This window comes from Pinus tabuliformis, chromosome 6 (assembly GCF_031772625.1).
Source record: "Pinus tabuliformis cultivar Carrire ecotype Pingquan chromosome 6, CPIR1, whole genome shotgun sequence".
Taxonomy (NCBI): domain Eukaryota; kingdom Viridiplantae; phylum Streptophyta; class Pinopsida; order Pinales; family Pinaceae; genus Pinus; species Pinus tabuliformis.
In genome coordinates this window covers 11,045,602-11,117,690 of record NC_142292.1, presented here as the reverse complement: position 1 = coordinate 11,117,690, position 72,089 = coordinate 11,045,602, and the positions used below count along the sequence as shown (strand labels likewise).

Genomic DNA, 72,089 nt, shown 5'->3' with positions numbered 1-72,089 from the left:
CTTTATTGTATGTGATCCATAACTCATTGATCTCCTTACAAAGATAACTAGAAGAAGCTTCTAGGTTCTCTTCTTGTGAATCCTATTCATGGATGCTTTGTTCATTTTCTATCTTTTGAAATGAAGATCCATCCCCAGTGACCATTCTAAATTGTGGACAAGGATTTGAGAAAATCCTTGTGGTGGCATACCCTCCTTCTCTAAATGACTTCTTTAACATCCTATTTTGTAGATCTTATTTTGCAAATGGATTTTTTAGTAGCTTTTTTTTAGTGGTTGGGGGTCTTGTTTTGGGGATCTACCTTTCTAATTTCTATGTCTAAGCATGAATAACCACAATGAAAAGGTTTTTTTTTTTTTAACAATCTTCCTAACTAGCTCTTTTCTAAGTGTGCTTCTCTAGAAATGACGCCAAAAATGTTAGTCTAATTTATGGAGGTGAATTAGAGTATCTTTTATAATATCAATCCGGGTTGGTAAACTTAGAAGCACACCCAAAGTATATGGATCTTAGATTTAACTAGTGTAAGAAGTAGCTGTTTAGATGAAAATAATGGAAATGTATATTACAAATGGAAATGCATACTATAAATTTAAAATATTGATTGTAAAGAAAACACAGAAATTTTGATCTAAGTGTGCAATGATTCTATGTGAATCATATCCAACAAGGAAGAGGCTCTAACTTATAGGTCCTGTTTATCCTTCCTCATCATTCATATTCCAACAAAACCAATTCCACCATAAAGTATAACACAATGAAATTAAGAAATCAGTAAAGATTAAGTGCATAAACACAATTTCCAATTCAATTCTTAGCTCACAAGGAAGAGGATATAACTTAGATATTTGGGCTGTCCTTCCTTACTTAAACCAATTACTGAAATGAAATCACTTCAAAAATATAAATGGCTATGACATACAATGAACTGACTCGGAAAATATTCATAAGAAATTGTAAAGGAAATATTTAGCAATCTAAGATATTAACAATTATGCACAACAATTACACTGTAGCGTACATAGCTTAGAATGGGGACCCTTCCACCTTTTCTTGGTACACTTGAAGACTATTAACTACAGTAGATCAGCAACCACATCCCACAACAATCACAACAAGAAATAGAAGGCAAGTTCTTCAAATTATATTCAAAATAGAGAAGTCACAATAATCATAATAATATATCCATAGTTTCTTAGTTTTTGTACTTAAATAGGCTAAGAATATAACTAAATCAACTAAAATGAATGTAACAACCAATGAGATTCCTATTCCACCTACTAGGGTCGAATCCATCCCTTTGTTGCACAAAATATGGGAAGTTTCCACAAAATCACAAAATTGCCCCTAAATTAGGAGATTTCCTTAGTGACTGGTCAAGTTTCACCAGCTTTGATCGGGTCTATTCTGACTCATTTGGAGTGTGCCAATAAGAGTCTATTCATCCTTGGTTCCTATACTTCTCGAATCTACCTTCATTTTTTTCCCAGGTGTCCTGCACATATGACTTCAATGGAGCCATTACTAGAAATTTTATTTTTGCATGTCAATCTAATTTATGAAGGTGAATTAGAGCATATGTTTTAATCTCAATCCGGGTTGGTAAACTTAGAAGCACACCTAAAGTATATGGATCTTAGATTTAACTGGTGTATGAAGTAGTTGTTTAGATTAAAATAATGGAAATGTATATTACAAATGGAATTGCATATTACAAATATAAAATACCGATTGTAAAGAAAACATAGAAATTTTGATCTAAATGTGCAATGATTCTATGAAGAGCATAGCCAGCAAGGAAGAGGCTCTAACTTAGAGGTCCTGGTTGTCCTTCCTCATCATTCCTATTCCAACAAAACCAATTCCACAATAAAGTATAACACAATTAAATTAAGAAACCAGTAAAGATTAAATGCATAAACACAATTTCCAATTCAATTCTTAGCTCACAAGGAAGATGATCTAACATAGATGCTTGGGTTTTCCTTCCTTACTTAAACCAAATACTGAAAGGAAATCATTTCAAAAGTATAAATGGCTATGACATGAAATGAATTGACTTAGAAAATATTCACAAGAAATTGTAAAGGAGATATTTAACAATCTAAGATATTAACAATTATGCACAACAATTACAATGTAGTGTACTTAGCTTAGAATGGGGGCCCTTCCACACTTGAAGACTATCAACTACACTAAATCATAAATCACATCCCACAGCGATCACAACAATAAATAGAAGGCAAGTTCTTCAAATTATATTCAAAAATAGAGAATTCACAATGATCATAATAATATATCCATAGTTACTTAGTTGTTGTGCTTAAATAAGCTAAGAATGTAACTACATCAACTAAAATGAATGTAGAAACCAATGAGAGTCCTATTCCACCTACTAAAGTCGAATCCATCCCTTTGTTACAAAAAATATGAGAAGTTTCCACAAAATCACAAAATTACCCCTAAATAAGGGGATTTCCTGAGTGACCACTCAAGTTTGACCAGCTTTGATTGGGCATGTTTTGACTCATTTGGAGTGTGCCAATAGGATTATGTTCATCCTTGGTTCTTGTACTTCTCGAATCCATCTTCAGTTTGTGCCCAGGTGTCTTGCACATACAACTTCAATGGAGCCATTACGGGAAATACTATTTCTGCCAAAATAATTTTTAATGCTCAATTTTTACTAAAAATTATAAAAATTCTAAAAATTAAAAGACATAATTATTTTACTTTAATGTGAAAAACGAGGCCAAAATATGACAAATATGATCATGATATGGAGGTAAGGGATGATACAATGGTGGAATGTGCATGGTGAAAAAGGTCAAAATTAGGGGCCAACATCATGTTCAACTATGGTAGACATCTTCAGAAAGTTCTTATGGGGTGGAGCTCAACAATTGAAGAAATGGGCATTAGTATCTTAAACCAACCTCACAAAGTCCAAGATGGCTAGGGGATTAAGTCTTCAAGATCCTTTCACTCTGAATCAATTCATGGGTGCTAAAATTTGGTGGTGTTGGTTAAAGGGAGGCCAAGACCTATGGAAAAGCATATGGACCAGAAAATATGGTATGTCGATCTAGAAAAAGGATACTCTCAGATACCAGGATCCTCCCAAGGGGTCCTCAATCTGGAACCTGAAAGCAGGTAACAGAGACCCCATAACCCAACATTTTTCTGGGAAATTAGAAATGGAAAAATGACACTCTTCTGGCAAGACTCATGGAAACAGAGGGAGAAATTGTTTAGCTGACATGATATATGAGAGATATTTATGTTCACAAACATACATAACTATTATACAGTGGACCAATTCTAGAAGCCCCCACCCAACCGACTTCTGGAGGGAGACAATGGAAGGAATTACAGGATTGGCCTAACCCTCCCATTTCAAAACAATGGCAATAATTGGACAAATAATTACAATCCAAGAAAACCAAAAATCAGGATGGACCTAACATTCTTCGATGGGGATATTCCACCCACAACATCTTCAACATCAAGGAAGCATACAGTCTAAGAGCAAAAGATTATCAAAACCACCACAATCACATATGGAAGAAGATATGGACAGGCATAATGTGGCCGAAAATAGCTTATTTCTTATGGTTGGTGTGCAGAGGGTGAATCCTCACTTGGGATCAGCTTCAAAAATTTGGAATCCATGGTCCTTAGGTTTGTTTTTTATGTGGACAAAATAAGGAGGATCTGGAACACCTCCTGAACACTTACTCCTTTGGAGATAAAAAATGCAAACAGTTAGGTAACCTTTTCAGCCACCATGACATGGATCATTATTGAAAATGAAATTAACTCAAACAGATTACAGAAAAACACATATAAAAACCAGACACAAAATATGGGCAGAAAAGGCTTTAGCCAGGTATTCTGTCTCCCATTTTCCATTCATTAAAAATAATTGAATATAGTGTTACAAATAAATAGATGAGACATAGTGTTCTCAAGATAGTGAGTGCTATCTTAGACACTTTTGGTTGAGATAATTTCTCCTTTGGTTGAGATAATTTCTCACCAGACACACACAAGGAGACTGAGTCAGCTGCATGACTGATTCATCTTGGAAGGACGCTTGAAAACTCCATCATGTGCCAAGCCACAAAAGGATCCAACTATCCTTTGCTTGAAAACAGCATCCGGTGTCCACTGACACAATTTGATGAATGCCCACTGGCGTATTTGCTAATGATGATCGCCCACTGGCTGAAGATGTTGAAAAACAACTCAATTTTGCTTTTGCTATGATGAAAGATGCTCACTGCTGCTTTGGCTGTTGATCGCCCACTGGCGAATTTGCTGATGCTCACTGCTGAAGCAAAATGCCCACTGGCTGATGAAGATGCCCACTGGTTGCTTCACTGATGTTGTCGAGACTTTCAGTCTGATAACCACTTGTCAATTTCATTGACATTTCCCCCCTTTGTCAGCTGAAAGGAGAGACAATGTTCTCCAAAATAAATCTGAACTCCCCCCCTTCAGGTGTAGGAGAGTTTCACTGTTGTACTCCCTCGTTCAATTGCATGAGAGTACCATCATCGGTTCACTGCTGGCTGTACTATGTGTGATTGTAGTCAGTTGTAGAATTGAGATAACCGTTTGACTGTGGATGACCATTCCCAAGGATCGATCCATTCATAATGTATCTTCAATCTGGTTGATTTTTGTTGAGTGCGACATTTTTCTGAGGAATGATTGGGCTTGCCACAATGGCAACAAGGATGGAGATCAAAACATTGATCTTCCATATGACCGGTTCTTTGACAATGAGAACATTTCGGTTGGACATCAACTTCAGGTTGCGTGCAATTCTGTTTGTCTGCAACTTTCTCATAACCTACTAAGGTGAGTTGTTCAAGAAATCCTGCACTCACGAACTTAATTGGCTTGGAATAATCTGGGATATGTAAGTTGGTGTCATCAGTGACATATCCTAAGCCTCGTCGATTCTTGTTATTTTGAATCTCTTCCCAGGGCTTGATGATGGGTTTGGAAGAAATTTGAATTTGATCATGAACAACTTCGACACTTGAAGTTGTTTGGATGAGTGATTTGGAATCAACATCTTTATCTTCATCTGTATGGTTGAATGACTTGGAAGAAGCATTATTTTGTTGCAGCTCATCTCTTTGTAGTTGCGACTCTAGTTGAAGAAACTCAATGGTTTCATGTGTTTGTTGTAGATGCCGTGAAATATCAGCAAGAGTTTCTTTGCTGATGTGCACCATGTCTTCATCACTGAAGATGATAAAACTGTGAAGAATTTTTAACCACTGAATATGTTGCGCCATCTGAACTTGCTCACTTGAAGTCAGGCTCTCTTGTTGTAGATGTCGTGCTTTGAACTGTTTCACTTGATTTTTTTACTTGAATGATAGGCTCGCTTGCTATGGGACTTGAATGGCACGCTCGCTTGATTTGTTGTTTATTGCACTTGCTGGGAACACTTGCTAGAGTTGTAGAACTTTCTTACTTAGACTCTGGAATTCACGCTCGCTTCATGACGATCGCGTTTGTGTGAACGCTCACTTGCCTTACTTGATGACTTCACGCTCACTTGAATGAATAGCCACGCTCGCTTGATGTCGATCTCAGCTTGCTTGATTGGTGTTAGAGTTGAACTTGTTTGGTTTCTTTGATGGTTGCTGTAATGAACTTCACTTTGGCTCGCTTGAAGGTTTGAACTTTGTACTGTTTTGACGTAAATTGCTTGAATGAATACTCACGCTCGCTTGTAGGAGATGTGAACTTGTTGCTTGTTTGCTTTAGAGTTAAAAATCGTGCATTCACTTGATTTTGCTTAAAGGAAGGGTGTCGAACACTGTCGAAAATGCACCAAAAAAAAACTTACAATGATTTCAATGACTCACTACAATGAATTCAATTTGACTCAATTCAAGACTTGGGTGTCAGTTTCAATCGAGAATGCACCCTTACAATTCAATATAATTTGAGTTTGATTACAAGTGCAATAATGTTGATGTAGACTGTGCTCTGAAATGGTGAAGTTTACAGATTCATTAACTTGATTGTAGTGATGTAGACTTTGCTTTGAAATGCTGGAGTTTGCAGTTTCATGAACTTGATTGTATTGAGCGAATTTGTTTGTTGAGCTAGAATGCTGATGTTGAAAACTTTGATTATTTGTTGTAGTGATGCAAATGCATTTGCTGAGCTTAATTATCCTTCCTTGCATCTATTTCGTTACAGGTGTTGTTCTTGCTGGCATTGTATTTAATGTGTGCATGAAATGAGATCATTTACATGTAAAAACTAGACACAAATCATAAACAACAACATGAAGCCATAAAAACACTCACCATCACAAATACACATGGTGTACCTAAGATCCCCTTATTCAATTTCGGGCGGATCTTGGACACAATCACCACAAATAATATGTCTTTATTGAGTATTGAGATCATCAACCTTTCATCTTTTACAACATTGCCATGGAAGCTTTCTCAAACAATGAGAATCTGACACTCGCAATTTTTGGAAGCAAATGCGGTCAAAAACCTGACTCAACCTCCTACATCAATGAGCTTTCCTTTGAAAAATTTATCACTCCAAAGATTTCAAAACATCACCCTTATTACTCCCAAAAGAAAAAAATTACATAAAAAAAAAAATATACGGAGCACGACTATATGTTTGGAGAACTTTTAATGAGAAAAATTGCCAATGAATCTAAAAGATAGCCTACGCTATTGATTTGTAGTCATTTTCTGGATTTCTGAGAAATATGGAAAGACCGTGTCATGTAATTCCTCTCTCCTTCCATTCAATAAATGATAGTGACATTTATCCTCTTGCTAATCACCATTACAGTCCATAAAATAATAAGACATTTATCCTTTTGCTTATTGCATCATTGAAGTTGGATAGAATCCTATAACAAGTTTGCTTTCAAATTCCTTCAATTGACGAAGTTCAATAGAGGCGCCTGCAAAACGTTTTAGACAGCAGCATGAAGTAGAGAATACTAAGTGCTGACCTCATGGGATCTTAATATAATACAGATTGATGCAGAAACCAGTAGCCAAATTGGCTTCCCATGTTCTGTCTACCAGCAGCAATGGCGAGGCAAGCAGACAACTTAATTGAAGATCATCCCCTGCCAGCCATTCAACTTCCAAAGAATCACAGATACATTGTCTTCATACCAAATCATATGGTCAGTGTTTAAGGAACAAAAAGGAAAATTTCACCTCCGAAGTGCTTTTAAAAAAAAACTCTTTTAATAGCTGCGCAGACTAGAACTAAGGAAGCAAAACCAAACTTATCTCGTAAGTTGCAACGAACAAGCTGAAGTTGTTCAAGCGCCGGACAGAAACCCAAATGCTCGACTGGACCAGGATTAGTGTCTATTCTCTTGCAATTTTCAGCCTAAGGGTCTTCAAATTGCTACAATATGACAGAGCCGCAATCCACCCCTCATCAAAATCCTGATTTACTAATGTCCGATAGCTACCATCACAATAATGGCCGATTACAGATTACGCTATTACATAAGGGCCGGAACCACCGCTATGTTGCAACTACACAGTCAGGGACTCACGTTAAGGCTGAGTCGACACAGATTATTGTTGGGGTCGTTGAATCCATCCTCTTATGGCGTAAAGGCCTATTCTCTAGCCCAATGCTAAATTAAGCTTGGGAACTTGCTTTAGGATTCCTCATATGGGCCATTTGGAAGGAAATGAACTACAAGATCTTTAAAGACCGTCATAAACCCCAGGAAGAAATATGGAAAGGTATAATTCATAATATTAGAGAAAAAATATTGGCGTAAAATGGAATCCAAATGATTGGTGGGTTACCTCTCATGAAGCTACAATTCTAAACATCTTGAATATGTCCCCCAATATGATAGCCCCAAACTCATGGAAACTTTTAGTTACCCCGGTTGTGTCACCTCATCACTTTTCTACTCCCCCGGATGGCTTCATTAAGCTAAGCTTTGATGGCACCTCTAAAGGAAATTCGGGGGCTATTGGTTTTGGAGGTCTATTTCTGGATTCACAAAAGAGGACTAGACTTGTATACGCGGTTGATTACGGTTATGATAGCAACAATGAGATAGAGTTTAATGCGGTCAAAAATGCCTCATTATCGCCATTAGAATTGGATACAAAAAGTTAGTGATTGAAGGTGATTCAAAACTGGTGATTGAAATCATCAAGAAGTTGAACCAAGGAGCAAGATGGGAAAATCTTAGCCACAATTGGTGTATTGTGCGACTGGTGCAGGAAGTGGGTGAGCTTCTCCCCAACTTTGACTACATCCTCACTTCCCATGTAAGGAGAGAAGGAAACAAAGCTATAAATTTCCTAGAAAATTGGGGTTGTTCTCACCTGGGTAGATCTATGGAGATGGCTTAGCCACCGCAACCCCTGGAGGAATATTTAACTCCCTTAAATGGTATCCTTGAGCAGGATATTAGGGACAATCAACGACATTGTCAATATATATACTAGCAACCCCAATCAAGGTGTGAGCTGGAGAGATTAAGTCCCGCCCCTGCCCATCGCTCACTATGAAAATACTGAGGTGATCCTCCACCACCATCCACATGCACAAAGCACATGGAAAGGTGTCCTCACACATGGTGTCAATTAATATCATCCCAGAAGGTGGCAGAGGCATTATAGCGTGGAAAGTTTTCATATTTTTCACTGGTAAGTTTTGCAAGTTTCTTATTTGTAAGTCTTGTTTGAATTTGCTCTGGTCCGAGCAACACGACAACTTGGGGAAGGTGTCCTTTGTGATCCTCCATTAGGTGTTGGTTCAATTACATTTGATTCAGTCCTCATTTCATGGGTATGTTTTCAATCTCAAACCTTGTATCCCTGCTCTATGGCTCGTTATATATGTCTATTGGTCTTCGAGATGAATGGTTATGTTTTAAATTGGATGGTTTGGAAGGATCCCTACCTGGATTCCTATACAGCAATTTCATAATTGTATGAGGGTTCTTTTGTTACTGTATTCCTGTGTTTGTGTTCTTTGGTATTTTGTTGTCACGGATGGGCATTTGTTGGGTTAGGCCTATGGGTTGTTCCTGGTTCTCTTCTTGTTTTTGTCCTTAGCGCAATGACTGTATTTATTTTCTACATGTCTATGGTTTACATCCTGAACCTTCATGGTTTCGATATGTGGATGGTTCAGTTTATACTTACACCTTCATACATCTCGGGCAGAGTTGGATTCATGTTTGGCTCAGGGACTATTTTTATTTTCGATCCCTGTCTACAATAAGAGAACGAATTGGTTCATGTATCAGTCATCGCCCTCACATGTGGTTACATTGGCAGGTTCCCTAGCTCAGTACGACTCCTAGAAACTTATTTCTCCTGGGTATAGGCTCCCCTCGGGTCAGCTCACAGGGTTCAAGTTAGTTGACAACAGGCCTCGCAGGTACTCTAGATCCATGGCTCGTGTTGCTTCTGGAAAGGGAAAGACCACCCAGGGTTCTCGTAACCGTGGGAAACAGCCTAAAGAATTCCCTGAGTTTTGCCAACCCAATGCATCAGTTGGTAAAACCCGTGGCAAAAAGTCTACATCCCAAATTAATAATAAAGCGGTCACTTCCTGTCATGAGGGCAGTTATGCCCAAGTCCATTAGCTTATAGAAAATTGGGAAGATGAGCTCAATCAGAAAGTTGGTATTCTAGATATTGACTTGGATGATTGGCAAACTCTGGTGCCTGACCCCAACCATTCTCGGGGAAGATCTTCTCAGTATAAACAAATTTTTCATTTGTACTGGATGATGAAGAACCTCCTGGTTAAAGCTTTGGAGCATTTCTCTTTTGGCTCGCCCTCGTCTTCTCAAAGGTTCCCGGATTACAGTAAGGATTTTCAGAAGATTCAATTTCAAATCCAAAAGCAGAATGGACGCCTCAGTCGTATCGAGTAGCATATTCCGTGCATCCCTCAAACTGAGCTTCCAGGCTCAAGTTGAAGGATCCTGCTCCAGTTGATTCAGCCGATGATGAGTAGTTTGATGTTGCACCCCTTGTTTTGACTTTTATTACATGCAACATTTTCACACTTTTCAGTATGTTTATAGTTATCTAGATTCTAGGAAGTATAAGGACACTCAGACTTATTTAGCGTGGCTTTCCAGACTTATAATATTTTTCTTTTGGATGGCTTATCATGTTGTTAGGTGGTCAACAAACCTGGTTTCCCTCTGGGCAGGTTGAGGCCACCTAACCATTTGGAATTTGGATGTAACTTTCCCTTTTTTGACAGATAATGAATAGAAAGGTCCTACCAAGCTTACAAAAAAAAAATTAAAGGATTTTGATTAGTTTACATATTATATTTATGAACATTTCATCAACATTTTTTAAGCTGAAATTTCCTTTAATGTGACAAAGGACCCTAGCTCAACATTTGAGATCCCTAAAAGTTACACATCTAAACTAAGGACATTGATTGAAGAAAAGTGGGTCCACACAAAAGGACGATACAAAGATACCGATCTCATTATTGGGTGGATCACACATTAACATCACACAAAAGAGAGTCAGGCGACCCTAGTGGATAGAGCAATGTGAAATCCATATGTTAAAATTGCAAGATTAAACAAATTAGCATGGCTTATAAATGAAATTTATCATATTTGTGTATTACAATATATATGTAAAAAAAAATTATCATGTTTTTGTATTACAAAATATTTGTAAAATGGAAAAAGTAAAAGTGGTATGTAAAATGCAACGGGTTTCTTATATTTGTTTATTGCAGTATACTGTAAATTGATAAGTAATTTATATGTAAAATCTAATGGTTGTTCTAGGCTAAGAGAGTTGAGGAGTTGTGCTTGGAGGACTGTGAGGGAAAGGAAAATTGCTTTGTTATGTATTCAATTTCACAATTTTTATTCATATGAAATATAACACATTAATGACAACTCATATAAACTTATTTTTATGGTTGTTTTGTTCATGTGGATTTACAAAGTGGACATACAATGGGAACAACTCTAGTTATGAGAGCCTCCACATGGTAAATCCCACTTAGTTATGGGAACTACCACATGCTAACTTCTTGTTCGAATATAACCCCACATGTTATGGGAACTCTGAGACAATAGTTTCTTGTTCAAACATAACCTTACTTGTCTTGGGAACTCCTAATAATGGTAGTTTCATGTATATGGTATTAAGGATATTTTTTTAAGGGTTTTAACAACCCCTTACAACTTTCAAACTAACTAGAATATAATTTCAATTGTTATTGGAATCGTGGCTCAATTTTAATTCACAATTATCGAAGTATGTGATATTAATGGCATCACATTAAAAGTGAGTTAATAAGTAGATCAACTCAACTTCTAGAATTATTTATTTATTTGAGATAAAATGAAGCTAAAAAAACCTAATGCTTCCTCTTATAAATAATATTAAATGCAACTCCAAAGGGAGAAATCCAGGATAAAAGAATCAACCTACTCCATTTTCACACGGCAAGCAAAACAATTCTAAAACTTTATAATCAATATTAATATTAATTAAATCCAAATTTATATTAATAAAAAAAAATATCAAAATTTCCCTTCATGGACATAGGTGCACAGTAGGCTCAATGGGACCCTGGATACATGGTTTTTTTCATGTTTTTACAGTCTCTATCTATAAATACATATGTTTATTTCACTATTATCTCATAACTCTATTGCAGTTTGACTCGAGCATATATCTTTTTTTAAAAACAATCTGAAAAATAATTTTTGAATATAGGCCTCCTTGCTTGGACTCAAGGCACCATAATTTTGATCTGATACAGTGAAACAAAAATTTCTTGACAAGCTATGCCTAACTTATAGCATATGCATCATGCATATACAACATGTAATTTTCTTATTAATGAAAATCATGATTTTTCCAAGGGAATATATATATAAATAAAATAAAACTATTCATATAAATTATTAATAATAAATAAAACTATTTATATAAATTATTATAAATAATAAAATTAGTCAAATTATCTAATTTGTAAATTTATTTATTACTAAAATTCAATCACATTGGGGTAGAAATAAAAAATATATTAATTAAATCAATTACAAAATCAATAAATATATTATTAAATTAAATAAATAAATAAATTAAAATTAAACAATTTCAATTACAAATCATCCAAAATACACAACAATTACCATTCAATTCCCATTACTTTCACCAATTTCCCATTACTTTCACCAAAGGAATATTAAAAATAAATTAAAAAATCCATATTTAAACAAACTAGTGTAAAGAAACATTAAAAATACATATCGTTGAATTGCATATTAGCATCCAACTGTTCCTGTTCCTTTTCCTTTTCTTTTTGGATCTTTATTCTAAATTTGTTATGGCATCACATATAAAAAAATATTAATGAGAAGAATTTGCATAAATATAGGATATTGGGAACGGATCATAATCACGTTAAAAACTATGAAACAGAGAATAAAGGAAAAAGATAAAGGAACCCCAAGAAAAAACGCAGACATTTTCGAATAAACGTGACAGATTGCACATATATTTTCAAGAAAAAACATAAATGGAACGCATGAAATCTGGTAAAAATGTCTTGCTTTGGCCATCCGCACACCTTTTTCCATTGCGAAAACAGTATATATTCAATGTATATATCCCATAGCTCATTTATCCCACCCTCAAGTGCCCTTACACCAACCTAGACTGACCTCATGGATACACAAACTACCAAGAAATACAGCTAAACCTGCTAGAAGTACAGGCTGGTTACCTCAAATTTATAAAAGTATGGTAAAGAGGAAACCAGGGAAGCAAAACAAATCAAATCAAGAGGAATTTCTCAAAGCCTGCCTGTATCAATCCCTTCTTTTATACATGAGATTTAAACAAATTTATCTCCCTAGCAACCATGAGAGTAGAGGACAAAGAAGTGCATAGGGTTACTGTGAAGAAGTACAATGAACGATCGGGGGTCAACAATCTCAGAGATCTCTGCAGCTGTAGCTTCATTCGTTAATCTCTACAATCACGTAGATCTCCTCCTCAATGACATGAAGTTTAAGCTCGAGCCTGTGGCCACAGAGCTTCAGGCAGACCTGAGGCTGCTCCCTACTCTCATTACACAAACCCTTCCATCACTAAACACAGGGAACTCTGACCATCATGATCGGAACTTCTACAGAATCTTGAAACTCATCTGCAAGGCTCTGGAAGAAGCCCGAAATAGTCTGGATGAATACATGATTAATGTTAATACAGTGTCTATTCTAGGCAAGCAGTGTCCCCGGGATTTGAACGTCAGGTTGGCAGAAACAAGAAACAGAATAAAGCATGCAGTGACTCTGTACAATGCCTATTGCTGCAACAAGGGCGGGGGCACTTTCTATAATTCAATGCAGCCACCCATGGCAAAGAATTACAGAAATGTTCTGCAAGGGGATTTGATGAATATATGGGAATGTTTGAATGAGCTGGAACAAGAATACAAGGACAGAGAACCAATACATGGGCCTTGTCCAAAGAGAATTCTGAAAGCTGTTGCTAAGTTAAGAGCTAAAACAGTTAGTAAAGATGATGTATACAAATGGGGAACAGAGGAGATGGAGCAGTTCTGCAGAGCAGGGGGATTGGAAGCTTTGATTAGTCTTCTAAGTTCATCAAATTCACAATCTGTTCAGATGCAAGCATTGAAATACCTTGGGACCATTGTAGCAGTTGCTAATGAGGAATTTATGAAAAAAAGGATCAGCAGTATTAGTGATCCAAGTGCTGTGGAGCTGCTGGGATCTGTTATAGCTTCCTCTGGTGGAGATCATATTGTGTCTGAAGCAGTAGCTCTGATGCGTGCATTGATGAGAAATAACAGTGAGTTTGATGTTAAGAAAGCTTGGCAACCAGGTACAATGGCTGCTCTGTTAAAGCTTCTTATCTGCAGTTCCTGCAACATTGAGGTGCAGGCAAATATACTGGGGGTTTTATGGGAATTTTCTAGATATGAAGAATATCGTTGTAGAATAGCCAACGGTACTATCAATATCAATGGTGAGGATTTATTCGAGAAATTAGTTTTGTCATGTAGCTCTTCTTCGTCTAGGCCAGTAATTGAATTTTTTGCAGCAGGGCTCTTGCAAAATCTCTGCTTGGACAGAGATATCAAAACAAAAGTATTGGCCACTGCAGGAATTTCAGAGCACTTATGGAATTTGATCGAGAGTTTTGATAATTGTGATCTGGTGGTACAGAGGATCCAGGTTTCCAAAAGGGCTGAGTATTCAAATTCCCCCATGGCTATAGGGTTCGCTGTATCAATGCTGGACTCGGATTCAGAAATTCAGCAGATAAGAGGCCTGGATCTGTTAATGCTAGGATTCTCACAGTCTCTGCTGGATCTCGCTACCTATGAAGGTGCAATATCGAGGGTAATTGGCTTACTGAAATCAGGATCCACCACTGTGCTCGAGAAGGCCACAGAAGCCCTTTATATGCTCTCAATTCCAGAGGAAAATGAGGTGAGAATAGCTTCCAATCACCTCAGCATTCAGAGGCTGGCATCACTTGTTGAATTTCCTGATTCATGGAATGTCAGAGCAAATGCAGTTAAGGTCCTGGAGAGTCTCTCGTTCAACCCAATTAACAGAGAGAGAATACTGAAGGAGCAGAGATCTGTGGAGAAAGTTGCAGCAGTGCTCTTCCATGAATCTTTCGCTGCACAGTCCAGTGCTTCGAGTTTGCTCTGGAATTTATCCACAAGTGGCATGGCCAACAAAATCAAGATTGCTTCCATCTATGGACTCCCACAGAGGCTCTCGGATTTGCTGCTCTCGGATTGCCCTCTGGTTCAGGAAAAAGCAGCGGGAGCCATCATGAGTCTTTCCTATAATGGCCGAAGCAGGAAAATGATTGCCTCCATAGCTTGTACTTTTGAAAGATTGATAAAACTTCTGGACTCTGTTTCGACCTTCGTCCATCAAAATGCAGCGGGTGCCCTGTATAATCTGTCCATAAGCCCTGATAATATTCAAGCCATAGGAGCCCATCCGAGGGCTGTGGCGAACCTGGTGAACCTTCTGGGTTCAAAGTGTGATCTTGTGCAGGAGTATGCAGCGGGAGCGTTGGGTAACCTTACCCTCATGGAGGAGATGAGGGAAGAGATGAAGCAGGTGGGTGCACCACCCTTGTTGAAGAAACTTAAGCACAGCTCGTCCAGTGCATCAGTAAGAACGCAGGCCAAAAGAGCTCTAGAGAATCTCATGGTGTGAAAGATCAAAGCCCCTGCCTCATTTCTTTCAAGCTGTGCATCCATATGTATGTCTATTCACAAGCAAAGGGTTTTTCTAAGTAAAATTAGTGTTCGTGCCTTGATTACTTTTAAAATATTTATTTACATCTACGGATGTATCCTGCTTCCCTACTATTCATTTAAATGTACTACACTATTCCTCTAGGAGTCTATTGGGAGCTCTAAAATTAAAATTGAAGTCAAATTGGTGTCAGTAGTTATATATATATATATATATATTTTAATTAAATTTATTAATTAAAAAATTTGTCATATAAATAATAACAAAAAAATGTCATATAAATAAATATTGTTATATTAAATGAGTTATAATTTTTTTTGGAGATGCGATATTGAAAAGTTACAAATTAATTTGTTTACAAATTAAATATTTTCATGTTAAAATGAGAGTAAATATCCATAATTAAGAATTTTGTTAAGTATTTTTTTAAATGTATATATATTTAACTTACATATTAATTCTCAATAATAATAATTTTAAATTAAGTTATAGTTATTTAATTTTTGTGATTCTTTTAACTTTAGCAATTTGAGATTTATGATGAAGTGTTTTGATGCTTATAATGAATGGAAGTGTATAGGCATTTACCAGCCATTTAATTTATAGGGTTGTGCTAATTTAAGAATAATAGTGTAATAGTGGTGATATTAATGTATATATAATCCATTAAGTGTAAATTAGTTGGTTTGAGTGAGGTTTAGATTTCACCAGATCTTATGTTCAAATCTCTTTTTAGTTAGATTTAATGGGGTCTAGTCCTCACAAGATCTCAAGTTCAAACCTCATGGGAGGTGTTGAGGAATTTGGGGAATTAAACGATCCTAAGGGATGTCCAAGGTCAACGAGTTTCACACAATTTTGGTAATAGCATTTCTAGGTAGATCATTCTTCTATCCAAGTGACAAACTAGTCCTAACATAAACTCATCCTAATTAAACAATAAAAAAACCACACTAGTTGGTTCAAAAATGGGTAGATGATATTTTCTCTTATATAATTATCACCGAAAGATTTCTTGTCATACAAAATAAGAAAGGATATTAATGCATCTCTAACTTTAAAAATATATAATTTTATAAATAATAATAAAAAATTAGAGATATATTTAAAGCCGTAATTTTTTGTATTGCAATTTTTTAATCACATTTTAAAGATATTATAATTTCATTTAATTTATTAAAATTTTATAATTTTGTTATGAAACCAGCTCAAGAAAAGATAGATCAACGCCTTAGAATTCAGCCTCTTCGAGGGGGCAACCTCCTTTACATTACATAAATGAACAATTCTTGGATGATTCAAATGACAAAACCTCCTTTCTATATATAGGAGTCTAAGGAGTCACAATATAATCCAGCCGACCTAACAATAATAATATAAAGCCACAAAAATAACAATAGAGGGATTCTATGGGCACATTAATAACAATATGGGGGCAACGGGGCACAACAATATAAATAAGGGGTATAACTACAATAGTAATGGGGTAATCACTAGTATTATAGGGACCCAACATGCCCCTCTCCTTCAAAAAAGTGTTGTCCTCAACGCTTGAGTAGTTCTGGATACTTCTGCATAAAATTCTCATCCTCCCATGTGGAATCTTCAGCGGATAAGTTCTTCCACTTGATAAGATACTCTGAAATTGATCGATTTCGTAGCTGTCGAGTTCTTGTTTCTATAACTGCTTCCGGTTCCAATATAATTTTTCCTTCCTCGTCAAGTTCTGGCAATATTGTTTGAACTGGGAGCTTGTCACCTATAACCTTCTTTAAACATAAAACATGGAAAACTGGGTGCAATCGAGAAGCTGCAGGAAGCTCCAATTTGTATGCCATAGTACCAATCTTTTGCAACACCTTGTATGGACCATAATACTTTGGTGATAATTTATTATCCTTCTTAGCTTGCTTGAGGGACATTTGCTTATATGGTTGTAGCCGTAGGAATACCCAATCACCTACATCAAAACTTCTTTCACTGCGATGTTGATCTGCCTGTTGTTTCATTCTATTTTGTGCCAACACGAGGTTATCCTTTAAGAGTTGGAGGACTTGTTGTTGATGTTCGATGTGATGTTCCACTGCCTGAACCTTAGAATTTTCTCTTAAATATGATGTGATGGATGGTGGTTGATACCCATAAAGTGCCATAAATGGGGTCATTTTTGTTGCTGTATGGAAGGAAGTGTTATACCACCATTCAGCCAGAGGCAACCATTTGACCCATTGTGTCTGTTTATCAGATACAAAGCAACGAAGATATCCTTCCAAACATTTGTTTACTATCTCAGTTTGCCCATCAGATTGAGGATGATAAGATGAGCTATGAGCTAACTGAGTACCAAGACAAGAAAATAATTCTGTCCAAAAATTTCCAGTGAAAATGGGATCTCTGTCACTTACAATAATCTTTGGGTTTCCATGTAGCTTTTGAATTGTTTCCATAAATGCAGTAGAAACTGTACTGGCTTTAAATGGATGTGATAATGCACAAAAGTGTGCATACTTGGTAAGTCTGTCAACTACCACCATGATGACACTCTTTCCCTCAGACTTGGGTAAACCTGTGATAAAATCCATTGAAACCTCCTCCCAACGTTGGCTTGGAATGGATAAAGGTTGTAATAGACCCGGTGTCTTAATTGTTTCAACTTTATTTTGTTGGCAAACCAAACATTCTGCCACAAACTTTTGAATATCTGATTTAAGGCCATCCCAAAAAAATTCCTTCTTAACCCTGTGGTAAGTTTTTAAAAATCCTGAGTGCCCTCCTAAGGGAGAAGTGTGCAATTCCATAAGAATCTTTTGTTTTAGCTGGGAATTCTTACAGAGGTATAAGCGATCTTTGTACCATAACGAATCATTTTTCCAGCTAAATGTATCAGACGTACTGGAATCTTGTTGTAGCTTTCGAATAAGTGCCCACACTTCTTCGTCATTCTTCCATTCCTCCCTTGCTTCATTTATCCAATCTGGTTGGATAATAGAAATGGCGCACAACAATGCTTCCACATCCTCATCCTTTCTTGAGAGTGCATCTGCCACCACATTTTGCTTCCCTTTTTTGTAGATGATTTCAAAGTCATAACCCAACATCTTTGTGACCCACTTTTGTTGCTCTTCAGAGGATAATCTTTGTTCTAAAAAGTATTTAAGGCTATCATGATCCGTTTTTACCTTGAAGTGTCTTCCCATTAGGTAGGGTCGCCATTTCTTAAGTGCATGGAGTATTGCCAACATTTCCTTCTCATAAATAGCTTTGCTTAAAAACTTTCCCTTGATTGGACGACTTTCAAAAGCAATGGGTCTTTCATCTTGCATTAAAACAGCACCAATTCCATTTCCTGAAGCATCACATTCCACAATAAAGGTTTTTGTGAAGTCCGGTGTAGCTAAGACCGGTGCTTGGCACATTGCCTCTTTAAGATGTTCAAAGGCCTTTGTTGCTTCCGGAGTCCATGAAAATGCATCTTTCTTCAATAATGTTGTTAGAGGTGCTGCTATTCTCCCATAATTCTTAACAAACTTGCGATAATACCCTGTCAACCCAAGAAATCCTCGCAGATGCTTTATGGATGTGGGGATTTTCCATTCCTTAATGGCTTTAATTTTGCTAGGGTCTACCTTAACTCCTTCATGAGATACAATATGACCCAAATATTCCACCTCCTGGACTCCAAAGAAACATTTGGATCTTTTTGCATATAATTGTTTCTCCTCCAATAGTTGTAGCACCCTGTCAACATGTTCAACATGATCCTTCCAAGACTTGCTGTAGATTAGTATATCATCAAAAAATACTAACACAAATTTTCTAAGGAATGGTTTGAAAATTGAATTCATCAAACCTTGAAATGTTGAAGGTGCATTGGTAAGGCCAAAAGGCATGACCAAAAATTCATAATGACCCTCATGAGTTCTAAATGTCGTTTTCGGAATGTCTTCAATCTTCATTCTGATTTGATGATATCCTGAACGAAGATCCAACTTGGTGAAGTAAATTGATCCATGCAATTCATCCAGTAATTCATCAATGACAGGAATGGGGAACTTATCTTTAATAGTGAGCTTGTTGAGCTCCCTATAATCCGGACACATGCGCCATGATCCATCCTTCTTGTGCACCAATACTACTGGAGCAGAGAAAGAACTTTGACTCGGTTGAATTATACCAGCCTCTAGCATTTCTGCAACCATACGTTCAATTTCACTTTTTTGGACATAGGGATATCTGTACGGCCTGATGTTTGGAGGAACACTTCCTGGAATCAGATGAATAGCATGATCATGATCACGCATAGGTGGGAGACCTTTGGGAGTCTCAAATACCTTGGAATGATTGTCCAGGACTTTTTGGAGATCTGGAGAAATAGATGATTCCAATGTGGAAACATCTAGCGAACATAATTGTGCAATTACACCTCTTTGCTCCTTTTTTAGAAGCTTTGTCATACCATTAGAGCTGATTATCTTTCCTGGTTTCCCTGCAATACCCCTTAATTCAACTTCCTTTCCTTCCGTAGAAAATTTGATGAAAAGTTCTTGAAAATTAAAAGCTATTGTACCCAAGGATTGTAGCCATTGGACTCCTAGTACAACATCAGCACCTCCCATTGGAATGGAAAGCATTGGGCTAGTCAATACATATTCTCCCATGGATAGCTTGATATTATGGCACTTTCCAGAGCAATTTATTGTTCCTCCATTTGCAATCATCACTTGACACTCTGGTGCTGGATATAGGAAGCAATTCAATTCTTTTGCTACCCTACAATGAATAAAATTGTGGGTGCTTCCTGAATCAATCAACACTATTACCTTTTTCTTCTTGATTTGTCCTTCTATCTTGATGGTTTGAGGAGTGGTAATTCCTGCCAATGCATTACAAGATATGGTCGGATTTATTTGTTCTTCATCTAGGCTTTGTTCCTGGAGTATATCCTCTTCTTTTGACCTTTCTTGCTCCTTTTCTTCTTCCTCTTCACAATCTATGTAGAATAATTTCTTCTCAGCACACTTATGACCTTTAGTGTATTTGCTATCACAACTGTAACAAAGCCCTTTTGCTCTTTTTTCTTCCAATTGTTGTGGTGTCAACCTTATAGGTTGTGGAAGACTAGGGGCAACAACACTTCCATCTTTATAGTTGTGAGTGGTATGCTTCCTGGTTGCCATAATTTTGCTTTCCATTTTTCTTGCTAACCTGAATGCCTTCTCTAATGAATCAGGTTCCCAAAGGCGAACATCATGTTGGATATTATCCTTTAAAGACCCTATGAACACATCAATCCTATGCTCCTCTGGAATATCTTTTACCCTTATGTTCAATTTTTGGAACTCCTCAATGTGCTCCATTATTGAACCCTTTTGTTTGAGACTTATCAATTGGCTAAAAAAAGTGTTGCTTTTTGTATCCTCATAATGTGCTATCAATTCTTCCGTAAAAATTGCCCAAGTGATAAATTGTTTACGAGAGCAAAGCCATTGATACCATACAAACTGATTTGGTTCCAAATATAAAGTTGCCATACGTACCTTTTGTGTGTTTTGCACATTATTGAGATCGAAGAACTGCTCCATCTGTAATATCCATGTGGCGGGATCCTTGCCATCAAACTTCCTCATATCGATTTTTGGAATATGGTGGGTCTTCGATCCAACATTAGCGTCTATGGAATCATGATTAACATTTCTTTTGTTTACATCATGAGTTTCCTTTACAACCTTTTCACCATTAGTAAGTATTTCTTGTAGAAAATTTGTCAAATATGTCTTCAAATCTGCCATGTCTGTCTTCAAATTTGTCCTCAAATCTGCCTTCAGATCATCCATCTTAGCTTCCATGCCCTTTATCTTAGATTCCACGCCATTTATCTTAGCATCTGTTAGCTTTTGTGAGCGTGACATTTGTTGCACTTGTTCTTGTAATTTTGATATATCATGTAGCATTTCTTCCTCTTCTTCATGAGTCATGCTAGAGCTTTCAGGTTCCTTACTAGGTGTTTGCATTTTCTTTCCTCGGGGCATCAGTTACCGATAATAATGCTTTACTATGCCCTTTGAATTCCTTCAAACCAAGCTTAAGCAAAAATTAAAAAAAAAAAAACTACACACCTTTTTTTTTCTTTGTAGAAGCCTGATATTGAATTTGATGTATCTCTGTAATTTCGAATCATCCAGTTCTGAAATTGTGACCTGTAGTAGCCTTCTCTATCCTCTTTCCAATGCCACTAGTCTGATCCAAATTGGATTCTCCAAGAAAGAGTTATGCACAATCTCCCGCAGTGACCTGATTATAGACTAGTTCAGTAGAGCGAACTTGTATGAAGTGCCACGTGTCACTGTTTCAACTTTTGACTCTGAAAATATATAAACGAAAACTACAGTCCATCCTCTTTCTGTACCTTCTTATGAAATTTCAATCCAATGCTCAGAAAGAAAGTTATGACGATTTTCCCCAGGTCACCTGTTTTGAGTGTAATTCAGGAGTCTGCAAAAAGACCAACTTCCTTAGATCATATCTCCGAAAATATCGCGCGAAAAGCTCTGAAATTTGGACCCAAGGTTCAGCGCGATTTCTTCTCAAATGGGTTTTTTTTGCGACTTCTGAAACGTCACAAAAAAAAAGTTATAGCGAAAATTCCACGATGACCTGTTTGGAGCAGCGAAACCCTAGAATCCAAAGCTCTGATACCAAATGTTATGAAACCAGCTCAAGAAAAGATAGAAAAGATAGATCAACGCCTTAGAATTCAGCCTCTTCGAGGGGGCAACCTCCTTTACATTACATAAATGAACAATTCTTGGATGATTCAAATGACAAAACCTCCTTTCTATATATAGGAGTCTAAGGAGTCACAATATAATCCAGTCGACCTAACAATAATAATATAAAGCCACAAAAATAACAATAGAGGGATTCTATGGGCACATTAATAACAATATGGGGGCAATGGGGGCACAACAATATAAATAAGGGGTATAACTACAATAGTAATGGGGTAATCACTAGTATTATAGGGACCCAACAAATTTATTAAAATGTAATATTTGAAATAATAATTTTGATATTTTAATATTATTGAATGTTTATTTTTGAAATATAATAATTTATTTAACATTTTATAGAGAGTGTGTTATGGTCCATAACATAATTTAGTTAAAATATACAACTACCAATTAAAAATTAATTATACATAAATTTTTATTTTGAATTGACACTTTATTGTTGTGAGAGATGATATCCAATCAAGTGAGAACTTGGTAGGGAATAGATCCCAGTATTCTCAGAGTAACTCAGCAACTTTATCCACAATAGCGTCATCCCAATAATCTCCAATCTTGGCGAATTTCGGTTCTACTTCAGTACCAATGTTTACTTGCTTTGTAGACAATGACTTAGTGATGTCTGGGTTGTCTATTTGTGGGCCTTCGACTTCGTGATGCCCTTCTGCCTCCGGAATATTAATGTTTCTTGGATCTTCATCTTCCTCTTCAGCGGACACATTACAGCATTCCAGCGCATGGCGCAACTAAGTGCTCCAGTTTGGTTGGATCCATTCCATGGGTTCTTGCAATGTTATGAAGATAACTGCCTTAATCTCCTGTAGAGCTTCATCGATGCTTGTGAAGTCGTCTTCAAAGTTGAAGGTCAATAAGAACCTTTCCCTCAATATATCCCACTCCGCGGTGCCATGGCGAAGCTCCATTTCTAGATACCATATCATGGGAATTGTATCCAAAGTATGGGAAAATATGTGTACCCATTCTAGTTGCGGCTTTGTCCCCCACGCTTTGGTCCATTTTGCTAGGTGATCACACGGATCATCTTTCCCATTATATTTTTCAGCCAATCTAGTGTTAGGACACCTAAACCGTAACCTCATCATTCTTCTGTAATCTTGCCATCCATCAAAACTATCCTTATGCGTACCCCACCATCATGCAAGCATAGCGCGTAGTGCCAAATCTAATGCTTGGAAGTGGTGATTCTCATGGACTTCACACTCAAATGCATCTAAAAACTTATCTACATCAGTTAAACCATCGTAATAGGGTAATTTCCTTACCTCCAACGAGACACAGCACAGCGACTTCGTCATCATATTGCATCATAGTGTGGATACATCATGCAAATGCTCCAACTTTTTGTCTGAATCAGACTTGATGTAGGAACTCTCCTAGTCCCATGCAATCTGTCCATCTGTCATTGGATTGATCCAGTCCCAGTCTCGCGCTGTTATTTTGTAGATTTGATCCAGTTAATCCTTAATTTCCTCATAATCGCAGAATGATTCATTATAGCGCGCCCCTTTTGCAGGGTCCAACGGTACTACAACCCGAAGTGATTTTCATTCAAACAACATTGTCCTCTTCTTCAAATTGATGACCCCATTCATATCGATGGCCCAGTCAATTCCCAGGAGCATAGGGTATGGATTATTGTCATCAACGATCTCTATAACCTCCAAGTCATCCATCGCGCTCGCACCTTCTACATCAACTACTACTCTATATAATCGTCCCATGGGGATGATTTTCTATTGGTTCACCATTCTAAGCTAAATCGGAGACCACTGCAGCGCAGGTCTCCCAATTCTTTCCCATGTCTGTTTTGGTAATACGTTCGCATCGGACCCCAAATCCAAAATGACCTGGTCCATCTCATAGTCACCTATATGCGCAGTAAGCCTCATCTCACGCCTCGTTCTTTCCTTATGTTTGCCAATTTTTATAACCACCCATTGTCCATCAGGGACCTTCTCTTTGCTGGCGCATTTGTTTATTAATCCCTGCAGGCCCTCCACAGCTTTTCTATCGCACAACAGTTTTATGCAAGTCTTCAAAAACGTAGTAAGCACAGATGGATCAACCTCTACATGAGCGTTGGTTTCTTGCACCTTGTCCTGGTTTCCTAAGGTGGAGGCCGCAACGAAGCTTTTCTTGGCTTCCATAAATGTTTCCTTAGCGCGATTCAGATCAAAACAAACTTCCTTCTCTGGGGCTTTGCGGACCCATCTTTCCTCTTCAAGTTGTTTACCTTTATCATCGCCAATCGTTATTCCACTTCTCAACACTATATTCACGCTTTGATCTTCCTCGTGGGGCTCAGCTCTCATCATATGTAAGTTCTATGTAGGCTGCTAAGGTTGTGCTTTCTTCTCTTGCATTTTAGCTATCAGCACTGGACATTCTTCTATAGTATGGTCAAACTAGTTGCAATATTGACATGACGGGCATGTCTGATTCTGACACTCTCGCGCGTAGTGCCCTGGTTGTCCACAGTTGTAGCAAATGATCTGACCACGGCCTCTACCAGGCCCTCCTCCTCCTCGGCCCCATCCTCATCCCTGATAACCTCTATGCGCTCCTCCAGTGCCCTGCTCTGGAGGCCAAGTTTCTACTTGCATCTGGTATGTAGGTGTTCTTTCCATCATCAACTCATAGTTGTGACAGTGGCGCTCATTGTGGCCCACCAATTTGCAGAAGTTATAGAACAACTATTGGTGTGTCTAGACAAACTTTTTAAGTAAATGACAATTATTTGTCGCATGTTGTCCAACAAATTGACAAATAACACATCATAGCACATCCCCCACACTCGGCCTTGCTGGAGCTTTTGGCTTCAGGGGAATTGGTCCCCATCCTATAATATAATTCAAGTACATGGGACAGTGGTCTTTATCGTGCCCCTAGATCTTGCACTTTAGAAACCATACTTCCATGTGCACTTCTGGTTTAGTCTCCTTGTCTTTCTTCAAACTCTATAATTCTAGGTGTAAGCTTTGTAACTGAGAGTGGATCTGTTGTACCCCCAAGGTTGCATCCTGAATAGGTGATGCATGTAACCTCATTGCGATTTCCAAGGCTTCTGCATGTGTTCCTATCTTTTGTTGTGATAGAGCAATTCTCAGGTGGGGCAGAAGCGAAGCTATAAACCATTCGCGATGCTAACTATCTGTGAGCTGCATGTTAGCTTCTCGAATCTGACACTTCAATCTTTGATCCAATTCCCAAGGCGTCTCATTGACCCTCATCATGATTTCTTTGAATCCAATTACTGTCTGTGAGTCAGACTTAGGCTTACTAAACTCTTTGTTTAAAGTCACCTTAGTCTCTATTAGTGATGCAAGAGGATTATCAGAACAATACTTAATATACCAAGTTAGCGCGCGATCCTGTAGAGTGGTAACCAATTGTTCTTTCTTTATATTGTCATCAGTAATGTGTTACGTGGTCCACATAGCATTTGCAACAAACCAAAACTGCTTTGTATCTTCACTCCTTATGCCTTTGAAAATCAGCATCTTCATCGTGTTCACCATGTTGAATGGTGGTGGTGGAGGTGGAGGTGTGGCCGAAGGAGTATGTGGTGGAGGTGGAGGCGGAGGCGGAGTGGATGGATGATGTGTTCGCAGAAAACCCTACGTTATTAGCTGGACAACAATTCACGGTGAAGCTTGCATTGCTCCTTCATCGTCGCTTGAAGGAGGTCCGATTAATGGACTATATTTTGAACTTGATCTTTCTCGATCTCTAAAGAGTCTTTCGCTTCACATAGCTCCAAACATCAAGGCAATGGCATAACCTATTTTTCACATAACAACATTTTAATCCAAGTATTCAACGACCTTAAATACTTACCTCGCGGCCCTTTGAAAAATCGTTGCTCTGCTTTGTTGTACTTGACTAAGGTATCAACTGCAAATTCTATAACAAATCCTCCTAGAGTCTGATCGAGCCAATGGCCAACAGCCCGCACGATCTTGTTTTCAGAAGCTTCTAATCATCGCACTAGTTTTGGAGTCCACACTATAGGACTATCAAGCTTCCACCTTCCTTGGCTATTTGTCAATTTAGCCAACCATTTATACAACTCAATGGGGAAGGTACAGAAGAAGATCTCGTGTATCTCCGTATACAGATACCTGTTCAACCACTCTTCTTTTGATAGGTGCATATTCTTGTTTTCTTACGTCACGAACTCGTGAATCTTCCGATCCAACCACTTTTCAATTTCCTTCTTGGTTGGATTCCAATGATGTGACATCACACATCTCTTTCAAGCAGATCCCGATCCCAACAACAGAACCATTTGTTGGCTTAGGGGGTCCTAACCCATGTTCAGAGTTAGTTGTGCCAACCAATAAATCCCTACACTACTGGCCCTTTCGGCAACAACCCGCGTAGCGCAAGCTGCAGTATCACCCGAAGCAGTATGGGGGGGTGCAAGAACCAAGTTTCTGCATCCAGAGACTAGTGTGATGTCTTCCAGCACCTCAGATCTGCCTTCGTCTAGATCGATACACTCCTAGGGAACACTATTGAAAGTCCATTAAACAGCCTTCAGACCTTCATGAAGGTCTACTATTAGTCTTTGTGGACCTTTAAAAGTAAATATATCTACTTACGTGCATCAGAAAGAAGTCCTAAATTAGGGTTCACATAGGATTTCTTAAGTTATTAATAAAAATCTGAGAATTCATCAGAGTCTGCATGAACTACTTAAACATGAATTGCATACATCATAAACATGTTTTCATGAGAATCGTGTAACATTCAATCAATATTTTATAAAACACATCATTCATTGACAGCAAATATCATAAATAGAAGTAAACAAAAATACACAAGAATTCTTCTGAAACTGTCTTTATTGATCTTCAATTCAGGATTACAGACTCAAAACTACCCTGCGCAAACAGCTGTAGGGGTCCGCGAACTTAGCTGTGGACTCTACCTAGGCCTCTACGCACTCAATTGCAGATATTTTCTTCTATCTTACCCACTTCTCTTCGCTATCACTTCTCTTCTATCTACCCATTTCTTATCAATATCTTACCTTTGACTCTCTAAGACGCACGTATTTATAGCCTTTTTCATACAATGCCATGGTCGATGGACCATGGGTGGATCTTAAGAACGACTCAAACTTTACATAAAACAAGGGAAAAACCCCTTTTGAATCCTAATCATCTATGCGCTCCGCATCCACAAATCATGGAGACTTTACACTGATTACCAAAATGTATCAAAACTTGGGTTATCTTAACCCCAAAACTGACCCAGGTGACCCCATCCCAACACAACCAAACAGTTGTGGACATTGAATTTAAATATTTCAAATGATAACAAAAATGGTGGGCAGAGTGAGTTCGCTTCTTCCATGCGAAGTGCGTTGAGCACGGATGCGAGTGATCCGGGAGAATTGCATGGTCCCTTGCTAGAAGAGGCAACATTGTATGTGGAGGTTTGCCCTAGTGTGCGCAAAAGAATATCTCGCTGACCTGTGAGCTTGGTTAACTCATAAAGAGAGATGTTCACATGGGTACTTTTCATTTCTTCAATGATATTGTAATCCAGAGTAGGAAGACTCACCGAGTTATCTGGGGGTAGACTTGTGTTCATGTTGTCTAGTGGGTTGCTTTTATCTTTGTTGCTCACAAACATACTTTTGGTTGTAATTGTCTTCTTGGACTTGCCTTGTTTTTTCTATATCGAGATGACTGGTGGATCCACTGTTTTGAGTAGATTTTGTCTTAATTTTTCTCTCGGAATCTCATAAATAGTGGGGGGACCTTGACTCCTCAAATTGTATTGATTGTTCTGCTTTGGGGTTGGACGGTCACTTAGAGGCTCCTTCTCGGTGGTTGTCTTCTTTTGGGCAACATTAATACATTGATACATGTCGATTACATGCCTGTCACTTGGAGCTTCATCAGATGCAACAACATCTTCTTCGTGTTCAACCTTAGGCTTAGCCTTCTCACTGACCATAAATTGATCAGTCAATTGTGTATCCAGTAATCTGTTGCGTAGTCCAAGTAGCGTTCACAACAAACCAAAATTGCTATTTATCTTCACCCCCTATGCCTTTGAAAATTGGCAGCTTCATCGTGTTCGCCATGTTGAATGGTGGTGGAGGTGGAGGTTTGGTTGAAGGTGTATGCGGTGGAGGTGGAGGTGGAGGTGGAGTGGATGGATGATGTGTTCACAGAAAACCCTGCGTTATCAATTGGATGGCACTTCACGGTGAAGCCTACACCGCTCCTTCATTGTCTCTTGAAGGAGGTCTGATTAACGGACTATATTCTGGACCTGATCTTTCTCAATCTCTAAAGAGTCTTCTGCTTCGCGTAGCTCCAAACATAGAGGCAATGGCATAACCTGTTTTTCGCATAACAACATTTTAATCCAAGTATTCAACGACCTTAAATACTTACCTCGCGTTCCTTTGAAAAATCGTCGCTCTACTTCGTTATAGCTAACTGAGGTATCAAATGCAAATTCTATAACAAATCCTCCTAAAATCCAATCGAGCCAATGATCAACAACCTGTGTGATCTTGTTTTCAAAAGCTTCTAATTGTCGCACTAGTTCTGGAGTCCACACTATAGGACTATCAAGCTTCCACCTTCCTTGTCTATCTATCAATTTAGCCAACCATTCATACAACTCAATGGGGAAGGTATAGAAGAAGATCTCATGTATCTCTGTATACAGATACCTGTTCAACCACTCTTCTTTTGATAGGCGTGGATTCCTATTTTCTTACGCCGCGAACTCGTGAATCTTCTAATCCAACCACTTTTCAATTTTCTTCTTGGTCGGATTCCAATGATGTGACATCACACATCTCTTTCAAGCAAATCTTGATCCCAGAAATGAAACCATCTATTGGCTTAGGCGGTCCTGACCCAGGTTCAGAGTTAGTTGTGCCAACGAACAAATCCCTACACTACTAGCCCTTTCAGCAACAACCCGCGTAGCGTAGGCTACAGTCTCACCCAAAGCAATATGGGGGGATGCAAGAACCAAGTTTCTACATCCAGAGACTAGTGTGATGTCTTCTAGCGCCTCAAATCTGCCTTCGCACAGATCAATACACTCCTAGGGAACACTGTTGCAACTTCGTTAAACAGCCTCCAAACCTTCGCGAAGGTTTACTATTAGTCTTTGTGGACCTTTAACAGTGATTCTACTTACACGCATCAAAAAGCAGTCCTAAATTAGGGTCCACGCAGGTTTGCTTAAGTTATTAATAAACATCAGAGAATTCATCAGAGTCTTTGTGAAAGTACTTAAACATGAATTGCGTACATCATAAACACGTTTTCATGAGAATCACGTAAAATTCAATCAATATTTCATAAAACACATCATTCATTGAAAACAAATATATTAAACAGAAGTAAACAGAAATACGCAAGAATTCTTCAAAAATTGTCTTTATTGATCTTTAATTCAGGATTACAAACTCAAAACTACCTTGCGCACACAACTGCAGGGGTCCGCGCACTTAGCTGCGGACTCTACCTAGGCCTTTATGCACTCAATTGTAGATCCTTTTTTCTATCTTACCCACTTCTCTTCGCTATCACTTCTCTTCCATCTACCCATTGATTATCAATATCTTGCCTTCGACTCTCTAAGACACACCTATTTATAACCTTTTTCATATAATGTTATGGTCCACGGACCATGGGTGGATCTCAAGGCCGACTCAAACTTTACATAAAACAAGGGAAAAATCCCTTTTGACTCCTACTCATATATGCGCTCCGCATCCACAAACGCAAAGACTTTACATTAATTACAAAAATGTATCAAAACTTGGGTTATCTTAACCCCAAAACTGACCCAAGGGACCCCATCCCATCACAACCAAATAGTTGTGGACATTCAAGTTAAATATTTCAAATGATAACAAAAATGGTGGGCAGAGCAAGTTTGCTTCTTCCATGCAAAGTGTGTTGAGCACAGATGCAAGTGATCTGGAAGAATTTCTTGGTCCCTTGCTGGAAGAGGCAACATTGTATGTGGAGGTTTGTCCCAGTGCATGCAAAATAATATCTCATTGGCTCTTGAGATTGGTTAACTCATAAACAGAGATGTTCACACCGGTCTTTTTCATTTCTTCAATGACATTGTAATCTAGAGAGGGAAGAATCACCAAGTTGTCTAAGGGTAGACTTGTGTTCATGTTGTCCGGTGGGTTGCTTTTATCTTTGTTGCTCACAGACATACTTTTGGTTGTAGTTGTCTTCTTGGAATTGCCTTGTTTTTTCTGTATCAAAATGACTGGTGTATCCATTGTTCTGAGCATATGTTGTCTTAATTTTTCTCTGGGAATCTCAAAAATAGTGGGGAGGCCTTGACTCCTCAAACTGTATTGATTGTAATGCTTTGGGGTCAGACGGTCACTCAGAGGCTCCTTCTTGGTGGTTGTCTTCTTTTGGGCATCGTTAAGACATTGATACATGTCGATTACATGCCTCGCACATGGAGCTTCATCAAATGCAATAGATTCTTCTTCATGTTCACCATTAGGCTCGACCTTCTCACTGGCCATAAATTGATCAATCAATTGTGTAGCCAATGCGCTCATTCCTTGGTTCCAACCTTCGCAAGTCCTTTCTGAATGTCATTCGCCATGGAACTTGCAATAATGATCTGTCACGATTGCATCCATGTTGAACACAAGGTTAGTGCTCTATGCAGTTTTGGTCGGGTGATTGTTTTTGCTTGAACCTGAGTTCTTACTCTGCACAAATATGGGAGGTTTGTTGTTCACGGTTGTCTTGCTTGTCCGTTGCTTAAGTTCGGAAACTTTGGTTGTCAAGGACTTGACGAGATGAGTAAGGTTTTTGATTTCACTTGCTTCCTTTTCTTTTTCCTTACTCATAGTAGCCTGAGACCTCCTACCCGTGTCTTTGGAGTCCTTAGTCAGTTCATCATATACGATGACTCCAATAGCACGCAAGTCTTTCTCCACATCAATTGTCTCTTGGAAATTTTCTAAAAGTGTTGGTTTCGCAGCTCGCTTGATGAACTGTGCAATGTTGGTCGACAGTGTAGACATGTAGTAGTCAACTGTGATTGAGTCATGAGGTTTTGTGTCTGCAGTGAACTTGTTCAAGCTATGGTTAAACATCTAGGTAAATTTTTCACTTTTTCTTTCTGTTCCATCTTGAGACTACCTAACTCTTTTAACAACATGGTGGGGGTTTTGTCTTCAACAAACTTCTCAAGGAAAATTCTCTTGAACACCCCCCAGTTTTGAATGGAGTTGACAAGAACATTGTGGTACCATACAGTTGCTCTGTCATCCAAGGTACATGGAAACAATCTACATGCAACATTGTCATAACGTACCTCAAGTGTCTGCAAATGTAGGTAGAATGTGTCTAGATGATCTTCTGCCTTCACTATTCTGTTAGGGTCATACTTTGTTAACAACTTCTCTATGTGTCTTGGCATCTTGTGCAAGACACCTGGGAGTGCCAATGGGCCCTATGTCATCCATTCTAGATTTTGATCAACCATATTGTCCTCTTCTTCATCCTCCTCCTCTTCTTCTAAATCCAATGGTTCAACCTCAAAATTTGTTGGTTCATCTCTGCATCTTCCTCCTATGTTGCCTCTGCCAGAACCTGAGCCCAAGAGTAAGTTGTTAACTTCTTCTCCTTCTAGGAAAACAAGAGGTTCCTCTTCATTCTCAATAGCTTCTGCCAGCTCTTCAAGAGTGGCGAGGATTACTTCTTCAACAGATGAGACTACCACTCCTGTGGGTGTAGTATTTTTCTTCCTCTGTGAAGAGGGAAGAGTGTGTACTCCTAGAATCAATCCAACAGCTTTAGCAAACTAACAAGTTATGGGATGGACATAATATATGTGATGATATGAAATTTCATATTTAGGTCTGGGAGGTGAGGAGTAACCAATTGCAGAGTTGCGTGTGGGAGAGAGGGAGTTTGTGTTACTTCCTTAACCAGATGTTAGATAAGTGGGGTTAAGGGGACATTCAGCCATAAACTATTGGCGGCCCTCTTTCTCGTGCCAAAAATGTTTATGGTGCAAGACCTGACAAAATTCAAGGGATCTCCCCCGTATGAAGTCGCAACAAGACCTCACACCCTTTGTTGTAGGACTCCCGCCCGATACGATGGCCCAGTTTCCATTATCTTAGAGATTTTCCTTAGCTCTTGTTGTTCAGCACATGAGAGTGTTATGCTTGTAACTTCAAGAAAGCGAGGGGAGTATGCCTGGTGAGTGTGTAATCTAACTTTGTGTTTGGGTTCTCTTACTCTAAGCGAGAGGGTAAAAGTGAGCCTCTATATGAGAGGTAGTAGTACCACCTAGGGAGAGACACACGCGAAAACAACAAAGGTCTATCCAACATCCAGAAAATTAGTCCACAACGGATGTGATAGTGGTTAAAACCAAAGTGCAAGGGAAAACATGTACATCGTCCAATAGAGTAATCCACACGAGGGTGACAGTAGTTATAACCAAGGAAAACAAGGATGGTCTATCTAATATCTGGCGGAGTAGTCCACATGGGAAAGACAACAGTGATAAACAATACAACACATCTTCAACAATGTAAGTACTAAAATAACCGAAGTATTTCCACTATCTTAGTGCATGTTAAGCAAACATGCATTACAAACGTTTAAACAATAGTCTTACAAACAAATATAAAACATGCATGAAAATGTGCTTGCCTGAGATAGGATTCTAAACTAAGGAAATGTTCCAAGACACATCTATACACCATACATCACTAGCCCCAGTAGTGGAACATTGGAGCCACTCCTCGCTCCTCAACAAACAAACTACAGACTCTCAAGGCTATGTGGGAGGAGTCAAGGTGAAAAATCCTTTGCGTGTACGATGAGGGGGTATATATAGCCAAGGGTGATGCTTGACCCTTGTGACTCATGGACTTCCCTCATGACCATTCAACTTCCTATCACTTTTCAACTTATGTGATTCTTCAAATTCATATGTGCATCTCTTGGGCTTTCAAATTACACTACATTTGATTACAACAAGTATGGCCCATTGTATGTGGCTGAGACAACTCCTGACACAACTCGACATGACACTACTGACATGTACTGGCTGGCTGTGGTGTCCATGTCAAGCTGCTATGTTGTTGAGTGATGGATGTGCTCTCAGTGTGTTGTGTATTCACCTCCCATGGAAAATTTTTGTTGGGTCTTCGATGGTTTTAGTCTTTGCTTGATGGTTCAGTGCATGTATCCCTTTCACTTTCTTCTCGATGTGCTTTGTACGTTCATTTAGCTGTGAGAAAGTCTTCTAACATACACTCCATTTTTATCTCGTTCATCATCGTGCCATGTTCCATCAATGTACATGTTCCTGCAATTAACTCATGATAGGATGACATCAAATCCAAAAATCTCCTAGTCTAACATGATGCATTTTTTTCGGTTTCGAGTCTAAGTGACTGAGAGGGAGGACAAGACATTGAAACTGCGCAAAGCATAACTCAGGCCGGGATGAGAGGCTCTAGAGTACTGGTGGGAAAAACTGTGTAGAGGTCATTGGGAGAAAAAATTGCGCAATCAGGGATAGTAGTGACAACTGCAAGGTGGAACCCAGCTGGATAGAACTATGCAATTCCTAAGAGGAAGACAAGGCAGGGTGTTCGGGGGAATTGTTGGGCAGTTCTGTGCAATTTTCAGGGTGAGCACTGAGCGGGTCACTCAAGGTCTAGTTGAGAATTTGTGTAATTTTCAGGAGCGAGACAGAGCTGGGCAACATGGGGCACCAACAGGAAATTCTACGCAATTTTCCACAGTAGGGAATGTCAGGTTGCGGGAAGTTGCTGGTCATAACTACACAATTCTGAGAGACAATTCAGGATAGGCAGTGTTGTGAAATTTCTGGAAACAGTGAAGAGCAGGGAGCAGCAAGTGTACCAAACAAATCTATGCAATTTTCAAGGACAGTGCAAAGCAAGTTAGCAGGAGGCCTAATTTAGCATGACTGTGCAATTTCTGCAGGCAATGTAGGGCAAGCAGCTGGGCATATCTACACAATTCTGGAGAAGAGTGCAACCCCAGGTCACAATGCAGTGTAGATTTCTGGTTGACCAAAGGGATGCTTGATAACTGATATTGTGGGAAGCATAGACTAGATCAGGCTTGGAGACAACTTTTGCGCAATTCTAGGAGACAAGTAGTTTGCTCACTTCTAGGATTGTGCAGAGCAGCTACCCCAGAGGATAGCCTCAAGAAATGTGAAATTATGGGCAGCAGAGCAGGGCCACTGAGAGCTTAGACTGTGCAATGTAACTCAGTCGGGGTCTGGCTGAAAGGGTTTGTCAAGTTGACAAATTTCCGAGAAAAATGGTTAAGTGTGAGAGTAAGTGAACTTGTGTAGACGTGACATTGTGATCAGACACTTAGCATGACTTAACGATAGGACACCACAAACCAATAAGGAAAGCATGTGCTCAGTGATATTGTCTTTAAGCTTGAGGGTGACAAGTGATCTGAAAATGGGGTGCTAAAGGCTTCTTGTGAACTTACAAGAACCTCTCCCACTTCCAAAGCTTAAATATTCCCAAGATATTATGATTAACCAAAATTCGGAATTAAATATGTACTTGAAATAGGTGTATGCTTGTGTTTGTCCTTAACTGACCGAATGCCTTTAGTTTATTTACTTAAATTGATATGCAACATGTAACAATGAGATAGTGCAGCAAACAGACATCATACACAAAGCGGTAAGATGTAGCAAGTAAACAAACCATAAGACAACAATATAATATGGAGTTCACCCTTTACTCTTGGGCTACATCTCCGTGAGCTCTAGTCAAATCGACTAGGCTCTCTAGGATTATGGCAATAGTCCTTTTACAAGCTCCTCGCTCAACTCCATTGGTTTACACAGAACACAATGGGTTTAGACACCATCTTATCCCTGGCTCTGAAGCTCTTAGCTTTCTGGCTCTATGCTCTAGCTCTGGCTCTTGGCTCTGGCTCTGGCTCTAGCTCTTGGCTTTGGCTCATGGCTCTGGCTTTGGATCTCGACTCTCGGCTCTGGCTTACTTGAGCTCTCTTTCGGCCTCTGCATGCATCAATGGTTTGCTAGACCTCCCAGTGACCTTTAGCAACCTTCCAACGACCTTTTGCAACTTTGTTTCCTGTCAATTGTGCTCTCTGGTTCACTTGACCTCCAAGTGACTCCAAAAATCTCTTCGCTCTCTGCAATGCCTGCTTTTGCTAGATTCTCCCCTTAATTGTGCTCTCTCACTCCTTTGAGGTACTTTTCCGGCTCTTTGGCTTCCCCTAGCCGTTTCTCTATGTATAATCATCCCTCTGTGGCCCTGCGACTTCTCTGCGCGTTGTCTGTTCGACTGGCCATCTGGCTCTGCAGCTCTGTGGCTTCAAACGCATCATTGTCTGCCAAAAATGCCCGCTTGCAGCGTGGCATGATGATCAGGGGCCGTTACAGGGGATTCGGGGCCTTTTTCCAGGCAAAAACCTGAAAATGGGACAAAATCCCAATACACAGCATTTTACTGGAAATACACAGGAAAACACTATTGGGCACGAAATTCGGACTTGAAATTCCATTAAATTGTCCATAAAAACCCTATCGGGCCCGCCATCAGGCAACATATCGCATCGCATAGGTGGATTGGGCAAAACCTCGAATACATGGGAAAAACACTGAAAAACCTGTCAAAATGCTTTTTATCAGACTTCAAATATTATCGCATCCGCCCTATAATCATATCGAGTCTGCCTTCGGTCGCTATCGCAAGCCCCACCATTGATTTGTGTGATCTCCGATCCAATGGTTGATATTCATTTTTGGGTGGCTTAGGAGTACGGAGGTTACCTGCCCAAAAAGGTGGTTTCTCTCTCTCCTCCGCCAGCCACGCGTCGACCATTGTATGGGATCAGGCAGAGCCAGCCCAATACCACTTACTGCCTAAGGCCCGCCTAAAATCCCGCTTACAGAACTCAAATAATATAGGACCGCTTCTAAAATTCCTTTCAGGTCCGGCTTTATCGCTTCGGGGCATTTTCTTTTGTATTTCAGTTTTTCTATCGAAATCCGTTAATACACAGAAAATCTGAAAACACCAAATTTCAAATTTTATGCAATCGGGCTTATAATTCCCATCCGGTCCAGCCCTTATTGCTTATCGCAATTGCAATTCGTATAGGCCTACTATCAGGGATCGTCGATTGCCAATTTCCAATTTAATTTGGACTGTTGATCTAATCCCCAATCGGATAGTCCAGATCGCATCGCATATCGCTATCGCATCAGCCCTTTGTGTCGAGGATCATCGATCTCCCGACCACCGATTTAATCATGGCCGTTGATCTCATTTCCGATCCGACGGCTGAGATCACACGCCATAGATTGCTATCGCATATCGCATCACATATGGCCCAGGGGTTCTATACATCGCCGATGCCGATCTGCCAATCTGATCATCATCAATTGGCATATCACACAATCGCAATCGCCAAGTCCTCCCGCCAGACCTTTGTCCTTTCATCGCTCCAATTCGATACATCTCATGGATCCGATAAGGGTTTAGGCTGCAAAACATAATATTTCGGGTTCGCCTTTTGAACCTTTCAAACACGATTTTGCATATAAGGCCTTTTATGCCATTTTTTTGAAGAAATGCCTCCTTTTCCAAAGGACAATGGCAATATTCTTTCTGCGATAACTTCTGCATCTGAGGTCCTTTTTAGCCCATTCAAATTACAGTAGATTCAGAATGAAAAGATCTACGCAATGGGACTATTTCCAAGAATATCTTTGGACTTCCATTTTCCTCTATGAGGAACACTTTAGACTTAGAAGTCTATCCAAGATCCATTTCGGCTCACACCTTCCCACTAAAGTACTTTTGGTCTCCAAAAGCCTAACATACTGATCTGAACTGTAAATGAGAGTAAAGTCACCCTCTTCTTTCAACCTCCATACACTTGCCTTGCATAGTGCCTTTGAACCAAAGATTTTGACCACTCTCCTTCCTGGATGTGCTGATCCTCCTGGGAAGAACTGTCTTCCTTCTTGACTTCATGCAGAACTCCTACTGAGATGGTCACAGAAGGTATTTTGAACTTCTCTGCCTTGATCATTGATCCAAGTTGGCTCAAACAAATGTGAAGTACATCTGCTCCACAAAACTTTCATTTGTACCTGTTTGAAAAGTTGTCAACAACAAATGTTAACAACAACAGCCATACTGACAACAACTGGATGGACTAAACTCTTACTTCAACAAATGAAACATATTTCACATCTTGTGAACACCTCCATGTCTTACATCTGCATACAAATGATGGACTAGATAACAAGCCCATAAAACATGCCTTTAAAACAAATGACCCTTCAAGTCAAGCATGTAGGAAAAAACCATTAGGACTCTTTCTCAAAGATGAAACACTTCATCATTATCTCCATCTTGGAGACCAAGTTAACTTCTCTCAAGTCAACACTGCATCACATGCATGTCAACGCAATCAACCCTGCAAGTTAATTACACATACATGCTCAAAAACAAGGAAATCATCAACATCCCTATGTTCATGCACATCAAGCTCATGCATGCATTTCATCTTTCAACTTTTGCTTAAGCACACTATACTTTCGAAGCTGAAATGAAATATAATGTTGCAGCAACAAAGTGAGTCTCCTACTATTATGAAACCAGCTCAAGAAAAAGATATCAAAGATAGATCAATGCCTTGAAATTCAACCTCTTCAAGGGGGCAACCTCCTTTACATTACATAAATGAACAATTCTTGGATGATACAAATGAAAAGACCTCCTTTCTATATATAGGAGTCTAAGGGGTCATAACATAATCAGAGCCCACATAACAATAATAATGTAAGGGCACAATAATAACAATAGTGGGCTTCTATGGGGCACCATAGTAACAATATGGGCACTACATGGGTATATCAATATAGTAAGTGGGTTGTAATAATAACAATAAGGGGTTACACTAGTAGTATAGGGACCTAACATGCCCCTCTCCTTCAAAAAGCATTGTCCTCAATGCTTGAGTAGTTCTTGATGCTTCTGAATAAATTCTTGTCCTCCCATGTGGAATCTTCAGCGGGTAAGTTCTTCCACTTGATGAGATACTCTGAAATTGATCAATTTTGTAGCTGTTGGGTTCTTGTTTCTATGACTGCTCCAGGTTCCAATATGATTTTTCCTTCCTCTTTAATTTTTGGCAATTTTGTTTGAATTGGGATCTTTTGCAACTTTTGAATAAGTGGCCATACTTCTTCATCGTTCTTCGATTCATCCCTTGCTTCATTTATCCAATCTGGTTGGATAATAGAAATAGCACACAACAATGCTTCCACATCCTCATCCTTGAAGAGTCTTCCCATTCGGTAAGGTCGCCATTTTTTAAGTGCATGTAGTATTGCCAACATTTCCTTCTCATAAATAGCTTGCTTGAGATGTAGCAGTAAAAATACCCAATCACCTACATCAAAACATTTTTCACTACGATGTTGATCTACCTGTTGTTTCGTTTGATTTTTCACCGAAGTGGCGTTATCCTTTAAAATTTGGAGAACTTGTCGTTGATGCTCGATGTGATCTTTCACTGCTTGAACCTTTTTCTTCTTGATATGTCCTTCTATCTCTAGAGTTTGAGGAGTGGTAATTTCTTCCAATCCTTTACAAGATATGGTCGGATTCATTTCTTGATGCTCGATGTGATCTTTCACTTCTTGAACATTTTTCTTCTTGATATGTCCTTCTATCTTAATAGTTTGAGGAGTGGTAATTTCGACCAATGAATTACAAGATATGGTTGGATTCATTTCTTCTTTCTCGCTGTGATCTTTCACTTCTTGCACCTTTTTCTTCTTGATATGTCCTTCTATCTTGATAGTTTGAGGAGTGGTAATTCTTGCCAATGCTTTACAAGATATGGTCTAATTCATTTCTTCTTTCTCTGGGGTGGGGTCCTGGCGTATATCGTTTTCTTTTGATGTTTATTGATCCTTTTCTTCCTCCTCTTCATATTATATGTAAAATAATTTCTTCTCAGCACACTTATGACCTTTAGTGCATTTGCTATCACAATTGTAACAAAGCCCTTTTTCTCTTTTTTCTTCCAATTGTTGTGGTGTAACCCTTGTAGGTTGTGGAAGGCTAGGAGAAACAACACTTCCATACTTTTAGTTGTGAGGGGTATGCTTCCTGGTTTCCATAATTTTTCTTTCCACTATGTCACAAAGCCCTTTTACTCTTTCCAATTGTTGTGGTGTTGCTCTAAAGAAGGTGTTGCTCTTTATATCCTTATAATGTGCTATCATTTCCTCCGTGAAAATTGACCACGTAACAAGTTGTTTACGAGAACAAAGCCCTTCATACCATAAAAATTGATCTGGTTCTAAATATGAAGATGCAATACATACCTTTTGTAACAGTGGTACATCATGTAGATCAAAATATTGCTCCATCTGAAGTATCCAATTTACCGGATCCTTGCCATCAAACTTCCTCATCTTGCTTTTTCTTGATTTTAGGAGCTCGATCTTGAAATGACTGTAACTCTGTACTTTCAGATCTTTAAGTTCTAAAATTTCGACCTGTGGTAGTGCTCTGTGTTCTCTTTCCAATGCCACTAGTCTGATCCAAATTGGATTCTCCAAGAAAGAGTTATGCACAATCTCCCAAGATGACCTTATTATAGACCTTTCCAGAAGAGCGAACTTGTATGAAGTGCCACGTGTCAATTTTTCGACCTTTGGCTCTAAAAAATATCTACAAGAAACTACAATCCGTCCTCTTTCTGCACCTTCTTATGAAATTTCAATCCGATGCTCAGAGAGAAAGTTATGAAGATTTTCCCCAGGTCACCTGTTTGGAATGTAATTCAGGAGTCTGCAAAAAGACCAACTTCCTCAGATCATATCTCCACAAATATAGCGCGAAAAGCTATGAAATTCGGACTTGAGCTTTAGTGCGATCTCGTCTCAAATGGGTTTTTTTTTAGCTTCTGAAACGTCGCAGAAAAAAAAAGTTATAGCGAAAATTCCACGATGACCTGTTTGGAGCAGCGAAACCCAATGTTCCACCAAGGTTTCGGGACGAGGGGGCGAGGGAGCGAGGGGGCACGGGAGCGGCCTATGCAAAAGCTCCCCACCATTTTTTAGGAAACGTGGGGGAGCGTCAGAGTCTTAAAAACTTATAAATATAAAATATAATTTATTAATTGAGTCCACTATGACAATTTGGTTTGAATTGAAAGAGTCAAAACATAATGATAAAAAAAGAAATGAAAAAAAATCCTTTGCTCCTAAAGTTAAAAGTGTTTCTATAATCTATTCACTCAACTAATAGTCTAGACTCCAATACCTTCCGCATTTAGGAAAGAAAAGGATATAATTTTAAATTTTAAACCTATGCTCAATTGTTCTGTAGTCTACACATAAATGATAAATCTCTTAGCTTTGTCAACGTGCCCTGAATTAGTTACAAACTTTTCTTCAGATCTCTGAAGATGCCACTATTTTGCTCTAAAAGGGAGACCGAGAATCATGACAAGGTCTATTGATAGCAAGTGAATTCAGATGTATAGAAGACCTCGACCATTACAAACTTCCTCTTGCACAGTTTGTATTTAAGATCAGATCCTAAAGATGTAAGTGATATGCCCAAAATAATAAAATATCCAGACCTTCAACCTCCTTTAAGGCTTTAAAATTAAAACTAGTAACATAATGACTGGCTGGTAAGTTACATCCCATTGAAATCTTGGTTTATAGAGCTATGTTTTTAATACGAATGCATTTCATCAATGAAATTGAACAGCTTCCGACAAAAGGTCGTCATATGAAAAGTTTTAACTTAAATATATGCCCTTGGTACTAGTTTAGATAGGTTCTAAATAAAAATATCGTGTAAGGATCTACAGGAGTCTGGAGATTATACAAACAAGCCAACAAGTATACACAGGTCCCCATCTTTTGTATTGTTAAAACTTTAAGTTACTATAGCGAAGTTCTAGAGCGAGAGAATTTATTTTTCATGGATTCCACAATAGTACTTGCAAAGGGTCATTACAATATATACACATTGAGAAGCTGCATTCAACTCACACTCTTCAGCACAGTCAAGTTTGGTTGACACTGCTCTGAGACAGACGCTGTGATGATTGCCCAAACTTCATTCACATGCCCAATGATTCGGAAAGGGCTGTTGTACTGTGCAATGATAAAACCTGCAGATAAGCAGAAATATAAGCAAGATACACAAGAAATGCTAAGCCATTTTATTATACTGAGCAATAAAATGAGTACAAGAGGTGATTAGATAGATGGCACCTCGACTTGCACTAGGTAAGTGAAGAAATACTCTCAGAATGACAAGAATGGCTTCTCTGCGTGGATGCTGTTGTTGTGCTGTTGCTGCTGCTAGAAAACAAATGATGATTTGGGGTTGCTCCCCTCCTCGAAAAAAGCTGAAACTCTGGATCGGGCTCTACTCAAGAAACCTAGAAAAAGCCAGAAAGCTTTCCTGGAATGGTCGACCCCTGAAAAACACCCTCTTGGGGTTCTGCGCAATTCTTCAATGCCCTCTGCTACCACTGAAGAAAACCCCTCTAAACTCTGCCTAAAACCCTGACAAAATCCTCTAATGAGACAAGAGCTGGACCCCTACTCAATCTCCTAGCAAAACCCCAATCCAGCACTACAACCAAAAAGAATTGCGTCCCTCTCCAATTGTTGCGCAGTCCTCCAAAATGCTGATGAAACTGCTGCAGAAATGCTGATAAAACTACTACTGAAATACTAATGGAAATACCTTGCCTGAGCAGGCACTCGAAGTCCCCCGGGGCTAAGGGTGATATCTCCGAACGGAGACACTCAATGCACTAAATAGTGCTACAGACTAGCTAAACATCCAACGTGCTTAGAAGTTGAAACGACTAGCTCAAAATGCACATAACTGAATGATCCAAAATGAGGGGCTCCTCTCTATTTTATAGCCTTTGCCTCTCACAATCCCAAGGCTCACCTCCTCCTGCGTGCTTCTCCTCTTGCCACGTGTTCTTCACTTCTGCGCAGTCTCTCCATGTGTCTACATGGGCTCCATTTCTGCTTCCCCCTTTGGGCCCCTTGGCTCCCCTTTAAGTCACAACGTTGTGCTGCCTAGGAAGTGACTTTTTATTCTAAAGTGAGTTATGTCCCCCTTCCTCACTTTTTTATTTACAAATAACTATAGAAGGCAAAAATTGAACAAAATCGAATATTCCAATTAGCCATAGCTAATTAGGAATATCACAATATCTAAGTCATGTATTGAAACCCTAGATCCTTAGAGTTTGGTAATTTAGGGTTTATGAACTAAACCTGTGTAATATCTATAGCAAGATCTTAGGAATGAAACCCTAGGTGTATGTTCGTATGTTTGATCAAAATCCTAGCCTAGAGAAAATTCATTGTATTTCTAACTTTGATGTTTGTGTCTTATGTTTATTGATGAGAAATGTTATTGCATGAAATCCTAGATATATATAATTGAGTATGCTAACCTAATTTTTGATGCTCATAGTTTGTGAATTATAGGATTTGTAACAAAGCCCTAGTAGAATATTGATATTCTAGGAAATGATAATATCGTTTTCCGATATGATTTAGTTTTGATAATAAAATTTATGGTTTGCAACAAACCAGAGTAGAGTTTAACGTTGTTGAAACCTTAAATGCATGGTAGGATTTTATTTAACTACTGATATCGAAGGCTTTGTGTCTCGAAGATGGAATCAGTTTGCAATAAATCATGGTAGACACTGGTGTCTATCTCTGAAAATAATATTAAGGCCTTAGATATAATGAGACTGATATTTTGATTGAATTGCTTTAAGTTTTGATGATGTAGTCTAGAAGTTGAGTATGTAACTTTTGATGATTATCAATCTAACTAAGTTTAGGTATTTGATGTCTAAAGTATTTGATTATTTTGATGCTTCCATTATATTGACATAACTTTGATATAGTTAACTTCATGCCTCTGTATATGTATTTGGTTGTACTTGTTGTTGAAGATTTGCAGGTACGTAATCTTCAAAGATATTCATAAGTTGAAGATGATCAAGATAACCTTGATGTTGTAAAAAGGAAAGAATCCATGATAGGTTCTCCAATTTTGATCTCCCCAAGTTAAGAGGGAGCATGGTTAGTAGAAAAGAGTACATCTCCCCAATAAAGATGGAGGGCATATTATGATAGTCATGATACCTTGAAGAAGAAATTGAAGAATGAATGTGTTATATACCTAGGGGGGATAATATGGGGTACCAAGGGAGGTACCCAAGGTAATAATGTAATAATGGGATGGGCCATAGTAATAAATAAGGTGGTTAACCCATGTCATGTAAGGGACCACAAGTAGTTAATAATAATGTAATGGGCCCATGGTATTAGTTGATGGTATGAGGGAACCATGGTAATGATGCATGGTATTGTATGTATGAGGCCTATATAGAGGCTAGAGACTCCACATGGAGAGATAGGAAGAGAAGTATTCTTGTATGAACATGCATATGGCTTGTGGAGTATTCTCCTTCCTTAAGGAGTGAATGTATGGTGTTGCCCTACCTTAAGGGTTTGATATCAATAAAGAGAATCATTTCTATCTATTTCAATCTTATTGTTCTTGGGTTATTTCTGTTCTCGTATATTTTTGGATCAGATCTACAACAATTGGTATCAGAGCACTTTCTTGGGCAAACCGTGGAATTTTTTTTTTTTTTTTTGCAGGGATTTTTTGGGTGGCGAATTTGCAGATCAGATCTGTACGTTTTGGTGCAAGATTTGCAGAATCTAATTGCAGATCTGTATTCCTTGTGAAAAAATACCCAAATTCAAAAAAAAAATCAGTTGAATCGGAGTCCGGATGAAGGAGATATCGCTGATCTAAAAATCAGTGGGGTTGCAGACAATTTTCAGGGCAGCGAGTTTGCGGCGCAGATCTAGAAGCCCTGGTGCAAGATCTGCAAAATCTAATTGTAGATCTGTATTCTTTGGGAAAAAACACCCGATTTCAAAAAAAAAATCGGTCGAATCGGAGTCCGGATGAGGGAGATATCGCTGATTTAAAATCAGCTCTTTTTGCAGACATTTTGGGTGACGACGAGAGAGTAGCAGAAGCAGATCTGGAATTCTAGTGCCTGGATCAGGATTTTAATCACATGGGCAGATGCAGAATGGTTGTTCCATTTCTAAAAATAGGTTATAATAGGGATTCTGAGCAATATTGACGGATCTGTGACCATTTCAATTTTTCGCCAATATTTTTGTGATGGCGGGCCTATATCGCTTTGAACAGGAAGACTCTTTTTTGGGTCGTCTCACTAAGCTCCGACAGACTGGTACAGTGGATGAATATATTACCGCTTTTGAAGCCTTAGCCTTCCGCACTAAGGGTCTCACAGATGCATTCTTCAAGGAATGTTTTATCAGCGGTCTTAAAAAAGCCATCAAAGCTCAAGTTCTACTTCACCACCCTCCCACGTGGAAGGAGGCTTGCCAGGTAGCTCGTCAGGTCACATTGCCTAGCAAAGATTTTATTTTTACAGAAAAGAAGGAAACCATGGAACCTAAAGGGTTATTTCCTACTAGTATATCCTTATTGCAGATTCATGGATTGATTCAGAAAGAGAAGATCATTGTTTCTATCAATCCTAGTTGTAAACATAATTTTATCAGTGTTAATTTGGCAAAAAAATTGCAAGTCCCAGCAAAACAAATTGAACATACACAGGTTGATGATAAGGATGTTCAAATTTATAAGGATTTGAAGCTTTCTTTGGATAAATATGTGTTGCATGGTGATTTTTATGCTTCAGAGATGGATAATATGGATGTTGTTTTGGGATATCCTTGGATGGAATCCGTGGGTACTATCAATATTAATGTGCAGAAGAAATTCCTGAAGCTATGGTATAAAAAGAAGAAAATTACATTACAGGATATTTCCATCCATAAACAGGTAGAGCACATGGAGGCTGAAGCACAAAATGTTCAAGGGATTGACATATCAGATGATGAGCCTTTGATGATCGACAATCAAACACAAACAGAGGTTACAGAAGAAAAGGTTACAGGTGATGATACATCAGAGGAGGGCTCAGTGGTTGAAGTCATATTAAAAAAGAAGACACCACAACAGGCACCACAGCAGGGTGAAGTCAAGCAAAAGTCATCGTGGGTTAAAACTTCAACATATCATCACCCACATCACCCTGCAAGACAACCATCAAGATGGAAACCAAGTAGTCACATGATGGATAGAAAGGAGAGACGATCCACCTACTACACATCAACACATAAGAACTGCCACGGTCAACTTCCATCTCAAGCGAGCGAGGTACCAGCGAGATCGAGGGTTCACCTTTCTCTTGGATGGCTAGATGCACGTGCATGGTATCAGTGGACTACTCTTTTGAGTAGATCTTATTATTTGTGTTCTTCCCATGTTTCGGGGACAAAACATGCTTAGGGGGGTGGAATGTTATATACCTAGGGGGGATAATATGGGGTACCAAGGGAGGTACCCAAGGTAATAATGTAATAATGGGATGGGCCATAGTAATAAATAAGGTGGTTAACCCATGTCATGTAAGGGACCACAAGTAGTTAATAATAATGTAATGGGCCCATGGTATTAGTTGATGGTATGAGGGAACCATGGTAATGATGCATGGTATTGTATGTATGAGGCCTATATAGAGGCTAGAGACTCCACATGGAGAGATAGGAAGATAATTATTCTTGTATGAACAGGCATATGGCTTGTGGAGTATTCTCCTTCCTTAAGGAGTGAATGTATGGTGTTGCCCTACCTTAAGGGTTTGATATCAATAAAGAGAATCATTTCTATCTATTTCAATCTTATTGTTCTTGGGTTATTTCTGTTCTCATATATTTTTGGATCAGATCTACAACAGAATGAAAGTGATACAATGTATTGAGGATGTTTTGATGTTGCTAAAGAAATGAAAGAAGAAAAGCTTCCAACTAGTTGCATATGAATAAATTGATATAAGTGGCATCAGAATGATTGAGGACCCTGAAGGTTTGCATTTAATTATATATGTATATTTGAAAGTTTACTGTTGATTGGGGTTTGTGTTTAAACATGTAAATCTCTCCATAAAGAAGGATGAAACACTCAGGAAGTATGCTTGGGCAAATGGATATATCTATTTTATTAGGGAGAGATGAAGCATCTAATGACGGATGCTTGGGAGGACATTGGGTCAGTCTATGTGTTGATGTCTAGATCTCGAAGAGCGAGGGTGGCGTTGGTACTGGATCTTTGACCTTGATACGCACCTAGATCCCTAGGTTGATGGTTAGTTAGTAAACCTGATGGTACTTAGACTGGTTGAAAGCTTTCATCCACCTTAGTCCCACTTGAATAAATTACCTCGATCAGGAATCTAGTATGTAGCATTGAGTGTGCTAGAACTCTTCATAGTTCATTTTGAAGAATTTCCATGTACTTCTATAGATATAGGTAATTATGAATATGTCCCTAGTTAATAGGGAGTGTTGAAGAATGTAACTAGTGTCGGTCTTCATAATTGTAGTTGATTCATAATGAAATGTATTTATCAAAAGAAAGAAAAAGAAAATTTATTATTAAATAAATTGACTTATTAAAGCATGGGTTTCATGCTTGGGTCAATTGTTTTTAGGTCAAAGCCTCCATTGAAGGCTTCTAGGGCTTATTTGAAGTGTCCTTGTCCATGTCATATTGTAAAGAACCCTTCTTGGGATTTATTGGTCAAAGAAGAAATTTATTTATTGTAAAATAAGTCAATTAGGGCTGCTTCGCCAAGTCGGTCTCAAACTGGACAAGTCATCCTAAACTGGGTAGAAGAATCACTATATAAAGGTAGCAACTCGACCTCATTTGCCATTCTCTCACAACAAGTTCAATCTATAGTTTATGGGCAACGAAAAGTGTGAATTTCTAAGAAAGAAGAGGAAATTTAGGATAGCGAAGGATAAGGAGGTCTCTCACAAGCATAAGAAGTCAAAATTCTCTCTCTTTTTCCCACACATGTGAAGTTGTGAAGTTGTTGGAGGGATCGAATTCTGTAATCGCTGGGAGGCTAAAATTCTGAAGCTGATGGTGAAGATGGGGGCCGAAATTTCTGGGTTGGTGCTGAGTTGAAACTATTGGACAGGAAGAGACCACTGTGTGCTAAAACATATTGAAAAGTTGACTTGGTGGAGGAGGAAGGTTTGTTGGTCTAGGGTCTTAGTCAATCTCATTTGAATTACTGAAGGAAGAGTTCTTGACTAGGTTTTCCCTTATATAGGGGTTTTGCCCTAGTTGTGCGCATACATCTGGTGCCCTTGATCTTCATGTTTTGGTTTTGGTGATTGCTTGATGAACTGAGATAAAAGAAGAACATAAGAAATATAATAATAATTCAAAGAAATCACAAGTAATTAACAACAAAAAAAATGTTTCTACCTTTCCGATTTTCTAACAATACCCTATCCTCTCATCCTCTTTGAAGCCTCCCCCCCTAAAAGCATGGTCATGATTAGATACTTAACTTACAAGAACATGATAAATAGCATGGAAGACAAGTGACTTGTTAAGGTTGCTTCAAACTCCAAACAGAACAACTTGTTGCTCAAGTGTGATTTGAATAAAAATTCCAAGTCTTGGCTAAACAGTTGTGGTCTTGTGGAAGAGGTACATTTACATAGTTGCAATAATATTAAACAAATATTATATCTAATTTTAAGGAGAACTTGTGTTGTGATTAAAAATTAGAGGATTAACAAAGAGATAGCCTAAACTAAAAAATTAAAAGCATCTCTTTGTTTTAACTAAAGAAGCAAATCAACTTTGCTAAAATAAGAATAAAATCTCATGAAATCCATAATGAAATAAGGCATTGAAAATTCCTAAGTCAAAAGAATTTATGGTCTTTCTGGCATGAGAAGGTGGAAAATGTGGAAGATGAGAAAGACTCTTAAAATGCCCTACCTACCTCCAAATTAAATCTGAATTTCAAAATATTTATGATAATACCAACCTTCTTAACTTTTAACTCATCAAAACTAGGTAATTTATGATTACATCTCCTAAAATTTTAGAGTACAAAAATAAATTTTAAAGCAAACCAGATAATTTTTAACATTTAAAAAAAAATCTTATAAATTAATATCAAATTCAATGGAGATTAATAACCACCATTATCATAACAATATTAATAATAAAATATTATTCTTACAAAAATCTCCCATTTTATATCATCATCAATTTAAAATAGAAAATAACAATATTAATAATAAAATATTATTCTTACAAAAATATCCCATTTTATATAATAGATAAGTGGGAAGTTCAACCTTATTCAATTTAAAACAGAAAATGATAATAGAAAGCCTCCATTTTATAGAATAGTTTTGCGGCAAGTTCAATCTTATTTGAAGTTGCAGCCCAGTAATCTACTCTTCGGGAGTTTTCTCTAAATAAAAACATACCTCATATTACAAAAATATTACTATGTGCAAAAGGGCCGGTATACAAAGAAGGAAAGCTATAGATCGTCTCTGACCTCACTTGAGGTTAACAGTTTGGCAGTAAGCCCTGAGGTTAACAATTTGGCAGTAAGCCCTGACATATTGAGGTTAGAAGTTTGGGTTTTAACCCAATTATAAATTAGAACAAAATTAGCTGATAACATAGAAGCCAAATTACCCATCTGCAGGTAATCGACAGCACATTCTAGGTTGCAATATGCAATCCAGCAGAGCTATTTTCAAGTCAAAAATCTAAAGAGCTAGTCCTTTTCAGTAAAACAGATATCAACCAACCATGCACTCAGCTCAACTGTGGAAGATAAAAACCAGTTAAACCTTGAAGTGATTGAAAAGTTCACCTAATCCAGATTCCTGGTAAGTCAGTGACTCGGTTGTTAATCTAGAAGTGCATGCAAGGCAACAACCTAAACAGCTTGCTCGTTTTAAGTTAATAATGGAATAAGCACTGATCTTTATCAGATGTACAAGCCTCAACTACATATCAGTTCAGTCAGCTCAATTATAGTAGTTAACAAAGTTATCATGAAAATCCATTTTACCGTTCCTTCCTCTACCACTTCTTTGCATGCAGATATGTTGAAATTCATTCATAAGCTCGAATTACTATCATCTGAAGATTTGCAGAACTGATTAGTTTCAACATTGATTATGCCCAACAATGGAATCATGGCAGTCATAAATGATCCTATACTTGTAGCCACCCACTAACAGTGACAAATCAGTGGCAACACATCTCTCTGGCGAAAGGAAGAAAATTGTATTCATACCAAAGAAAGAAATAAGGATTACCTAGCCTGTGCTATTCAACACATCTAAAAATTTGAGAGTAGTCTTTTAAGTGCGACATTTTGAAGTTTCTAACAGATTTCTGGTCAGAATCTAGCAAAAAAATGTGTGGCTAAATCTTGATTTGTGTTGTTTAAACTGGTTTTTTGACTGCATATATGGATTCAGCATCCTCAAAAACCCATAGGGCACTTTGATTGTGAAGAGTTCACCTGTCAAACTTGTGATTTCAATGAATACCTAAAAAATTCTAAATAAATTAGATCAGAAAATGCACTAAAAATTACACTTAAAGACTACTCAAAAAATTTGTATTTATACAATGACATTTAGATGTCGAAACACAGCCCCTTCTCAGAAAAAAGTGTATATATATTTTTTTATGGGCATTCCAATGAATTCCTCATACAATCTACTTGAGTGCTTCTTACCGCTGGAAAGTATTTCAGAAATACCATCAATTTCAATAAGAAGTATTCACTTAAAGATTAAGTTTATCACTATCTGTATATTCTTTGATTTATGTGCTGTGGGTGTAGTTTGTGCTATGTAGTATACAACCTAAATTGCAGAAATCATGTTGTCCACCTCTGCAGAAATCATATTGCTTCCCTCTAAAAGCATTTAGAAGCCCTTACACAGCCACTCCATATATTTATGGTCAGTGTGGAGTCGTGCACCTTCCAAGCCACTGGGAGAAATGCAGGTGCCTAATAAGCACGGAGTTGCATTAGACCCGTGAGCTTTGCAGTCTTTGATAAAAGAATCAAGAGAATCGAAAAAATGTCAAGAAGTCCAGTCACCATCACATTAATGGTCATTTTCAAGGTTGAAAATATGACAGGACAGGAATTACGATCTCTCTTCTTTTTGTTCTCACCCTTGGGAGGTTTTCTAAATCCTTAACAATCATAGCCCTTAGCCCTTTACTTTGGACACACTTTGGACAGGATGCTACTAAGTACCCCATACTAAAAACGTGACTTACATTTGAAATCCCCATACTTATAATTAACTTTATAATTAACTTCTGTTTCAAGCCATGCTAACCATTTCTACCCTCCCCATACTTATAATTAACTTTGATTTCCAAGCCATTGCAACCATTTCTAACCTCCCCATACTTATAATCAACTTTTGTTTCCTAGCCATGCCAACCATTTCTACCCTCTTTATAGTTAACTTTTGAACACTGATCTTTATTTATATTTCACTTTCATAAACATAAATTTTAATCCACTTATTATATAAAGATGATAGAAATTTGAGTGCTTTTCAACATATTAATTTTTTGATACCTTCCTTATTATATGTTGGAAGAAATTGTTATTGATGTTAAAGGGTGAATGGGGTAGCATTTGTTCAGTAATTTATGTGCACAAAACAGTGAATTTCAATACAAAGACGGTCTAGATTTTTTTTTTTTTTTCTAGGTTAAGACTAAACTAAGTACCCACGGGGAATTGAACCAGTGACCTATCGCAAGGAGTGCCTTAACAGCGCACCCATTCACCATCAATCCAAAGCCCCGTGGGCTCAAAGACGGTCTAGATTAGTAGCCCTTATCACGCCTTTTTGTTTGATAAGTGGCACACCTTATGGGTCCTCCTGGTTGAAGAAATATTCAAATTTGAAGTTTGATAGCCCAAATGGGTGAGATGCATATCCAACTCATGTCCCATTATATTCATACCCTTAATATATATTGTTGCCCCTAGACCAAGGTCAAAATTGTGATTTGAATTAGCCTAAATTCATGTCCAAGTCAGCCTTGAAAGGAGCTTGTATGAATGCTCTAAAGCCACCTTTTATAGTCGGCTTTCCTCCTAGTCGACTCCAATAAATGTTCCCTTTCAAAGTAAAAATCTTCAATTTGGCTCAATTTGGCCCCTAAATAGGGACCCCTTCCAATCAGTATAAATACTCCAGCTATGGGATCTTAAAAACCCATCAAAATGAGCAAGGAAGGAGTTAATAATTTGCTTGAGAAAACAAAAATACAAACATAGGACAAAGGAGAATAAAAGGGAGAGATCAAGAGTAAAAGAAAGAGTATTTTTCAAATGTTTGCAAGCAGAACGAGATCTTTGATTAAGGAAGTCTTCTGGGCATATATTTTGTGATATCTAGAGTCAAATTTGTGGAGAAACAAGGGCCTGTTTTGAGGCCCTATCCAAATCTGACAGAGGCCTAATTTGGCCTTCTTGTGGCCTCCATCTAAAGACAATTCACACTCTATCTGAGGCCCATCTAAGTGAATTTCATGAGTAGTTAAGTGTGAAAATCTGACTGTATTGACCGCAGATCTTGGAACAAGTTCGAGACTAGTAGAACTTGGACATAGGGCAGACTCGTGGCACATTGGTTTGTGCCTAAGGAAGTAGGTCAAGTACAAGAGTTGTAATGATAGTAGAATTGTAAATGAATGCAAGCATCGAGTGATTAAAGTGACATGCTTGCATTGGAAGTGTCTTGTTAGTGATTTGTTGAAGAGGATTGAGGATTGTTGTAAGTGGGTCATTGTCCCTGGTACGGGAGCCCAAGATTATTGTTCTCTTTTTTATTGTTAAGGATGGCAGGGTGGTGTTATAGAAAGAAGTTGAACTTCATTCAAGAAGTTGTTGTCTTTTTCTATTCATTGTTGGTAAACCAGGGGTTGTAGCTCGTCCCAGTATTGGCTGGTAAATGTTTTGGGGTTGTATCACTCCCAATTGTAGTTGGTAAACACATAGTTGTAGCTTTTCTTGTAATATAGATAAATTGTTCATATAATTCTTGTGAATTTCTTGATGTGATGTTCTTGGTTAATGCTTTTGATAATAAAATGTAAAGAATGTTAGGATATTCCAACACATAGGAAATAGTTAAGTATAACTTGGTCTAGTGTAGAGTTAGGTAAAGTGTGTTTCTTTACTATGTGCTTTTGTAACTTACAATCCGATAGTCACAATATGTTCTAGACATTAAGTGATCAGAAGATTCATTCTCTCCTTGATATTACCGACACTTGATCCGTGGTATAACACTTGATTGGTCCATGATCTCTATTTAAAGAGCATGGAGGGTCATTTGTAGGGCGACCGTTCATGAGAGAAGGTTATGTAAATTTTCTTTCTTTTATTAATAAATTGTCTGAAGTGGTCGCGTTGGCTCAGACCATGGATTGTTTCCTTCTTTGAGGGTTTTAACCACGTTAAGAATATTGGTGTATTGATTTGTGATCTATTTATGAGTGGTGTCCTTTGGTGTTCTATCTGAAGAACTTACCTTGTAAATTCCTACATGGTATCAGATCTATTTGAGGGCTGCATCTATTGGTGATCTAAATCCGAAGCCAGTACAAGTGCATGCGATTTTCGTTTCCTAGATCTACTATTTCCGACTGCTTTTGGGCCGATAGGACTGCTCTATTGTGTTAGGAGCATCTGTTCCAGTGAGAAATCCCTTTCGTTTCACATGAAAAGGTTTCTGGTAGCCCTAGCTACGTCATTTTTAAGATTTAGAGGTATACAGTCTTTATTTGCAGTTTTAGTTATTCATCTCTCTATTTATTTCGGTTTATTTAGCTCTCTATTTTTTTTATTACCGGATCTATACCTTTAATTTCTGTGTATGCTCCTTGTCCTGTGACTCTGTGCGATCTGGGCGAATTAGAAATAGAAAGAAATGATTTTTCTCATGTGTATGCTTTTTCCGCCGCACCTTAGTGTGATCTCAGAAAATCAGAAACATTGAGGAAAATATTTAGTTTTTGGTGAAAGCTAACTTCAAGCCATAAGGTTTGTTTTTTTTTTGTATGTCCATGATGGGTTGTGTGGTTTTTTGTTTTGTAAGAAAAAAGAGTTTTTTCAAGTAAGCACACACCCCAATAATTCAGTGACCAAAAAAAGAAAACTTCCTCCTTTCAAAAAATTACTAACCTTTTAAACTAGTTTACTTGGTCGAGAGTTACTTTATGAGAATAGAGGTCTTGAGTTCAAGTTTTTCTTTTTGTTGAGTTACTTTTTCAAAAAGCAAATTAACTTATGTTTTAAAGTTACTTTATGTAAAAGTGTTCTCACCTATTATAAAAAGTGAGTCACTTATAATTCCAAAGTCTCTTTATCTTTTATTTAAATTACAGTTTAGTGGGTAGCTCATAAAGTACCATTGTAAAAGTGACTTTCACTTATTTATAAAAATGGGTCACATAAAATCTCTTTTTTAAAGTGAGCTAATTAAATTAAGTTTGTAAAGGGAGGGGACGGGGGAAAGGAGTGTTTAAAATATAACATTATCATTCACTTCTGCACATTCACGCACTTCGTCGGCATCTTCAACAACATTTCTTCAAAAAGCCATAACTTCTTCATCCGAAAGCCATTTTTAGAGCCGTTTTTTTTTAATTGGCCTATTTTTCGAGATCTTCCCATTGAAACACTTAGTTTCAGCATCTACATCTTCAGTTTCTGTTAAAATGGAAAGTCCATGCCAAGTTACTTTTGACAGCACCAACTACTTCCAATGGTGGTCCTACATTGTGGATTTACTTAGAAGTAAAGGGCTTTAAGGTATAGACTCATGCGAAGAAACTAAACCTAAATATGAAGATAAGGAAGCCAAATGAGAAAATAGGCAAGATAAAGCACATGGGTTGATAAGGATGTCTATTTCTCCAGACCTTAGATTCCATATTGCAGAACTTGATACCCCTAATGAAGCAATGAAACAACTCACTAAATTTTTTGAACTAAAAATGAAGCCCATCAACTCGAAAATGAGTTGCTCTCATTGGACCCCAATAATTTTTCTTCCATTGAATGTTTTTTGTCTAAGTTAAAGACCCTTAGACTTCTCTTGGAAGGTGTTAAGGTTAAGAAAGAAGATGGTAGCCTTATCTATTCCATTCATGCTAAGTTGGGAACAACCTACTCTGTATTTGTTTCCACCTTCCATTCTACTAGAGAAGCCTTTATTTCTCAAGGAAAGAACTACAAGTCCCCCTCTTTTGATGCCTTTTGTGATTATTTAATAAGAGAACAAGAGAATATCTTACGTTTTAGTCTTCTTAATCTTGAAAACTCTTCTAAGAAAGCCTTAGCCGCCCAACAACAACCAAATTCAAAGAATCCTACAAAGCAGTACCCTAAAAATAATGGTCCTAAACCAAACAAGGTTCCTAAGCAATTTCAACATCAAAATGAAAAATCAATTCAACAAAATGATAAGGCAAATAAAAACAAAGGGAAGAAGACCGATAGACATTGCAACTTTTGTAATCGAGATGGCGACTTAGAATCCAAATGCTTTAAGAAAATGGAAGTATTGGAAGCAGCAATGAAGAAGCATAACATCAATTTGGAGCACTCTTCAACTTCAACTTCATCTTCAGGAATAGCACTCTCTTCATGTGGTTGTCACGCATCTCAGTCTGGTTATGCACTAAATGTATCTTCTTCTTCTCATTCTCATGAGTGCCTCCTTGATTCTGGAGCTTCTTATCACATGGCCAAAAAAAAACAAAGCCATGTTTTCTTATTTAAATGATTGTAACACCAAAAATATATATGTTGGTGATGATAGATCTCTTAGTGTTGTAGGGACTGAAACTATTCATCTAGACAATGGTCAATTTAATGATGTATTATATGTTCCAACCTTATCCTACAATCTTCTATCTGTATATCAGATAACTCATTTAGGTGAAGGTAAAACCGTTGAATTTTCATCTCACGATGTTGTAATTAAGGACCTAAGAGATCCTAAACAGATTTTAGTTACTGCCATTGTTAATGATTCTACAAGGTTGTATAAGTTTAACAACTTTGGGTCATCAACTCTTCCCTCGGTATTTTTTGCTCATAATGATGAAGTGAGAAAACTTTGGCATGAGTGATTTGGTCACTTAAATTATCGCTCCCTTCAAAATCTATGTAAAGAAAATATGGTGACAGGTCTTCCTATGGTATCTTGCAGAGATGGTGTTTGTTCCGGATGTGTACTCGGAAAACATCATCGAGATAGTATTGAAAAATGTGCCTCTTGGCACGCCTCAACCCCTTTACAGCTTGTGCATCGTGATTTATGTTGTTCACTTCCAGTTGTTTCATTCTCTGACTACAAGTATTTCGTAACTTTCATTGATCATTTCTCCAGAAGCACTTGGGTATACTTCTTAAAACTCAAGAGTGAAGTATTTAACATGTTCTTGGCCTTTAAGGTCTTTGTTGAAAAACAATCTGGACATCAAATTCTTAAGCTAAGATCTGATAATGGTGGAGAATATGTTAACAACAAATTCATCAACTTTTGCACTGAGAATGGAATTCAAATGCAACACATTGTTCCATATACTCCACAACAAAATGGTATAGTTGAAAGGACGAATAGCACCTTAAAGGAAATGGTTAATTGTATGCTTCAATCTAAAGGACTGAGTCTTAATTTTTGGGTAGAAGCAATTAACTGTGCAAATTACATAGTAAATCACACTCCTACTAAGGTTTTAAAGAATATCACTCCAGAAGAAGCATGTAGCTCAATTAAACCAAATGTTAGTCACTTTCGTGTTTTGGAAGTGAAGCATGGGCCCATATTCACAAAAAGAAACATAAAGCCTTAGAAACTAAGAGTGAAAAATGCATTTTTGTTGGATATTCTGAAGATGTCAAAGGATATAGACTTCTTTCACCTAAATCCAAAAATATTATCATTAGAAGAGATGTAAAATTTTCTGAAAATATATTGGCCTACGAATCTAGTTCGGCAGATGTGTCACCTCTCCCTATCCCTTCTACTTCTGAAAATATTTCTTCTTCAAATGATGACAACAAGGATGAAAATCCTCCCCCACCTTCTCGGGATCCTCCTTCAGCTCCTCAGCTTCCAAAATGGGTCCACGCTACTCGGGATGCAGTAAGTGCTCTTGCAAGAGATCCTACAGATCAGAGTCGCACTCGTTCTCAGTTTGATAGAGCCTCTTCTTTACTAGCTCAAGCTCCAGCGAATTGTGATCCTGACACCTTTGCAGAAGCTTCAAGCCATCCATATTAGGACGCAACTATGAATGAATAATATCATTCATTATTGGCAAATGATACATGGGATCTTGTTCCTCTTCCAAAGGGACGAAAACTTGGCAGATGCAAATGGGATTACAGAACCAAGTATGGACCAGATGGAAAAGTTGGTAAACATAAAGCTCGTCTTGTTGCTAAGGGTTTTTCACAAGTTGAAGGAATTGACTATACTGAAACCTTCTCCAATGTTGCCAAAATGAACTCTATTCGCCTTGTTCTTTCCCTTGCTGCCTCTTTCAAATGGGAAGTCCATCAAATGGATTTTAAATCTACCTTTTTTATGGGGACTTGATTGAAGAAATATATATGGAACAACCTCCCGGCTTTATACAACCAAACTCCAGCCTTATATGTCAGCTTAAGAAACCCCTTTATGGTCTCAAGCAAGCCCCTTGGGCTTGGTATGCAAAAATGAATAGCTTTCTTTTAAATGCTCTCTTTTCTAGGTGTCATTATGACAATATTATCTACACCAAGAAAGTAGGTAAGTCTCTTATCATTCTTGTTCTTTATGTTGATGATCTTATCGTTACTAGTAGTGATCCCAACCTTATAAACCATGTGAAGTCTAGCCTTAAAAAGCAGTTTGAAATGACAAACTTAGGACACTTGCATTATTTTCTTGGTCTTCAAGTCTTGCAAACCAAGGAAGGTATTTCCCTTTCCTAGTCTAATTATGCCAGTAATCTTCTACACCACTTTCACGAGGAATACTATAATCCAGCCCCTTCTCCCTTTCAATATTGGGCCAAACTTTCAGTCACTTGTACTTCCCCTCAAGTTGATGCTACCTTATACAATCAACTTGTAGGAAAAATTTTGTATCTAACCCATACTCGTCCTAACCTTTCCTTTGTTGTTGGCCTTATTTCTCGATTTATGCAAAACCCACATGAAAGTCATTAGAAAGTAGCTAAAAGAATACTTCGTTATGTTCGAGATACAGTTCATTTTGGGATTCATTACAGTGTAGAAGCATCTCTTCTATTGGTTGTTTTCATTGATTCCAATTGGGCTGGTGACCCTGATTGTAATGCCCTACTTAATATTATCATGCAAATTTTATTAGTGTTTAAATTACCTGAAAGTATTGACTTATAATTATCAAGAAATATTGGTACATACTTACATTTGTGAAACTATAAATTTATTTACTGATATAAATTTTATTATTGTTATTATTCAATTCCCAACTTGTCTTCTCAAATTTAATTTTGGATAGGATATGGTCTCCTTCCATTTATTCCAAATTAAATATCCATATCCCAAAATGTCTTCTCAAAATCTACTTGGGAGAAGATATCGTTTTCTCCAATTAATTTCCAAATTAAATATCCATATCTTATCCTCAAAATTTCTTCTCAAATCTACTTGGGAGAAGATATGGTAAGAAAAGTCAAGGATACAAAATGAAAGGATGAGGGGGTAGTCATGACATTAATGATAGGTGGTTGAGGTGGATGGTAGGAAGAGGCATAAAACGGGGAGGATGATGAGAGGAGAGGGGGAATCCTTGGTCTTGATTTTGTTTTGGAGGATTGTGTTTTGGGGGAGGAATGTGGAGAAAGAGAATGAAGAGATAAATGAGGGAATACAAACTTGGATATGGAGAGTGTTTGTTAAACTTGGACACACTACATCTGGTTGGACTTAGGCTCAAAGGGTTAGGGAACCTGTGGAGGTTCGCTGGGCTAGGAAATACTTCCTAGTTGGCTAGGAGGAAAATTCAGTCGTGTAGTCAAGAGAATCATCCCAACAGATTCAGGATCTCAAGAGCATCTCAACTAAGCTATTGGAACAGGTATTCCTCCATTTATTGATTGCTTATGTAAATGGTTGCAATTAAATTTTTATTTATTTAATTTGTGGTAAATAAATTTTAATGGTAAATTGTCATCAAATAAATGATTAGATATAAATAATTTATTTCCCTTCTTATTGTGTTCAAAATTCGGTGAATTTAGTTTTTAGTTAGAGGACCCTAGGAGGGATCCTCACATATGGTATCAGAGCTAAGTTCAAAATATGAGGTCTAATAGTGACTATTCTTCATCTAAACAGTCGTGAGTAGTGGGTATCTATTTTTCCAAATGCTTAGGACCTACACCTTACCCCAACCACAATAACAGGTATGTTTACATAGGTGCATTGGCTCACAAGGGGAAACATGATGTTGGGATGATATGAACCGTGGTGGAGCAACTAACAACACCCTGCTTTACCAATCAACTCAGCCCCTATCAACATCTTAGCTTTATTAAACTGAGTTACCATACCGTATTGGTCCTAATCCTCCTTTACTCACAATGTGCCAACACCTTTTCCTCATGTGTCTTTTCGCTTGTTTTATTCAAGCCCAAGGCTGCCTTTTTCATTTTTCCTTTGGATTTATCTCCTCCTCCTATTCCATTGCCATATTTTTCCTTTTGGTTGATGCTTCTTTCTGGCTTTAAGAGCCTACAAATCCAGAGATTTTTCATTAGAAAACAACAAAGGTTTTTGGTTTTCAAGGGATAATTGACATCAGGGGAGAAAAATTGGTGTTTGCAGGCATAAGCCCAGATTTTAGTTCTCTGTCATTTTATTTATTCTTGTTTTTGTTGTTTTCTCCCAACCATCTCTACAAAATACTCGTGGCATTTTGAAATAGATTCGACGACTATAAAATCTCCTCCTGGCACCATATAATACCTTTTCAATCACAATGCCGACTAGTATGTCTCTGGAAGAGGCCCTGATGGAGACGAGGCCGAGGCCCTTGAATCTGGAGTGCAGATCTCTGGAAGAAAAGACTCTGAGCGATTTGTCGATTTTTGTTACCCATCCGAGGGGTCTAGAGACCGTGAGGAGCTCGGATGGCCTAGAGTCAATGTCATCTCCCAGGGTAAGCATAATGTCATCTCCCAGGATAAGCATCCGATCCGGCACCCCTCTGTCCGGATGCCACACCTCGTTCGCCACGCATCCCATGGTGGCAGATGCATGGGACAGTCTCAGGAAGTCTCTGGTTTATTTCAAAGGGAAGCCCGTTGGCACCATTGTAGCCCTTGATTCCACCGAGGACGCTTTGAACTATAACCAGGTATTTGTTAGGGACTTCGTTCCCAATGCATTGGCATTTCTGATGAATGGCGAGCCTAAAATTTTCAAAAAATTCTTGTTAAAGACTCTTCACCTCCAAGCCTGGGATAAGCGAATTGATAATTTTACACTAGGTGAAGGTGTTATGCCTGCCAGCTTTAAGGTTCTTCATGATCCTGAGCGAAACACCGACACCATAATTGCATATTTTGGCGAAAGCGCCATTGGTAGGGTTGCCCCTATCGATTCAGGATTTTGGTGGATTATTTTGCTCCGAGCCTACACCAAGTGTACAGGAGACCATAGTCTTATTGATCTGACTCAAGTACAACATGGAATGAGGCTTATCTTGAGTTTGTGTCTTTTTGAAGGATTTGACACCTTCCCAACGCTTCTTTGTGTGGATGGTTGTTGTATGATTGATAGAAGAATGGGTATATATGGTTACCCTATTGAGATTCAAGCCCAAGGCTGCCCTGGTAAGCCATTCTTTGCCTGCAGATCATACATAGTTTCGATATCTTTTTCGTCATCTAATCGTCATCGTCCCTTGGATGAAAACCTAGCAATCGCCATGCCCGTTGAGAATCAGAAGCTTGAAGTGTATGGAGAGGAATTTTTGAATGAAGAAGACCAGAGTCATGTTTTCTACTCCTGGGGTTTTATCAACAATCCCAACCCATCTCATAAAACTATCCCTGCCCATAAAAAGAAGGTGGGTTCTTTCCAGAGGAGGGTCGAAGATATTTTGAGCATTGTGTTTGCTCTGTTACTGGGTGCTCTCTTGGGTGCCATTACAGCCACTCTGATTCACATTGTGTGGTCCATATCTACCAGCAGGTATGGTTCATCCATTGAAGAAGAAGATGATATGGGTTCTGTTGTAGATCTCATGGGTTTTAGCTACGAAAATTTACTTATGAAGGAAGGAGTTGAGGTTAAGGCCAAGTAAACTCCTCTACAAATACCCACTTGGTTTGCTCTGTTGTACTGATTACATCCATGAATCATTGAATTCTTTTGAAACACTATGCATTATGTTGCTAGCGCAAGAGAAAACAAAGAAGTTTATTTTACATGCTTTATAATATGCTTTTAAGTAGGCTTTTTTGTTCATGTCATTGTCGTTTATTGAAAAAAAATGTTCGTATTTATGCCAAACTTGATAAATATTAAACTAGATATTGCTATTATTCTTCCTAATTATGTGTGTGCCTTCATGATTATTATCTTGACTTGAGGTTTTAGCAGGAGATTAATAGTCTTGCATTTTCAAGCTTCTATTTTAGTTTGACTCAAGTAGCTACAAGGAAATTAGGTAGGCTAGAATGTTCCTTGGATGAGGGTTATATTCTCATGATTTTGGAGTATATGTTCCCTTTGCAAGTGATGAATCCATTTGAGCTGAGTTGGCAATAGGTATGGATTTTCCAAGTCATGATAGAATGTGGTTAGGCATCTAGTGTCATTTTGATGCAAATTTTGAGCTCTCTCACAATTCTACAAAAACAGTCCTTCAATTGTCAATTTCATTTAGAGCACGAAGCTCCTAAAATGTGTTGTGATTACATTTGAATTTTGAATAAAACTCTTTTAACTCAACAAAAAAAAAAAATATCTACTAACTACAAGATAATTATCCACATTAATAGCATTGTCAATTATTAACAAGAAGCGTTGAAGTTTTGTGAGTTGCACTTGTGGAAGTTCAGTTCTTGTTTCAGTTCAATCTTACTTTATGATTATAGTTGTTTTAATTGACATGGGTTCTCCCCTACGGAATAAATTGAATTTCTTGGGGCAATGTGAAGTCACAAGTTGTTGAATCTTTTGTTGAGTGGAAATCTCAGTTTTCTGTTAAGACGACAAAAAAAAAATAAAAAATTATTGCCAAATCAGGGAATTATATATGATGGTCTGATATTTTGGAAGCATCTCAAAGAAGATCATATATTAAGAAGGCAAGCTATGGTCAGTTATTCTCTATTCCTGCTTATGAGTGGAATATTCTTGTACAAACTTAAACAAATTGCTAGCTTCTCCATTGCTTCTCCTACATCTTCTTGATGCCAAGAGGGAAGGCAATCAATCATGTCATCGAGTCCTCTAGTTTGATCAAAATCATATCCAACTGAATGGCTTGAGTCTTCACTATCTACTTGTCCCACTGTATCTTGCAATGTTTGGAAGACACATCTTACTCCGTTGAGCACTCATCTTGCAGTTTTCATATCATCAGTTTAAGAAAGAAATGAACCCACTTAATAATCATATATGCTCTTTGTCCAAACTATTATCTTTTTCATGTGATTGATCACAGGAATGTGCATTATCTTTCTTTGTTCATATTGCCAGTAACACTACAGGTTTATGAGTATAGTGAATGACATCATTTCTCTAAGGAATAGAGTTTGCATTGGTAACATCTTTGATGTGTTCATGGCATACTTGACTTATTGATGTGAATTCTTTCCTTTGCACACAAATCGTACAATTATGGATACATAATAATTTGAAATCTGCGATCTGGAATTGACTTTACAGTCACGTAGATGACTCTCTTAACCCAATGCTACATTTGTTAATAAAACTTGCTTATGAATGAATTGTATTAATGTAAATTATCATTTAGAATTGAAGCACTATCTTGTGATTGAAATTCATGCCAAAGTTGTCATAATTCACTTTATATTTCCAGCATATTGTGTGTATGATTCTCACTTGTTATATCTCAAACACACTCATCCTTTCACATTTCAATTGCTAGTAATAAAAAATCTTGGAGCTTGAAGTTCTATGTCAGACTTTGTTGTATTTGATTTGCACTCATGCTTGTGGATAATATAATAATTTATTTGCACGCTATATCACACTTCCTTCACATCTCTTAAAGGCAAATCAATTGGCTGTGTCAATCATATATGTTATCAACCTAAGCTAAGATCACACCCACACTAATGAATTGGCTCATTGAACCTTAGGGACATCCCATTGGGCTAAAATTTCCATTTCCTTAGTCTAAAGTGAGGAACAAATCCACCGAGCTGACATTAGGCGGTTTTCCTACTAGTTTCCTCTAGGCTCTCGTGCTTTATGGTTAGAGTTTCCCACATAGTAAGAGTTTTAGAAGTAACAGTTTCCTAATCAATTTATGAAACAGTAAGTCTTATCGAGGCCCTATCTCACCAAACTCATGCATAGGGTTTCCATTAAAGAATTGAACCCATTAAGTGGATACCTGATAAATTAGTGAAGATGCAAAACATGATTTGATGTAATCGAAAGGAATTTATCTAATTAAATTGTGCTTTATTCAAGGAAATGGTTTTCAATAACTGTTCAAAACATATTGAGAATCATTTTCGTACATGTGCAATTTGTAGTTGTTCACCAAATACTTCAAATTCATCTCTAAAAGGCCTGGCCATATTACCAACCTATTTAAAACAGTTATGATGCTGACACCCATCAGTTTAAAGGAAGTAACTGTGAAAACCAAACAGCCATTAGTTTAAAAGAAGCAACCGTGACAGCCAAAATCTATAACAATGAAGGTTTTAGATAGAGAAGAATATCCCCAATAGTTTCAAGAAGAACTTTATTGGGGTGAGAAATTTCTAGCTTCTTGATTCTTAAATCTTAACCATATAAAAGCCTCAATGCCTGATCACACTCTCCATTCTAGGCATTGGTGTCATTCCAAGCATGCTCTTTCTTTGTTGAGGTTGTTATCTATGTGATTTATTACAGGCAGTAGGTTGTAGGGTTGTTATTTATCTACTGTGGTATTTATCTAGTTTGTATAATTATTATTATCAGTATAGATCTATCTTAATCAAGGATCTAGCCAACGCCAACACCAAAAAAAAAATGGATCGAAATATTACAAGCTATTATTATCCTAAAAATGGGTTGGCATCCAAATAAATAATTATCTTACTCAACTTCACTCTTTCTTTTGGGACCTCCCACCCCTTTGCAGCCCTTTTTCTGTACATGTATGCATTTGAATGTATTAATATTTGCTTACAACACCTATAGCTATGCCCTTTTGGGTATTCAAGTTCATATTCATCTCCAGAGTATATGACATTGAATTTGGTACATTTGGGTAGAAAGGATTTATGACTCGCTTACGAGTCATGATACTATATTTATGGACATGTTGACATTTTTAGATCAATTTAATAATTTCAAAGCCTGCACTAGCACATTTGCTCGATCAATTGTTGGACTTTTACATGGATGTTCTGAATGTTTATGATTATGAGTTTACATCAATGTTCTTTGATATATTTGTCTGAATTTATGGACTTTATGCCTTTTGCGTCTTAAATGTCCTGCCCATAGCAGTCCTTTTTGTGCATGTGTTTACTTGAATGGCTTGATCGTTTTCTTACCATGGCTATAGTGTGCCTTTTGATATTTGAACTCATAATCATCCCTAGAATATATGACATTAGACTGGGTACGTTTAATAGGCTTGGAAGGATTGATGGCTCTCTATTGAGCAATTATATTCTGTGTACAGACATATAATCATATTTTTGGATCAATTTAATGATTTTAGAACATGAACCAACATACTTGATTGATGATTTATTCTTGGATTTTACTTGATGCTCTAAATGTCCATGATTGTGTGTTTTGATCAATGTTATTTAGGATATCTATTCAATTCGTGTGCTTCATGCCTTTTGAAAAAGAAGTAAATAGAGAATATAAGTTTTGATTAATCTGCATTGATCTTTAAGCGGTGGATATCATGTTTCATAGTGTTGATGAGTATTTATTAGAGATTAAAAAGACTGGATTATTGAGAAGCTATAAGAGATTAAAAATTCATGAGTTCAAATATCTGATATTCTCGTCACCTTAAAGACTAACATAAATAAGTAAACAGAATATAAGTTTGAGAAATATGCATTGGTCTTTACTGCACTAGATATCATGGTTTATAATTTTGATAAGCATTTATTAGAGATTAAATATGCATCAATTTAAATGTCAAATATTTTCATTGCTTAGAAGACTAATATAAGTATGTGTATTTGAAACCTTTGGATCATAAAAAGTATTAGCATGAATTGAGTGAGCACTTAAATGGTTTACAAAATGCACATATGTTTTTCTGCTTGGACTTGGTTGCCTATTTTGGTTGCATGTATGATGTAACAATCCAAAGAGCACCCGGTGGGTGTGTGCAACTATTTATTTTGTTTACAGATTTAGTTTGGACAATGTAGTTGTCAAGTAAGCATATTTTGGCCAAATGAGGCAACTCGCACATGTTGTCATCCATGGAAAATTAACAAGTAATTGTGGCATTATGAGTTCTAATTCATGGTTATAAATATACAAAGAATGGCCATGACTATGAATGAGTGCTATAATTATATATTGGGCCCACTACTAGTTTAGATTCCTTCTGCTACTTATTTCCTTTCTTATAAAGAAATCGGCCTTGCTCTTAACTAGAAGGCAAGAGTGCGGTTGTTGGCACCAGGCCAACCTACAGTTATACTCACTTAAGAGTGTTTTTCTCAGGTTTAAAACCATTACATCATAATCATAAAAAAATGCATCAAAGCTCATCATGTCACTAACAGGTATTTTCACCTGGGCAAGAAGGATAATTATTGTTCCACCTAACAACCTAAGATAACCCCAAGTAACTCCTCCTGCTACTTATATCTTAATGAGGAATGAATTTAAAACTGAAATGGGGTTGCCTTTTATTGTGAAACACAAACTGTATAGTGTAGATATTGATTCCTAATGTGAAACACAAACTGTATAGTGTAGATATTGCTTCCTAATGTGAAACACAAACTGTATAGTGTAGATATTGCTTCCTAATGTGAAACACAAAATTTGGTATAATTTAGATATTTCAAATTTTTATTCTGGAATTTAAAAACTATGTCTTCGTTTTTGGTTTAAAATTTGAAAACCATGTCTTCATTTCTGGTTTAAAATTTAAAAAGCTAAATTATGTGTATCATCTTGGATAGTTGGTTTGGAAGTTAGGGAATTTTATCTATTTTTCCACCTATTGCATAGTTTCACGAGTTTGTTTATTTTCATTCCTAGTATGTGCCTATAAAGCAGATTTGCATATGAAAATGAGTGTTTTGGCCTATAGAATTCAAGGAGTTTATCTATTTTATTTTGAACATTATGTATTGTTTAACCCTACCTTTCACCATAGAAGGAAAGGAAGGAAACTACTGGATACATATTTTTTATGGCTTAAAACAATCTGAGTGTGGATAAAGTTGTCTTTTGTAGATGTATTCGGGTTGATCATTAATTGGACCAGCCCCTATCATGACAGAAGAACCCACCCCTTGGGTTTGCTTTATTTTTAGTATTTCTTCAAGTTTTCACAAGTATTCAATTGATGTCTTAGCTCTTAAATGCATGAAGTTGGAAGATAGTGGCATTTTTTTAGATTGTTAATTTTAACATTTTAACAATAATATATTAGAAAATACCAAAAACGATTCCAACACTACCTTTGAAGACTTGAAGGGTTGAAAGAGTGGTCAGAAGTGTATGTGATCAGATTCGACTTGTTGACAAGTTTCTAGGTGGATTTTGAGTGAAGTATTTCAAACCCTGGATCATGCCTAACATTTTTTACATTGTTATAGGGGATGTGTACCTCCCAACTTTCTGAAGACATCAAAAAGTAGAACAAAAATGTTAATTGAAGATATGGTAGAGAAAAAGGATCAAATTCTCCATTTCTTCCTGCAAAGGAAGACATCTTTTCCATTACCTGGAACAGAGCCAAGGGCATCAGTGATGACAACTTTTTTTCCTTATTGTGTGACCCACAAACAAAGATTTATAGAGAAAAGGGAAATCAATCTGTACAAATGTCTACCATTGTGCGCTGGAAGACTATGGAATCATCTATTCTATTCCTATTCAAATTTTAGGTTATTGTGGATATGACTATCTGGAGTATGAACAAAAGTTGAACTTATTCCTTCCACATAAGAGGGTCGTGTGATGAAGAGGTTAATGTGATTGATGAGATTGGAAGGAATTCAAATCAGACATGAATGTGACCATGTGGAGTATAAACAAGCCTAAACGTATTCCCCTCCATGTTAGAGGTTCATGTGATGAAATAGTTTATGGGATTGGAAGGAATTCGATCAAGACATGGATTGATCCAGGAGGATCTATCAGATTAATGTATTCAAAGAAGTCAGGTTGTCATCAGTCTCGTCAATTTTCACCAGAGTTTTTAGTTCTCTCAGGGTTGTTTCATCGATAAGGTTTCATGGTGAAAATGTCACAATGTGACAAATTGGTTTTGATGTGGTTCATTTAATGGGACATGAGCTATGGTATTTAAATAAGATAAAAAAATCTATTTTTAAATCTAAACCTAAAGACCTAATCCAAGCATTACATTCTAAAACCTATGCCTAAGTCTAAACCCCTAAAACCTATGCTAATATACCCCTCGACCACAAGTTATATGTTAAAACAATCACAAAACATTACAAAATATCAAATACAGTCACCTTGATCGTGCAATCAACATAGACCATATCGGAAGGTCATGTGAACAGCAGATGGATAAGCCGACAGGGTTAACATGACCGCCAGGTCCTAACCACTGGGCTGGAGACTGCATCGGGACCGATAGCATGCGAACAGTTAGTATAAACCGTGGAATTCACGTGACAGTGGGGTAGCAATATACTGTCAGCCTTAAAACCATGTGGAATGAGTAGACATGTGAGCAATCTGCAGTTATGTCCACCGCAACCATCAGCAACCAACCTACAAGATGGCAGGATATGGTTAGATTTCCAGTCACATGCAACCGTCTTATCCTTCGCCCGGTTAACCAGACCGTCAGTGGGTTTGGTTATAACCAAAGTATATTTTTGGGTTTTGTTATGTTTTAATTCTAAATTAAATGAAAACCACCATGTACCCAACACCTAAGGTGTTCATCAATAACAAGATCGAATAATATCTTACCCTAAAAAAGAAAGTACATGCTACGTTTAGGCCAGAGGAGGTTATCATGTACCTGCAAGCATTTTTAAGTCGGATTTTCTTCTTTGAAGACATTAGAGTGGTTGTGGTTTTTTTCATTTGCAATTTTTGGATGTCATAGGGAGTTTTGTTTTCAGTGTAACAAGGGCATCCGGGGTCAGTTTTGCAAACCGTAAGAGGCGTTGGAAATCTGGTTTAGAGGGCTATCTGATGACAGTGATTAGAAGTTCCTGTGTGCACATTTAGTCTGGTATTTTCTATGTGTAATCAACTTCTCATGTTTCAATCCTAATAAAGTGATTTATCATCTTGAAAGCGGACCCGGAGATGTAATCCAACAAGGAAGAACTCTGTAATCAATTTTTTTGTCTGGTATCGTTGTGTTTTTCTTGTTTATACTTCTGTTATGCATCGATTTTCTGTTTAATCAACTGTTGTAAAGTGTTCTTATCAAGTGGTTTTCCTCGATTTATGTATGATTTCAACTAACATTCAAATAAATAATGGTTAATCAATTCTACATCAGTTTTTAGTTTATGATATTTTCAGATCATATAATTTGGTATCAGAGCAGGTTGCATTTGTAGAATTTTCCATTGAATGTTAACCAGGTCAAAGTCGCAACGAGGAGAAGGAATCCTTGAGCAGATCGATCCAGAGATTGGAAAGCAAAAAGTCTTTCAGAAATCGTCCATGCCAGGACCTGATGCAGGTGAAAACACTAAAACTAAGATGAGTGAAGAACAGTTTCAATAGGCATTCTTAACCACGAAGCAGATGTTGGGAGAATTGTACGAAGACAAGAAGGTGAGAGATGCAGCTTCTTCTTCAAAACCATCGAAGAAGGACAAAGGTAAAGGGAAGAATGATAAACCGCCTTCACCTCCATCATCTCTGTCATCATCATCTTCTTCTTCTTCTTCCAGTACATAATCTGAACGGAAAAGAAACCTAAGAAAACATCTCTCTTGAAACTTGATGTTAAATTTGAATTACCTATCTATGTTGGTGAAATGAATCCTGAAAAGTTAGATAACTAGATTAAGAAGATAGAAGTGTATTGTCGTATTCAGAACATCTCTGACGATAAAACAAAAATTCTTTTAGCTAGACTCAGAATGGGGGGAACAACTTTAATCTGGTGGGAAAGTAAAACTCAAATAGATGTAAAGCGAAAAGGAAAAATCATTTCTTCATGGTCTAAGTTTTTAAAAGCTCTTAGGAAATAGTTCTATACTTTAGGATATATGCAGCAAGCTGTGATTGATTGGCAACATCTGAGGCAAGGTAAAGGGAAGAATGTTCAGGAGTTTAGAAAGAAAGCACTGGCACTTGGTCTTTCATTGGATACACGTGAAACTTTGTTAAAATACATCGGAAATTTACATTCATATTTGCAGCATACTTTATTGATGTTTAATCCTAATGATTTTGATGAGGTGTGTGTTCAGACCATACATATTGAATTAAGTGGCAGGCCATTCAAGTTCTCACAAAAATTAACTAGACAATTGGAAATCAAGGATTCCAAAGATAACAAGAAGAAGGGTAATCTGAAGGGAAAGAGAACAACAACAGCTCAGAAGGAAGGTGAAAGACCTACTTGTACTCATTGCCAGCGGATTGGACATGATGAGTCCAAATGTTGGAAACTTCATCCAGAACTCAAAGCGAAGAAGTTTTTGAAGAAGAAACGTGAGAAGAAGGCCAATACAACAATCCAACAAGATTTGGGTTCCAACTCAGGTGATGAAGGTAAAATAACCGTAATGGTTTCAACAGGTAAAACTTCTGATATTGGTTCAAGTTCTAATACTTCTATACCTTCGTCCAATCAAAGTCATCTAAATGAGGATAAAAGGGTTGAATTATTTCACATAAGGATAACTTCTAAGCACACAAAGATAGATACATTATTTGACAGTGGATCACAGGAAAATTTAATATCTAAAGATTTAGTTAAGAAATTGGGTTTGGAGACACATAATCATCCAAGACCATACCCTCTAGGTTGGTTGAATAAAGAAACTCAGATTAATGTCACAAAGCAGTGTCGATTAAAATTTTCCATTACAAATCATTACATTGATGAAGTAGATTTAGATGTGATTCCAGCTGATATATGTGGAGTGGTGTTGGGAAGTCCTTATCTCTATGATCGTGATGCAGTGTTTTATAGGAAAGAGCATAAATATCATCTTAAGAAAGATGGAATTGAATTTATTGTCAGGGCACATAAACTTAAAACACACTTGGATTTAGTTTCGGTTAATCAAATGAAAAGATTACTATGTTCAAGTAAGAAATATGTACTTATGGTTTGAAAGAACAACATAAGGATCGACAAGATGCTTTTTCATGTTGTGAATCTCATTTTAAAGATAGTTTGGTTAAAGTGGTAGATTCTTTTCAAAATCTATTTAAGGAACCAAAAAATCTTCCTCCAAAAAGAGAAATACAACATGAAATACAACTAATGTTAGATGCCCCTCTTCCTAATATTGGAATGTATCGCCTATTAGTTATAGAGAATGAAGAAATAAAGAAACAAATACAAGAATTGGTTGAAAAAGGTTTTATTCAACCTAGTTCATCTCCATGTGGCTCACCCATAATTTTGGTTCCTAAGAAAGATGGGACATGGAGAATATGTATCGACTTTAGGGCCTTAAATAAAATAACAATCAAAAACAGGTATCCCCTTCCCAGGATAGATTATTTACTTGATCAATTGAAAAATGTAGTATATTTCACTAAGTTAGATTTAAGAAGTGGGTATCATCAAATCCGCATAGCAGAAAATGAAAACTAGAAAACTGCATTCAAAACTAGACAAGGACTATTTGAATGGTTGGTAATGCCTTTTGGTTTGTGTAATGCACCAGAAAGTTTCATGCGGGTTATGAATGATGTTTTTCTCCCATACATTGATAAATTTGTCATAATATACTTAGATGACATTTTGATTTTCAGTTCCAGTATAGAAGAACATGTTAAAAATGTTAAGCAGGTGTTTGAAGTATTAAACAGGGAACAATTGTACCTTAAACATTCCAAATGTGAGTTTGGGAAAACTTCACTAAATTATCTTGGTTACATAGTTGGAGGTGGAATTTTAAAAATAGAACCAACTAAAATCAAAGTGATTGTTAAGTGGCCAAGACCACAGAATGTGACTGAAGTTAGAAGTTTCTTAGGTGCAATTGTGAATTGGAGAAAATTTATTGCTTAGTTTTCCTTAATTGCTTCTCCTTTACATGCTTTAACAGGTTCTAAAGTCCCCTTTCAGTGGGGAGGAAAACAACAAAAATCTTTTGATACACTTAAAAAGAAAATAGTTACAGCACCAATCTTAGCTTTACCATACATTCAACAGCCATTTGAAATTGAAACAGATGCTAGTGGTTATGCAATGGGTGCAGTCTTACTTCAGAAAGGGAAACCAATTTGCTTTCATTCAGAAACTTTCTCTAAAGAAGTAATAAATTATCCGACATATGATAAAGAACTATTTGCTTTGGTCGAAAGTGTTAAGAAATGGAAATATTATTTAATGGATAAGGAAACAATGATTCACATAGAACATCAGCTGCTTCAGTACTTACAATCTCGAACTAAGTTGCAACAATCTCAACATTACAGATGGATGGGGTTTCTTCAACAATTTCACTTAGTAATTAAGTACAAGAAAGGTGTTACAAACAAAGTAGTTGATATGTTGCCTAGGCCATCTTTGAATGCTTCCATAGTTCTACATAGTAGTTCTTTAAAACATGAAATTTATATAGAAAATATAGAATGGATGTTGATTTCAAAGATATTTATGGATCACTAACTCATGGTGCTCAGGTGGAAGAGATCAATTATCATGTTCATGATAGGTTGTTATATCATCTGGGTAAGTTATGCATACCACATACAAAAAGAGCACATGTTGTCTAAGAAGCACATTCTTCTCGTATTTCAAGGCATTTTGGAGTAAGAAAAACAATGGCACAAGTCCAAAGGTGTTGTTATTGGCCTCATATATATGAAACTGTTGCTAGATATATTAAAGGGTGTGTGATGTGTTCGACCAGCGAACCGGGCAATCAAAAGATTGGTTTATACTTGCCACTTCCAGTTCCTTTACAAGCATGGGACAACATTTCCATGGATTTTGTTGGAGGACTTCCTATGTCTAGGAGAGGGCATGATTACTTGTATGTTGTGGTCGATAGATTCAGCAAAATGTGTATTCTTATTCCCTGCAAAAAGCAAGTGACAGCTGAACAGACTGCAAAGATGTTCTTCGATCAGGTATGGGTTCATTTTGGATTACCTACTTCAATCATTTATGATCGAGACACCCATTTTGTAGGAGAATTTTGGTCCACCTTATGGGAACTCATGGACACAAAGTTGAA

At 37.5% G+C, this 72,089-nt stretch overlaps 1 pseudogene; it reads left to right on the top strand.

Annotated features, from left to right (window-relative positions):
• Positions 1 to 59,203: 59,203 nt before the first annotated feature.
• On the top strand, positions 59,204 to 60,607 carry LOC149256965 (putative alkaline/neutral invertase B pseudogene; annotated as a pseudogene).
• The last annotated feature ends 11,482 nt before the right edge of the window (positions 60,608 to 72,089 follow it).